General features: G+C 32.6%; 1 protein-coding gene across 1 annotated transcript; it reads right to left on the bottom strand.

The window, feature by feature from the left end:
* Nucleotides 1–34,573: 34,573 nt before the first annotated feature.
* Nucleotides 34,574–67,072, bottom strand: LOC137930990 (connectin-like). The gene is made up of 3 exons (XM_068774374.1): nt 67,006–67,072; nt 35,816–36,887; nt 34,574–35,202 (listed from the first exon to the last, which is right to left on the bottom strand). The coding sequence occupies exons 2-3, from the start codon at nt 36,855–36,857 to the stop codon at nt 34,700–34,702; spliced, it is 1,545 nt and encodes a 514-aa protein (XP_068630475.1). The 5' UTR covers nt 36,858–36,887; nt 67,006–67,072; the 3' UTR covers nt 34,574–34,699.
* Nucleotides 67,073–72,089: the final 5,017 nt, after the last annotated feature.

Genomic DNA, 72,089 nt, shown 5'->3' with positions numbered 1-72,089 from the left:
GAAGCGTATACAAAGCGAAGTTCAAGTCGAACTTCTTAATATTATCTTCGATCGCGCTCACAGGTTTATGCTTTTGTTTTCGTATTTGAATTACTTTTAAATCAGTACACCGTTCTACTTTCACATATAATTCACTTCACGACATATTTTATTACACATATTCTTTAAAGCCTTTTAAATAAGATACCTTACTATTTTCCACGTCAAATGACTGTCCAGATATTATGTTACGTGTAAGAACATTTAAAATGAGTAAGAGAAACAAGAAGTAAAGGCAGAAAATATACGACAATCTAACAGAATAATCACGATAATTGGATTTCATTTTTTATTACATTTTTATAAATAGTATATAATAGTGTATATAATATTTATTTAGTAGTATCCATTAATATAAGTATATAGGGTGTTTTAATCCTATTAATTATTTTCCTTCTCAATTTACTTTTACTTTTACTTTTTTTCTCTTTTATGGTGTCATCTTGTTTCATCTGAAAAGATTTATCTCTGCACTGCCTAAACGGTTATCAGGTAGAGAAAGCCTTCTACATTAAATTCGCCGCTATACATAAATTGTAAGAAAGTGTTAAATACTAAAAAAAATAGAGAGAAAAATAAAGGGATTACTTTTATATAATTAAAATATTCTGTAACTGTTGACAGATCTCGTTTTATTTACTCCTTAAAGGTTTATAGGAAATAGATGTAAAATATCATAGAGGAAAATGTAATTTTTACATACAACCTGAAAATGAATCAATGGTATACATTCTAAAATGAAAGGTTTCAGAAGTAATAAATACTGTTATAATAATAAAATGAGAAAAAGCATTTAAGAAATTTGAATAAATACATATTGAATTTAATTATTGTTTACTTTATTAGTTACTTGTCCCTGCAGACTTGTATTATCAGGAGATACAGGCCGATCGAAATTCATTAGAAAAAATAATTTATGTGACATATTTTAGAGTGATTACTTTGTACTGAATGATAGTAAACAGGTCTAAAAGTTTTAAAGCTTTTCGATGATAAATAAGCTATACATTGACAATTTTAAACCTTTTATACTTATAACTAATCACGCTGTATTATATACGAAATGAGATTGTTTAGAAGTTTTCGTAAATTTTAGTCACTTATCATTTTTATCTATTGTCTAGTTTTATTTCTGGACTTCTATTATTAATTTTAAATCGACTGTCCTATTATTATAACACCTGGAATAATATACCATAGACATATATGAAATTTTACTAAAATAACATATTCACATACTTATTATAAAATTATAACAATGTGTATACAAGCGGTTTTTGCTGTATTTTTTTATTCGATATAAAACTAAAGCCAGTAGATCTAAATGCAGTACCGTTTAGCCATAAAAAATATTGGGGGATAACGCTTCTCTCCATTTTTGGTTTTTACTGAAACATTTTGATGAAACAATATAAAATAAAAATGATAACGATTTTTATTTCACATTTTAAACTAACGTGTACAAAATAAAAAACGAGATTTCGTTTATGATATATGAGACAGTAATCCACCATATCAAATGATCATTTAAATTTTCAAAATTCGTAACGTTTTAGTACCAAAACTAAATTATAAGTATTGCGAAATAATTGCCTATTAACATTACATCGGGCGTTAGAATTACATATTTTTCTAATTAGCCTACCAAAATAGTAATAAAAACCAAATAAACTACATCATCGACCAATTCGTTTTAAAATAAAAATATCCGTCAACAAATTTGTTGATCATGGTCATATTAATATAAGTAAGAAAAGGACCAATATTTAGCCACTTCCGAGTCCTTCCAGAGTCTTGACTTTGACTCTGTGTTTGGCACTAATCGGTGTAACATAACTCCTGAAGATGCCCCGTGGAGGGGTGAAACACGTGTTGAGTAATTTGATGGTGGCGATTGTGTGATTCGCATTGTTTGCCGCATACGCATTTATCAACGGGCTGGCGGGCGGTGCATTTCATTGCACGACTACCACTGCATGTGCGGAAGTGGCTAAATATTGGTCCTTTTCTTACTTAGGATGGACTTCCGCGAGGTAACGCCTGATTCCATTAAATATTAATATAAAATAGTCGAAGTAATTACCACAGTCATCACCGTCATCACCATTTTCCGGACATAGGCCATTTAATTCACAATAAGGCTGGTAAAAAGCAGCCTGCACCCAGCGTCTTCCGACGACGTTAACAAAATCATGTGTCCACATTGTGGGTGGACTGAGGACAGTCCTACACTGCGAACTATTTATTCGTTATTTGGCTTTCCCACTGCTACTTCAACTTGCAAATACAGCAATAAATACAGTAAACTATAAAAGTAAAAGTAATAAAATTCAATTTGAAACACTCATGAATTCATATGTTAGTGATATTTATAATATATATTCTCGTGCTCTCTCGTATCTTTTAAAAAAACAATTTCGTTCGAAATTATTGAGTACATACAATGCAATTTAAAACATAATATAAAAATAAACAAACATAATATAAATATATAAACCATATTCTTTGATCCTTGTTTAATAATGTTTTTATTTGTTTTTTTCATTATTTGACTATAAATAATTATATGTTCTCAGTGAGATAGTTATAAGGTAACAACTGTAACTAATTTTATATGTCTAAACTTCTAAGTTTGTACTTTCTTACTGCCTTTTGTTACTGTCTATCTCCAATAAAGTAAAGTAATACATTTTGCTACAGGTACTGACACGGAACTGAATTTTTCTAAGGCTTTCGTTATCGAATCAATTATAAGGAATCTAACTATGCTTTGGTAAGGTATTTAAGTTTCGTGACCAATTAACGAGCAGTTTTATTTTGTCACCGCTTACAAGCAAATAGCAATCGGTATTACAGTTTCTCCAAGGTTGAAATGGATCGCTAAAAGCGATTAACCTAGATCTCTATAAAATATGTATATGAATAACAAAGACATGAAGAAATGGTTCAGAAGTAGTTTTATGGCAGCGAGTAATCGCAGTTTTTTTATATTTACTTTCACTCTTATTTATTTATTTAAACACTTTTTATTATTTATAACGGCGAACTTAATGCCGAATGGATTTTATACGTGATAATCGTATGGACTTTGTAAATAAAAGTAAATGAAGGTAGGTGAAACACGTAAATATCATAAAAGATGAAGAATGTAAAAATATCAATACATTTACTTAAATATTTACATATACTATTTATATAAATATAATAAATAATTAAATTCAATTATCGACCCATTAATTATTAACTCTTCCTCACGTTATATACTTTGTTAATTCTTTCTTCCTTTCTTTCCTTCTTTCTCTAGTGTTACCGAACTTCAAAGCCTCCTAGGTAGTTTTGACTCAGGCTTTTCCATTATTTATTCCATACAAATCGTAGGTAACTTTAGCTACTTAAACTTTAGGTGCGAACCTATACTTAGGCTCTAAGATTATATTTCAAGAAGGCGTGAGATGAACTTGAGTTCCATCGATCATTAATGTCTTTGAAATGTCAAGAAAGCTATATAAACAATTGTAAATCATCGTCATGTCTGCCAATAGAGCACAGATTTCCCCCGAATATCGCCATGTTGAATAAATACATACATAAACATGAATCATAAAATAAAAGGAATAATTTACCACGGAGATATAACAACGTACAGAGTTCTGTAAGCTTGTGTAATAAAAATATCAACCTACTCTACGTGAATGATGAAACAATCGTGGAACAATCTATACGGGCACTATATCACTCAATAAAACGTAAAAGTACAGCAAACAAAGTTACGATTGCATTAGTTAGTTTAACCACAACAGTTACAGTAAGTTTGGGTTTGCCTATATCATTACCCTACCCGGTGGTAACAGCACGTGTAGATAACAGTGCGGTCAGCCTCAAATTACTAAATGACAATTTCAGTTGAATATTCTAACATGTAAAACGTACATTTACCACCAATTGAAATTAATGTTAGATTAACAAACCATAAAGTTATACATCAATTCATACTGACGAATAAAAAACAGAGATTTTCATATAAAATGCTTAGTACATAAAGCAATTTTCGTCCTTTTGTATGTGGAATTTTTTTTTAAATCGTTACGAATATGTTAAAACTACAAGCATAGGCTTCCTCCAAATATATCTATGGATAGGTCAGATATACTCTCCGTGTGTATTTATAGCATTTAGAGCATACTGCTGCCCTTCCTCTGGAAACTAGTTTGTAAATAGTGGCAATTCTATATAATTAATTCACTGTTTGAATTACATATGATTGTAGCCCGGAGATCGGACCCGCGATCTACGATCATCAGACCTCTATCCGACCGTCCTCTTAAGCTCTGTGTTACATGGCAGTTGTACATTGATTGTTGGACATCAATCAAGTTGAAGTTCGACCATCTCAGGAACTCTTGCGCCTGGTGACTTCATGCAATTTCCAGGTTACAAACCTGACAATTCGGCGATCTCCTAATCTGATAAATCTATGTAACCGAACTGAGGTACCTACGGCATACCCCAAACTATATGATAACGAGATTTAGGGTAAGTGCTCTCTACCCTTTACAGTCTGCCTCCATAAGATTGCGGTATCTGTAAATATTAATAAACTAACGGATCCTGCTTAAAATTACAAGGTTTCAGACACAGTGACCGCTACAAACCGATGAATAATTTTTATGTTCGGTAATATAGCGACGAAAGATCTATTATAAATATAAAATAAAGGCGGTCTTATATAGAGATATGACCAGAGAGCGAGAGAGAATAAAACTTACCCATCATTACTTGAATATGGTAATAACCAGATGGTCTTAGGAATCGACTTAATCACCTATATAAATAAAATTTAATTCAGAAATATTCTAGAACTCTACCAATTTTTACACCATGAGAATAAAATGTATACATGTCGTTTTCCATTAAATATCACAAGGAAAATATAATCACCTAATAGCAGTGTTTTTAAAACATTAAGTTAATACACAAACAGTATTTATTCGTAACATTATCATTGTATTATTTATAATCACTTGTAGGAATCAAGAGTAGAAAAATTATAACCAAATTGATCTTGTCTGTAGTAGCAACCTTTTGATTTCAACACACGTATGTTCAAAATTCTCTGGTTTCAGAAGAGCTCAAAACAAACTAACATGATTCTTAAGTATTTTGTGATCTCTTACACAAGTTTAAGTGTTTAGAACAATTCGTTTTCAAGCTTTGACATCTCTAAAAATCATTTACACTGAATTAGAATAATTATTACTTTCAAATACGTTTTATAATTTTACAGTATTAATCCTTTAATGCATTGCTTTTATTTGTACTTTTAAAAAAATATATTGAGGATAAGTACACTAAAATGCAGGGGAAAAAAAGGAAAAAAAAACATGTATGTAATATTTTTTGTACTTATTTTTTAACAAAACTAATGTTGCAGATATACAACACTATGCATTTACTTCTAACTGTAGTACTCATTTTACTTTTATCTGGTATGTTGTAGTTTTACATCATTATGCATTTAAGGGTTAAATCTGTTGAGACAGCTAGTGCTAATAATGTAAATAACAAATCGCGTAAGCAATGTCATGGGCTAAAGCTAGTCATAAAGAAACAGTGTTAAAACCCGTTAAGACTCATGCGAGTGACAAAGCACAAAGTAATAAATAGTTTCCGTCGCAGCAGAGTGGCCTAAAAGCTACCGTCCTATACGTATCACGGTCATTAATATTCGTGAGTCACACTTATTTTACAACCCCTCTATTTCTTAGGCTCGTAAGTAGAAAGCACTACGCTAATGTAGAACGCATGCTATAATTCTAGGTATTTAAGGTGTCGATATAATATTTATTAATCTACATGTATGTATGTAGATTAATAAATATCATCACGCGATATATTTGCTTACCGTGAAATTATTTCGAAATAACTTCGAAATATTTTTATAAGAATGTCGAGGTGGTAGCATTTTTCTAAGACACCATTTTTTTATTAAATCTAATTCGTATCGCTAATGTTTTATTTACAATATTCTTTTTTTCGTTTTCACTACACGAAGACAGTTGGGAGAGGGTTCTCGCTATTTGATGCGGATCTTTCATCTACCAGCTGCGAGTCAAGACAACATTAGCTAAAATTTACACATTTAAACAATTTAATTTGGAAATTTTACTCAATTATACTTTAATTGGTGCATTATTTTACTATATTGCATTATTATACCGTTAAATGCCTTGAAGTTTAGAATAAAGTGTCGAACCAACTCATTAAAAGATTCTGCAGAATATTTTTTGGTGAAGAGATTCGGTAAGTACCATACCGCATTTAAATGTCAAACACGACATTAACATTATTATGTTCTAGAGTTAATACGATGTATCGTCTTGTGTCACAATGAAAATATATCTATACCTTGTATGTGATGATCGACTATCTATTTTTTTTTATTATTAACAAGGTTTAGGCTCTTATAGATAATGTCTGTCTGTTCACTAACAAATAAATTCTATAGTTGAATGAGAAATAACTGAGAATGTAGTTAGCTTAATTTTGATTTTATCACAGTACGGAAAGGAAGAGGTAGAAACTAATTTTAACATTAAATATTAGAAATACGATTTTACGGTTAAGCGAATAAATAACATATAAGGCAAGGCTTATTACGTTGCAAAATAAGTTGTCAAAAAACGTGTTAGCAAGACTCGTGGGTCTAGCTTCCGAGAATATCTAAATGGCGAGCGGCGACCGGCGCGGAGATAGCGGAATTTGACCAATGCGCCGGCGCATGCAATAAAGGCTGGCGTAATGTAGGTCCTTTTAGGTCGCCAGTCTCTCATTTCGGGCAACATTGGCAAGCTTACAATCAAAGAAAAAAAGCATAGAGAAAGCTATGGAGTTTTTCTACGACATCGAATCAGGCAATAGGCAAGTACAAGTAGGTATAATAAACATGCAAGAAGCAAATTCAAATGACAGGCCATGTATTGTGCAGTAAAAATGTTATCTGTGGCTCTAAGATTCTGAAGTGAAGATCATGAATCGGCAAATGCAAATGCATATTCGTATCTAGATTTCAGGCACATTAAGAAATCAAAATAAAGTATAACTATATATCTAACAATATGATAATGTAATTGGTAACTTCTTTCAATTCTTTTGTATCTATTATATCAATTATATATTGTATGTTTGGTTTAGTGCTCATAACGCATTATTACATGCACTGAACAAAACACGAGATACGTATATGTATTGATTATGTAAGTCTCTTTGTGGACGAAATTATTGATTAATTTCAATTCTAAATACGTCCAGTGTGTTTGTTGAATAAATATCAAAATAAATTACTGCGTAATAGTATTTTTCTCTATTCCTAGTATATATGCAAAATTGAGTTATATTAATAGAAAAAAGTTAAAAAAAACACTTGAAGTTTCTATTATCATGATAAGGAAACAATACAACAGTATATATTTAACAGTTAAAGATAGGTATGACTATTTGTACAAACTTCATCTTCTTATTTTTCTTGTTTTCAGCCGACTGACGCTCACTGCTAGATATAGTACTCCCACAAAGATCCCGGTCTCCTGGTCTCGATTATCGGTCTTGCGCTTCCCGTATCCAGAGACTTTCCGCGACCTATATATTATACATAACTATGTAGTCAATCCACCTAGTAGGAGCATCTACCGGCTTGTGGTTGCCACTCGAGAACCTTTCGGTCCCAACAACCATCGGTTGCACGAGTCATGCGCTCCACCAACTGCCACTTGAAACGAGTTACGTGACCTTGGTTCTTCTACGGATCTCCTCATTTTTGATTCTAGCAGCGAAACTCCTTGCATAGCCCTCTCCATTTATCTCTAAGTGACCTTGACCCTTTTTTAGGGGCCCATCGTAAGTGACTACGGTTTATTACAAACTACTTATTCAAATTTTTAAAAACTAAATGATTAAAACCGTTCATTAACACATTATATTTGGATGAAATGAAATATACACGTACACAATTATCAATATGAAGGTTTGAACGTGAAACAATTGATTAGTGATGATTTTGCGTTCATTCAGCGTATAAAAATATAATTAATATTTGTTATTAGCTGTTCATGGTAGCATTAATTAAAGCAGATCATTGCTATTTGTACATAAAACCTTTTTTCCGAGAAACTCCGGCCCATACATCCATTTCCCATCAACATTGGTAAATTATCGCATTAATATTGTATTTATATGTGTATTAATTTTATAGAGAATTATAAATACATTTAATAATCCAGTCGGTAATCCCCTTAATACGTTTACACGATACTTGTTAATGTGTCGTTTATTTCGCTAGCAGTACATCGATACTAGCACAAAGCCATTCCATACATTAACCTTGACAGGTTTCAACAGGCCATTATTTTCAGAATTTGTTTTTTTGTATAAACAGTTTAAGTACATCCATGCTATAAGCGAAATTTAACCATTAAACCAGTATGAGATAAGTAAGAAAAGGACCAATATTTAGCCACTTCCGAACATGCAGTGGTAGTCGTGCAACAAAGTGCACCGCCCGCCAGCCCGATGATAAATGCGTATGCGACAAACAATGCGAATCCCACAACCGCCACCGCCTAATTACTCAACACGTGTTTCACCCCTCCACGGAGCATCTTCAGGAGTTATGTTACACCGATTAGTGCCAAACACAGAGTCACAGCAACAAACACAGTAAGAGATAAGAATTAGTATTGGAAAGAAATCATCTTGGTCTAGTAGCTGTTTCTTCTTTCTAAGGGCAATCACACACAACGACTTTTTGAAGCGATTCAATCGCGAAGCGGTCACCTTGCTGCATGTACACAGTTCAATCGCAATATAAACGCGATGTAGTGCTTCTTTCGTGATGTAGTTTTCTTCCCGTCGCGTTGCAGTATGCGTTGGCATTGCTTCTGTAACGCGTCGCATATGCGACCAACGTGCATTAGTATTTACTAAACGCGCGACGGAATCACTACAAAACGTCGGCGTGGGTTAGAAGTCTAAATACCCAAGGAAGTTTATAAAATTACTTACTTTCTAGAATGAAAATATAGGAATTCTAAAAAGATGAAGAAAATTTAAAACTAAATTGATTTCTAGTTATGATATTCCTTTTAATTTTGTCTATGTTCTATACGATGTAAAAGTTCCCTAATTGATGAGGATTCAAAAGAACTATTCAAATATATTCACACCCTTTTACGTGTCAACTCAACAGGGTGCGATTTTCCGGTAACATTTCGCAAGGGCGTTGACTATGAAGTGTATATGACATTCATTATGGAAAATTTATTTATGTATTCTCTTAATTCCCAGTACCGTCTAATACACGCTATGAGCTGCTTATTCTACTTGGTTTCATAATTAATTGCTTTACGACGAATTGCGCGGAATATGTAAGTGAAACGGGTCTATGACTTATATTACTTATTAATCATTTAGTCGGTAGCTTGTCGGGTAAGGGCTACAGCTTATAATCGTTTGTGACGGGTTAGATCTAAAAATAAAACATAAGTGGATATCAAATCACAAGCTAAGTAAAATACTAATTCACACTAAATTGACCCATTTGTCCTCAATGGAAAGTTAAACCATATTCTAAGAAAAAGTTCCAAAATGTTCACAGCAAGGACACCATATCACCTGCAACAAGGGAAAACAGGACACGGGGAATTCTCAGGGTAAGAAAGGGATTAATATATAGCTACTTCCGTTATGCAGCAGTAGTCGTGCAATAAAGTGTACCGCCCGCTTGCTCGCTAATAAATGCGTGTGCGGCAAACAATGCAAAACACAACTACCACCGTTAATTCACTCTACACGTGTTTCACCCCTCCACGGGGTATCCTCAGTGTTACACTGACCAGTGCCAAGCACCAAGTCTTCTCTTTCTTCTTTTTTCTCTTCATTCTGCTTGACTCGACTTCTTGACTACTGCTGCATAGCGGAAGTAGCTGTATATTAGTCCCTTTCTTACTTAGGATGGACTTCCGCAAAGTAACGCCTGAATCAATTAGATATTTAATTTTCAGAGTACCTGTATATCAACTGATGGCTGCTGGAGCCTTTATGTTCTGGAGTCGAAACCACGTATCAGCAAACCACAAAGGTGCACAGACAGACCCTTTTAAAGCCTTCGGACGCTAAATGCAGGCAGCTTTCAACCGGTCCTACTGGAAATTTATGTGAGAAGCCTAACAGGATGTCTAACAGGGGATATTGTACATCTCAAATTAATAACATTACTTATTCTTCTTGTTTGTACACTCTTGTCAGAGTGGTCTTGGTCAAGCTCTTTGTTCTGGTGCCTCAACTGCTCCAGCAAAGCGTCACTATGTACCTCGATGTTTGATGACATGGAAGCATATTAATTTAGTTTTATTTTAGCTAGCAATACAATAACAATGACAAGTACGTAATATAAACGAAAGTTTTTTGACATCGCATGAGACTATTTTCAAAATAACCTCTCGCTCCATCCCTACGTATTGACGTAAGCACTTTACGCTACATAAATTTTCACTTGATATAATTAAATTAAATCGGCGCTTCCGTAATATTGAAGTGTCCAATAATGTGAAGCTACACGAAAAGATTAATTATTTTAATGCAAAGGTATCGACGATGATGTGTCGAATTAATATATACTCGTTCATATTGATGCATGTTAAGTAAGAAAAGGACCAATATTTAGCCACTTCCGCACATGCAGTGGTAGACGTGCAACGAAGTGCACCGCTCGCCAGCCTGCTAATAAAACACAGCTGTGTTTGACACTAATCGGTGTAACATAACTCCTGAAAATGCCCCGTGGAAGGGTGAAAAACGTGTTGAGTAGTTTGGCGAGCTGGCGGGCGGTGCACTTTGTTGCATGACTACCACTGCATGTGCGAAAGTGGCTAAATATTAGTCCTTTTCCTACTTAGGATGGACTTCCGCAAGGTAACGCCTGATTCCATTAAATATGATGTATGTAAACTCAACTGTTTAAATAATATCTTGTTATAATTACATTATGATTCTATTATTAAATCTAAACTGCTATATACTGAATACATATATTATATCTATATCATACACACGCGTTTATTTTGTTATCCAAATATTTATTTCAAATATAACATACAATGCGTTAGAGCAGTAAATAAACGGATTGGTCAAATTATCGATAACGATGACGTGCTGCTTCCTGATTGGTCAACGCAACTAACTGACCAATTGCGGTATCCCAATTCAAATACGTCAAAACAAATGACAAGTATGAGAAGCTTTGGCTACCGTCCACACGGAAGTAGCTCACACGATTTAGTTTTGAAATATTATAATGTTATATAAACTTATGAGAATAACGATTAGTCCTAAAAATTAGTAATCAATAATTTTCTTTATTAAGTGGAAAAAGCAAGGTCTCATACATAATGTGTAATATTACCTTTGTGCATTAGGTAAACCATTTTACAGATTTACTCCTTGAGAAAGAAGTCAATCTTGAATTCAACATAGCTTAGCGTTAAACTACGAAACATCTTCTCGTCCATATCCTTCCTTGTCTTATCCTCCTACGGTGAAACACGATTTCTCACTTCAGACCTCATTGCCAAGCTCAACGGTCACTCAATGAACAATGTAGATTAGTAGACGAATTATTGTTTTGTCCCTATATAACTCGGTGAATTGGTAAGTTGAAATGGCAGTATGTAGACCAAGCGAAAGGCCGCTTATGGTTCTGTTGTAGATATCATGAACCGTAATAAAAAATGTTAATGTAGTACTTTGGAGGTGAAAAAAACTAAGAAAAGTGACGTAAGAAAGGAATATGAAGTAAGAAAGAAATAGAAGAGAATGTGACGAATAAAAAAAGATGTGTAGACGATAATGTGAGAGATATAAGTTGGGGATGAAAATAAAAATTTTGTGATAATTTATTAAGAATATATTGTCTCTGCATACCCACGACGGGGTAATGAATGAGAGGCTACCAAAAATGAAAACCCAATCAAGCCAATTAAAAAAAAAAAAAAAAAGCCGCAGTCTAAGACGTTTGTCCACCTTGAAGTCAGGTGCTAGATGCTGGCCACTTGTAATCGGTCTTTTTATAATACAGGGAGACCTATATCTAGCAGTAGCCGTCTTACAGCTGAAATGATAATGATTGATGATTGCGTTGGTTTCTTAAATTGATAAACGGGAGAATAAAATATATCGAAATAATGATCGTCTTAAAATATTCACGATCCACATATTAAGTGATGTTCATTGTTCAAATATGCGTTTATAAGTGTTTTTATGTCTGTATTCGAGAAGCGTCTTTTATTCGAACAAATCTAAAAAAACGCTGTACGCTTATAACTTACGTGTTATCAAAACGAATACATTTTAATGCCGCTTTTAAACGAAAAGTTATTGTTTATGCATGGTAGCAAAAGCGGAATGTATACATGATAATAATAAAGTTAATATTCCCTGTTAAAAAATAAACGCAATGATTTTTTCCTTGTAAAGATGTTCTGTCGAAAATTGTGTTAATAAAAATGAATGTTTTTCCATTTATTACATACATATATAAATGTGTGTGTATTTCAATAACCGTAAAGCAATATAACAGATATAATAAATACCAAATGCATTAAAATATTTGCTTATATCTTAAGAATTGTCGTAGATATTAACGACAACTTTGGAAGTTTTAAAATGACGGTTTTCATGTAAACAAACATTCGGCTAATCCCTAGTTTTATACATACATTAATATGAATATTGTCGGCTGGCTCTTTACCTACTTTGTACAGTGCAATTACTGCAATCCTATTCTCTTTAGAGCCCCACTCAATTTTCAAAACAAATAATTTCTAAACAAGAAACTTTCAATAATGGCGGGAAAGAAGTCTATTTTTTATGGTAGAAATTAATGTTCGAAATTCAAATTAATGTTGTTCTTAATGTATGTAAACAGGCAGTAACAGAATTTATGGCTAGGCTAGGTAATAAACACATTTAACAAAAACAAGATTAAAAGAGTACTTTAGAGAAAAACATAAATAAATACTAAATAAAATAAAGATATATATTTAATAAATATATTAAACAAAATAAAGGTAAAATTCATATTTCAATATCGGAACTTTTAACAGAACTCTTATCAATTGTCAAATTAATCTATTTTAATTTCGACTCTATACTACTTTGCAAGGTAGTGGATAAGAATCAGGAAGAAACTCTACAACAAAATATATTTTAAACAAAGGTTTTAATTATATTGATTTATGTATGTAAACAAGAGAAATCATTGCCAAGGAATCTTCTCATTTTAATATTCGCTTATTAAATAATAAGGCTTATTCCCAACTTATTTTTAATATAATTTTGAATTTAATTAATGGTAGTTTAATAATGTTTTGCGAAATTTTATTAAAAAAATCTGGTAACGTTTATTATAAAAAAATATTAGTTACACTCCCATGTTCAAGACACTTGCAGTGAAGCTGGGAGTCAGTCAGAAGCCAACTTTATTTTTGTTGTGTATTTGTTAAAAAAAGGATTCAATTGTTATTAATTAATACAATTTGCATGTATAAGGTAATTAAAATAATAAATAAACAATTAAAAATATCACGCAACAGGGCGAGATCGGCAGTGCGAAAAGAATCCTCCCTTTCAGTCCTCCACATCTCGCGCCGGCGCGAGTCCGGCATCTAAGCTGCAGTTAAAGTGTGAATATGTAGCTTATTTTTTATCAAAAAAAGCTTTGAAACTTTTTCATCGATTTCCAATCACGCTGTATTAAATAAAAAAAAATTATTTCAATTTTCTTGGAAAGCGACTGGCTAATTAGTACCAAATCGTGAGGAAAAGATAGAAAACAATAATTAATTTTAAAATTACGAAAGAAACTGAATTGTAAAGACGCTTTTTTATACTTTATCATTACGTTATTTATTATATCTGACACTCTTGATTTTTTACATGTATACGTATAACCCTGTATATTGTTTATGGTTAGAATGTATCATTAAAACATTTTTTTCAAACTAATAAAAATGATGGCAATGTTTATTTTCATTAGATATTACTGTATAGTAAACTTGATACTACTTTAGTATATTTTATATGGCTATTCATTGCAAGTAATTATAAGTATTTAAAAAGAAAATAATTAGAACGATGTCACGGTCTGGAACTAGATTTAAATAAGCTCAGCATCGAGGACTGCACAAACAAAACAGTTATAATTAACTAGACGTGTAGTTACGAGCTTCAATTGTTACGCAAAGTCCGTAACATGGGTAAGTTAAATAATGGAATAGCTCCATAGAAATCTCTCGTTTCTATTCATTTCAAAATTATAAAAACTTTCACATTTTTACACATACATATATATATATGCGTGCGCGTGTGTGTATGTGTGTGTATATATATACATACATGAATTAATGTATGTGGGATTGGCAAAAAATAAATGCGGTGGTCTGGAACACAAGTCTTTATATCTAATGAATTCAGAAGTTGCTTTGCGGAAGTCCATCCTAAGTAAGACAAGGACTAATATATAGCTACTTCCGCTATGTAGCAGTAGTCGTGCAATAAAGTGCACCGCCCGCCAGCCCGCTGATAAATGCGCATGCGGCAAACAATGCCAATTTTACACAACTACCACCGTCAAATCACTCAACACGTGTTTCACCACTCCACGAGGCATCCTCAGGAATAATGTTATACCGATTAGTGCCATACACCGAGTTTGCACTTTATTGCACAACTACTGCTACATAGCGGAAGTAGCTATATATTAGTCCTTTTCTTACAAGATTTTATTTTAATTTTAGCAAAGAAACCATCTTTTCACTCTGTTTCTAGTAACATTATATCAACTTAACGGTTAAACATTAAAAAAATATATATATAAATATAAGGTTTTTACTTTTCTTCGTAAATTGAAATTAAATATTTTTACCATGCACGTAATAATTATTTTATTAAATGCCATCATCATCATTAGCCTAAGAATGTCCATTGGATGGACATCTCCAAAATATATCTAATAAGACTATACAGACGTTTTCTGATCACCTAAACAAAATCACTTGCCGACATTTTGGATGCACATACTGAACCTTTAAGCACTAGGGGTCGGGTAACCTGCCCACTGCAACACGCCGCTGGACTATGTCAATTACGTACTAGTCTTCTATGGATATTTTCATTCCTAATGAGACCTCTCAGAGAAATCCGTTGAGCGATTGTGAGTTTGTCATTAAGATCAGAAGTAAGTGATTTATTAATTTACTGTTTGAATATAACAAAAGCTTTCTTTCTCTCCCGTCTTTTTTTCCTGTAGAGGAATGAGTTGCACGGCTCTTTTGCAATCTCCGGCCATTTTTTCTTCACCGAAGCTTTACGCGTAAAACGATTCTAAGTTAATTGAATGCTTCCATGAAAGCTTCCATCTGTTCATAGAAAATTGGGGCATCCTCTCAACTTTAATCAAAGTTAAATACTTATGATACACCAAATGACAAGGATATTATAATACAATTTAATATAATACAATTTTTAAATTAGTAATGAAATGCTTGAAGATGTTTATAGACTAAGGTAGTAAAAATTCAACACAAATTTGACTCGTCATAATAGTAAATACTCTATTTTTATGTGGAAATTGATCTCTAAGAGTTCCAGACTAAACTCATCTAATGACTTTACTTATTAATTTGTGAAATATAAAAAATATATTTGGTCAACTTTATGAGATTGTATTTTGGACAACGTTATTGTTTACTTCTCATACTACTGTGTAAACTGTAAATATAATACTTCTACTGTGATCATAAAGTAAGGTGGAATTGACATTCAAAACACCTGGGTAGGTAAGGTAGGTATTTTTTCCTAAGTTGATAGGAGTGTATAACATTTGCCCAGCGTCTGTTTGTCAAAAGTTGTAATGACATTTGGCTTAACCCAAATTAAAAAGATGTTTTGTGTCCCAAACACGTTTCGAGTGGTGAAATAATCAAAAATTCGATTCTTATTGTTCCGCAATCACTGTATTTGCCTGATTTGGCTTTATGCTACTTCTGTCTTTTTAGCTAACTTAAAAGGCCAATGTGAGGAAGCCGTTTTAAGAGATTGAGGAGATAATAACTGAATCGAAGGACTTGAAGGCTTTATCAGAAAAAGGCTGTTTCGAAAACCAGTGTTGGCAAAAGTGCATTTCATCGGACGCGGATCACTTTGAAGGGAATGAAAATCGATTTGGATGTAAAAATAAAATATTAACATTTTATAAATTAAATCATGAGGTGATTTAATTTATAAAATTTTTAATAGCAGAATACATTTTGCAATGAAAGCAGAAGTAACCATTTTTTATTATTTATAAACTTATTCAACGCTTCCCAATGTGAAGTTAAGTTCAAATAACAGCGCTGGAATAAAAATAATGCTATTTAAAGACGGTTAAAAAATAGCACTTGCCTAAGGGATATTTTTGATTTTATTTTGTATATACACACAAAAGTAAAACATGAACTGAAAAGGGAATGTAACTCGACAAAAAAATACTCAATTCATGTTAGTTTTTTTTATTCACTCTTCCAAATCAACTTTATCTCATCAATTTACACTTTATAAACAAAATTCGCCTTACTTTTTATCACAGTGTTATATATCCATTTAAAATAATATAGATAGATAACTTATTAACATTTGTAACATATTATATTGCTACATATTCGTTATCTGTCCATTTTTAAAAAAATAAAAAATAAAATACGAAGTGTCAAATTATCTTCGCTTTTTAATTACGAGTAATATTGAAGCTTATGTAACCGATAATCGTTCGAGACGCACTCTACTATGATTAATTTTAGTTTTGCTTGTGTTTTGGCTGAATAGCCGAGCGCAAATTAAATCGAAAGTAACTTAAGTCATATGTCGTATTTATTGTAAAGATTTTTTTAGATCTTACAACTACGCTTTAGTAAGAAAAGGACCAATATTTAGCCACTTCCGCACATGCCTCTGTGCCACTCTGTGTTTGGCACTAATCGGTGTAACAGAACTCCTGAAGATGCCCCGTGGAGGAGTGAAACACGTGTTGAGTGAATTAACGGTGGCAGTTGTGTAATTCGCATTGTTTGCCGCATACGCATTTATCAGCGGGATGGCGGGCGGTGCACTTTGTTGCACGACTACCACTGCGTGTGCGGAAGTGGCTAAATATTGGTCCTTTTCTTTCTTAGGATGGACTTCCGCAAGGAAACGCCTGATTACATTAACTACGCTTTAGTTTTTATACTATCGTAATTTAATTTGAATCGTTATTAATCTGTGTACTTGGGGTTTTATCTCGTTTTCATTGCCCCCTGTTTGGGAACTATTTTATTATTGGGACAGGGAAGAATATTACAAATATTTTTCCATCATTCTTTTTATTCATATTCTCTACACTTTTCTTTTACAAAATGTACCAGTTTATCCTCTTTCGACTTTTAAATTTTTTTACATTCTCTTTCTATCATTCATTCCTTGCGCAAGTCCCTTCTGTTTCTTCGCTACATTTTTTGATATCATAGCTGGTTACAATTTGTTCCTATACTTATTCCTATTTTTGTTTATCTATTTATTTATATATTTTTATTACAATTCTTATTCGTTTGTTTCGTTTCACCAAAACAATTATTAAACTTTTACATTTATTAATAACTTCCTTTATAATTCTGTGACAATATTTTAAGGTATGCCGGCGTTCTTTGTCTTCCATTAGATAGGCGATGGTGTGACTTCTCACCCTATCTTCGAGCTCTATTTCCCACTGAAATCTTTCCCTAGCATACACAGATGCACGAAGGTTTCTCCCTGAACTAAATCCTATATAGGTGTTCAGCGAATCCCTCGTGTCCCGTGAACATTTGCCCCAGACCCTTGTCAAACTCTACTCTACTGTACTTGGCGCATTGTATCTATTAATGTCAAAGTTTTCATATTACTACTACTCCGCTAGCTCAGTGACCCAAAGTGGGTCTTGGCCTCCGAAGCGAGAGACTTCCACTTTCCTCTATCTTGCGCCATCGTCTGCCATTGGTTGACATTCAATTCGCGCAAGTCTGCCTCAACGCGATCGATCCAGCGATACCTGGGTCTACCCACTGGTCTTCGACCCCTCGGTTTTTCCAGGTACGCTACCTTCACGCTCCGATCCGATCCCATTCGCTCCAAGTAAGCAAACCAACGGATTCATTGAGCTTTATATTCGCCAATGATATTTGGCTGTGCTACTAAAGTCTCAAGGTTTTCATAAAAAAAAAATAATTTAACTTACAGCATGACGTATATACCATTGATTCGGCTCCGGCAGCGCAATGGGGTATTACGCCCTTTAAAACGGTTAGCTTCATTATTTATCTTAAGCCACGCTTTATACGGATAGTATTAAGCGGCATGAATAAAACATTTCATTTGGCAAACCCAGTCCGCGATTCGCATTATTGCATTTCCACCTTATCCCTTTTATAGTGCTGTATTGTCATTTTTGAATCGGATTTAACATCAAATGTTGCATAAATCTACCATTTGTTGCCGTATTAAAATATGTTTTACATAATATTAAGATTTTTCTTTTTGTGTATATTTATTTCGTACCTCATGGGTAACGTAACAGCTAAACGATATTTTTTTAATTTATTATAAATAACGGGTTAACAAATCCCAGCTGATTGGAAGATCAAGTACCAGGGGTAAGGCAATAAAAAAATGACCACTGATACATTATGGTTCTGTAATGGAGAGTGCAGCGAAAGACAATCCACATAGAAGCTAATATGGTACTCGATGTACTCTGGATGCAAGCCGCTGACAATACAATTGGATATCTATAAGGGGAGATCTGCATCCAGCTGTAGACGACCTGCAGCTGAAATAATGTAAATATAAAATTGGTATAATTAACTACTTGGCTACGATTACTTTCGTACGTATAATATTTTTTTTTTTAATAATTTCCTTTTCTGAGGGCCTCTTGTTCCACATGCCATATAGCAGGAACTAAAAAATCAAGTAAATTGAGTTTATATTAAACTTTTATTCTACATTTTCGTCCTTTACAATATCTTTTATTAGTTCGTTTTACGATTCACATAATATGTCTTCTTCGTTTGAAGATCTTTCTTGCATCTAGTTACTTCTTTTATCTACATTCCTAGATCACAGTTTTTTACTTTAATTATCACAGATTATTATTTATCACAGACTCATTATATTCGATTACGTTTCAATTTTACTTTTTGATTTATGACACTTTATAACGTCAAAAAGTAAAGTAGTAACTTTTTTCTAAAAACCTCACTCTTAATACTTTATACCTAAGCCATATATACCTAAATTTAATTTATTTTCTTAACTTTTGCAAGTCTTACCACTTTTTTTATTCCTGTGTCTTTTTTACATTTCTTTCCAGTCTGCCCCTCTTTTCTGCGAATTTCTAGGAATGTTGGCCACAGATTATCGTCGTCCATGAAAGACAGCCATATAATATTACCAGTTAATAATCGCAGATTAAAAATGAATTCTCTAAGTTTTTCTTACACACTTTAGTCGTGATTCTCTTTTGCGTGGTACAGGCTCGTAATTATTAATTATTTAAAACACAAAAACATTTAAAAGATAATACAATCTTGGAAATATATATTTTATAACGCCCACCATTCATCTTAACTCTAGCGCCCACTAGGCATCGGTGCCGCGATAAGTACACATGCAATAATTAATTTACTTTATAATGAAGCCTCTTCTAAAGAGATCTTTAATATCTGTATAAATAATGTCTTAACTATATTGAAATTTAAAGTACATTAAAGAAATTTCATCATCATCAAAACATCATCAGGCTCCATTAGTTAGAATCGAATAGTACATAACTGATTTTACTTGAAATGTTATAGCAAAGGTATATAATACATATGATCAATTTACGTTGTTATTGACGAGTGACAGCCCTAACAGAGGTCCCTTGTGGGGTCCTTGAGCCTTGTCATTCCATGGTGTGTCCAAGAGAAGAGATCTAACAGTTTGGCGTCCACTCAATCCGGTGAAATAACTATTTAACTACTTACTACTGTATGTACCGCTACAAATACATCGCCCGAACCGAGGCTCTCCCGGGAGCCATAGAGTTTTGCTACTTTAAAGTAGTCTTAGTCTAGGCGCTCTCTGCGCCCTGTCAGTACAAACCCGCGAAACCTGCAAATAGAACCTGCAGAATTTTAATTCTGCTCGTTCTTCTAAATAAGTATAGCTTAACTCAATTTATGACATTTAATACTGCGTTCATCTGTGGAGACGTAATGAAAATGTTACGATTATTTATTAATTTGTAATTATCAAGTTATAGTTAAATTTTATATTGTATTTTCTGTTAATAGATCTAAGCATGTAATTAATTCTCTTCGATATAATCAACTAATCGCAAAAAGACAAAAGAATAGCATATTGCTACAACTTCAACCTATTTGGATCTTTACAGTCGCATATCGTCCACTGGTGGACAGCCTTACCTCATAGTTTTTAATAAAACGTTTTAATTTAATTCTTAGCGAGCTTATTGGAAAGTAACTAATCGTCTGATAAAAAATAAACTGATATTAGATTCGTGTGATGTTATTACACAGTGAATTCTTTAATAATAAGAAATTGTTTTCTTATCTCTGATTATTTTATGAATAAAATTAAAAAGATGTACTCACATTTTCTAGTTAACATCAACGAAAGAAAATTTTCAAAGTATACGAAAATGTATATTACTATGATATAATTGATAAAAGGTCATGCTAAGCTAGATAATAATGCGTCACTAATTTTTAACTCGAACAAGTTATAGTAATAGCATAGTCCCGTTTCTCAAAAGCACTTTGTTGAACTGAAAACCATAAACCCAAAAATACAAACATTAAAAGCCTACTGAGCAGTGCTGTATTTAGGGATCGTAGGTTACGGGTCAATTTCCGGTATTCGACACACTTTGTCACATATACTTATGTTCAAATCACGGTAAAATTAATTAAATAAGAAATTCGTATTCAAGATAAACATTCAAATAAGCGCTTCAGAATTTACGGCAGCGGATCTCTATTTAAGTGTTATCTAAATAATTGGTCAAGGTGCGTGAGTAACCTGGATATTGATGACAGGTTTTATTAACGCGAATAGATTAAAGTTTTAGTCATTTTACCATTTACTTAGGCGTTAAAGTTGTTTTAAGACAAACTGGTGCAATATTGTCATACTTTTCCATATGTAAATTGATTAATCAGGATAGGTCGCCATATTATTAATAGAAAAAAAAAACCTATAAATAGAAAAATGCATATCGTTAGAGTTTATTAATTTAAAAATAGAAATTGTGAAACATTTTCTTTGCCGTCACACAAAGTATAAAATTTGAAGTACCTCTAGTATTAAAATCACAATAGAATGTTTTCATACAACAAAAGAACAATGTTCCGTGCCTTAATTCAAGCCTTTTATGGCTCGTAATAATAAAACGATAAGTTAAAAAATCGTTGCATTATACAAGCGAGCGGCCTAACGCGATCTCGGTGCAGGCATTACACTCAAAGTTGACGTGCCAACGGCTAATTACACTGCATTAGAACGAAATATGTAAAATTGTTTTGGCGGCCTTACATTCAGGTTATTACCGTAATTCACGGAATGAATTATATCACAAGTGCACAGCCCGGAGTACCGTCGTATATTTACGAATATATTGCGACTATAAAATGGAACGCTGAAGCATTTATCATTGTTACGAGTTTTCCTAGGATACTATTCAAAAATATAATGAGGTTTGTGTATGTGTTTATTTTTCTATGGCACTGCAACTAACTAGCTTCGTTCGACCCTCGTTATTTACAACATATTTAATATAAATAAAACCTTGTTAACTTACAACATACATTCCACTTATGTGAGGTAAAAAGCTAAACAAATTAAGGGTATAGGCGAAAATCAGATACCTGAGAAATTTTGAAATATTAAAACTTGTAATAAGACAAAAATATTAATATCTAGAGAACAGGAACATTCCTGCGGTAGACCTTATATAATTCACACTTCGTGCATTAATTATATAAGATTGCCACTACTCACAAATAAGTTTCCAGAAAATGTTCAGCGCGCTCTGCGTACCATAATACTATGTTACCATCGCCAACTCGCCTGCTACGCATGTTGTTTATGGTACATCCCTCATACATATCTTTAGGGAAGGTTTATGATCTGCGATGAAAAATTAAAATAAATTTGTTTTGGGTATGCAGTTCAAATAACATAAAAATGTGACATTGTACCTTTTTCCGTGCCCTTCAAATTTAAGAAAACAGTAGTAAGTACTCTACAATTAGTAAAACTTTACTAAATGTATTTAACATTATCATTGTCACATGTCCAACCCCTATAGATTTACAATATAATACATCAATTATAAAATATAATGTTGAAGTGTTAATAACGATATATAAAACCTCTTTGATGAAATGGAAAATTATCATTTGAATTTGGAACAAGCATGTTGGCTGTAAGAAATGTAAATTATTTTCAAGCTGTAAAGAGTTCAGTGCGATATTTTCCCTGTATTATATAGCACGTGGTGAACGAACATTTAAATTGCAAATTAACAATTTCGTTGTTGAGACCGCATCGGTTCTGAGTTGCTGCTTATAAATTTAAGACGTCTCGTCTACGGTAGGTTTTTACATCGAGTTTTAAATAAATGAACACTTTAATCGTGAAGTTTTAAAATAGCATTTCCTCATATAACAAGAAAATACGATACGCTATACTACAAACATTTCTTTCGATAACATTTTAGTAGACATAATTGTGATTTACGTAGTCGTGCTAGTTACTTTCAATTATTCCAAAAGCCAAGTACCAATGCCGGCTAGGCAAAAAGATAGAGAAGCCAACACTTGCCTCCATTATAATGGAAAAGGATGAGAGTGCGTCCTCAAATTCTTTAGGAAAGTTGCACAATACGCAATAGACAAGAACAAAACATGGCGAATAAAACATTGTAAAGTTATTAAAATAGGTTCATTGATATTAAAAAAAAAATTGTAAAATAAATCCGTGATAAAATTGATGTACACGAGAAAATAATTAAACCAAATAAAACTGTGATACTGTAATAGAAATGGATAACTGAATTGTTTGATGATGTACGAAAGGAATGGAATGATTGAGAAAGAAAGATGAAATTGTAGAATGATAGAAGAAGGAAAAAATATCTTTTTTTTTGTACTATGGAAGACGAGAACGAAAATAAAAATTCTAGTGAAAAAAAAAATTAAGAAATTCAAAACCCTGTTCCCAATTAAATAGGGGGTGGAAGGAGAGGTCCCCAATAGCGGGGGCCAAAAAAAAGTTATGTACCATACGTTTAGCTATGCTGTTCCTGCATGGACCAATAGATGGCGTCACAGTAAATTGATCATATCCTGCCTCGGAGTAGCGAGTATCGCCGCGCATATTACAAAACTCAGTTCTGAAAACTCATTACCTATGAAGCTGTAAAAGCCTTCTAAGCTAAGGCAGTTACAACATCATCAGAAACAACAGCAAGCTTAGACAATCCAGAAGCAAGCAGAAAAACAAGAAATAAGTACGGAATCAAACAAGGAAGCAACGAATTTGTTCTCTGACAAATTAGAACAGAGAGAGCCTATATTTTGCCGATTGCATTGTGTTTTATTTGATTACCATAGAAGACCTACCTAATACTAAATACGGTGTGTTCTATTTATAAGAGTGGTAACACTTCCTTTTATTTTTATAGTTAAGAAAAATAGAAAAAGAAAAGACCAGTAAAATTATGTTCTTCATATGCAAGACAAGAGTCTTTCCTTTTCAAATCTGTGAAATACAGGCTGATTGATAACTTTTCAAAGCTATTATATTTATAAATTAATGTATGCTCCACCTTATACAGAAGTTATTGGGTTCAAAAATATTAAATAACGTAGTGATAATACTTCGTAAGAAAAGGCGTTAGCGAAATAAGATTCTGAAGCCAGTCATTAGCCAAACGAAATAGTGAAATTACTAGAACAGGATGTCAATCTCTAACAGCAGCTTGCAAGTCACGTATAGCTTTGACTTATTTTTTACTTTGCGTACAAAATATAAGGAATTATCTAGAAAAAAAATATTAAGAATGATTGAAATGTAAACAACAGCTTTGCACACTTCTCAATAAAGAAGAAGATGTTTAGATTAAAAAGATAACTTCAGCTCAAATTAAAATTTTGAGCTGAAGTTTTTTTCATTGAATACTATTTTTCTAACTGAAATAATAAAGATTTATAGGATAAAATGTAAAACATAATGCCCGACCAAAATGCCTCACAGGTAAAGTTTCACAAAGCTTTGATAGCCTACAGCAATTCACGAACAAGTGCCTTAGACGAGCTCCAGACACAAGCACCTTGTATAACATATTAAGTTAAATTACAATAAATATATCCATAATAATGTATTAACATGTAAATCAACCCAGCCTACGAAATGAGGTCTTTCGTGCCACGACACGTGTTAGCGACATTTAAAATTCGAGTAATAAAATTAATCATAATATTGTCATCGAAGTAAACATTATATATCTGGGGAATACTCATACTTTTTATTTGTTTATGTTCCACTTTTTTTGGGGACCTCTCATTTTCCCCTGCCATATTTGGGGTAGGGATGTTACAGGTCAGTTTTCCAATGTTTATTATTTTTATTCTACATTTCCCTTCCATTCTTTACATTTTATTTTGTACCATCCTTATCTTCTTCCATGCCTCGTTTTCCTTCACACAAGTTAATTCCATTCTACATCATCTACGTCTGTGGTGCAAAATTTGTATCAGTATTAACTGCATTACCTCATACAATTAACCAGTAAATAGTAGGTGAATAGTAAAAGACTATATTTTATCTATATTTAAGACGACATACCGCAGTATCCAGTCACCCTAAAATATTCTTCGTTTACCTTAAAGATTATAATAATTATTAAATATGACAAGCGTAAGTTAGGTATCGACGTAACTGAAAGACGTTTAGGGTTATATATTTAGAGCCTATCTGTCTACTTTAGAAGGAGTGAGAGATATTTATAGATGGTGTACTACATGAGTAGGTACCCTTACTCTGTGGAGAATATCCCAAAACAGGGAAATAAACTGCACCTAACGCACATCCAAGCCGATAAGTAAGATCTCATTAACCAAAGCTATGGTACAAAGACAGGCTCAAGGACGCTCACCATCCACGAGGCTCAGGAGCTAAAGAGCGAGGCGTTATCGTTCGTCGAACAGACACCCACAGACTGTATAACATTGTCCATCATGCGGTAGCAATATCACGTAACACGAACTCTTGCGTATATTACACGGACGAGACTCAAGATGCGATCGCAAAATTAATGGATGTGGCGAATATTGTAACCGTAGCATAAATACTAGCGCACAAACTGAGGATGGCTATATGGAGGAGGAATAAGGCAGTAGACGCACGAAAAGTTACCCTTAAATTGGATATTTTTTATGGCCCCCGTTATTGGGAGCCTCTCGTACTCCCTATCTGGTGTGGGACAGGGACTTTTTATTTACATTTATTCACTTTTTCACAGACATTTTTTTTATTTTCTTTCTCTTCTTTTATACTTCATATTACCTTTAGTTCATTTCTTTCTTTCCACAATTCCATTGTCTTTCCCTTTCGTTCTGTACCGCCTTTCATCCATTCCTCATTACTGTTACATTTTCTTATATTCTATTATTGCTCTATATCACATTTTTTACTTATATTCTATTATTATTACTCTTACATTTTTATTATTTTATTTCTTTATAGGAATATTACATATTGATTTGTTTTACATTATTTTTGATTTTTGTTTTCACATTTTAATGGCTTTTATTTTTCTCTATTGCATTTCTAATTATTTTTTTACAAAGTATGAGGAACTGTCCTTGCTTTTTTCATCGCTTATCAGGGAGGCTATTGATTCCTCCCTGATTTTTACGTCAGACCGGCACTCGAATTCGAGACGGAGTCCCCCGAATGCGGGACACTGGGCCACAAGGTGGATCATAGTCTGGTCCACACCTGGTTCACAGAAGCATGAGGGGTCCTCCTTGAGCTTGAACCTGTGGAGGTACTCAGAAAACCCCCGTGCCCCGTGAACAGCTGGGCCGAGGCCGCGTCCACCTCGATACTGCGGAGCACGCGGTAGGCTGAAATGGCGTCCGGGAAAAATGTCCTCGTTACTGAAGCCGTCGTTCCTTCCATATACCTCCTGTTCCATTCGTCGATCGACTCCAATCTCAGTAGTCGCTTGACGAATGAAAAAATTGGATATTGTTAGGGGATCGTTGAAATAAATTAAAAGACGTACTTTTTTACTTTTTAAACACATGCAATATCACGGGCAAAAAGAATCGGAAATATTAGACGTAAATATAAAAAAAAACAAAGGCACGGATGTTAATGCCTTTGGATCCTAATAATATTTTAAGGAAACATTTATTTTTTCATTGTAGTATTTAAACACACGTTTGCTATCAGGTAAAATACTTGCAGCTTTTCAACAAATTTCGTTGAACAAGTAGGAAAAGGGGTTTTTTGTTTGGTTCACTTTAGTTGAGTTTCCTTATGACGCCTAATTTTCGCTTTAAGTGGTAGAAAATTACAGCCGCCGATTTAGGGATTGGGGACAGGCTTTTCTTCTTCTTTCATACAGAAATTTAAGATAAATTTACAAAATTTTATTGCAGTTTGAATATCCCTACTTACTCTCTGCTCTATAATAAAGAGATTTCCACCCATGTTCTCTTTGAATCTATAAGGCTCAGTAACTTGAAGCTTGCTACTGGACTATTACTGTGTCCAGTGAAATCTTTAAAATTCTACTCACAAGAAAAGTCGAGAGGGCCTTCATTGAAAATATATTATTTCAAACTAGAGCTCTTATTTTTCTTTTTTTAAACCGATAGAGGTCCCCTTCAGAACGTTAATATGACATGGGTTCATTAATTTGGGGCTTGACGCGCGGGTTAGTAATGATACTGCACATTTGTCGACTTTCAAACATAATTTTTAATCCAGACTTCATTGTATAATTACAATTATATCTAGCTGAAGTATATTGTTATCCGATTTCAGCTTCGCGACACTAAAAACACACTTGCAACTAAAATCAATTTAAAAGCAAAAATGACATGAAATCAACAGAGTTTTGAACCCATGAAACAATGTTACGAACTAGATATAACTTAAATTAAATGCTTTCTGTAATGTAATCGTTTAAGTTTGAAAGTTACATTATCTTAAGTAGAAACTTAACCATCTCTTGGTATAATTAATCATTCTATTCTGGTTAAGGGAATGTGTGTATTGTATGACTTAGTTCCACAGTTTACTTTTTAACAACTTCTATGCGAATAATCCTGCGTTTATTGTGGAGTTTCTTTGCGAGCAAGGGAATCTTTCTATACGGATTTTCGCGTAAAGCAAAGTATTTTCCTATATAAAATCTAACAAATTGTACTACTCTATCATCCTGGGTTCTTTTCGCACCAAACTTTTTTTCTTTCTATTTATCGCCAACTGAATGCGGTTTGTGGCAGAGTTTATTTTGTTATTATACCATCGTAAGACATCAACCATTCGAAGTAGGGTTCCATATAGATTTACAATATGATCACTCAGAATCGACCTCTATGCCGCGTCTTACAACGAACTAAATAAGATCGTCTCTCCATTTTTAAGGTGGAAGTTCTACGCTGCGCTAGCCAGTTTCCACTTCAGAACCAAGTGGCTCCATCAGCAACCAGTACTGAGCGCTTCATGGTTTCCCCCCTGCCACTTCAAATTTGTAAATCATTCACCTCGACCTCGTATAAAAATTACAAAGTAAGCCCTCTCTATAGCTCGTTGAGCGACTGAGAATAACCATCAAACAACAGACAGCCCACTCATCTTTTAATGACGAAAATACTCATGAATCAAATCACACATTAAATTTAATAATTATTTTAAACGTAATATATTTTCTTATTTGCTTAATTAACATAATTGTAACTCGCCCCATGTTTCGCACGAGCTTATTATTTATGTGTATCGCATTACAAAAATAATCACGCAATGTCGGCAAGGCCAATCAACTATAGAAATAATTATTTAGATACATTTTTAATTACAGCATGAATAAAACCGGCTATATCTCATATTACTTGAAATATTATTTGAAAAAAGTCTTGTTCATTGCTATAAATAATTCTATGCATGTCCCGTCCTGTCTCTCTTATAATTACTTTTTTTAATTAAAATAATCACTTATTATCCACGGTGACGCATACTAATCTAATCTATGTTATTTTACACTTAAAAGAAACGAGACAGATATATCAATTGTCCAACCTCTAGTGTAATAATATTGTTGTATTTTAGAGCAAAGCTAAACTTAGAAACAAATGAAAACAAACAACAAAACTAAATATTTAAAAATGGAAGAATACATAGTAAACCTTTTTAGTATTATATTATAGAGATTCGTTCCGTGCGTTCAAGCGGAACTATTCAACATTAGGACTGTTGTGTTTAGCACGCATGGCCGTCTATATTAACCTAACAGTAGAAAATAATAAAGATTACATGAATCTTGAATGAAAAGATGTATGGAGATGACATTACATCGCAATGACTAAGTCCTCAAGCACTGAGCGGAAGAGTAATGTTGCCAATAAAACCTTATGAATAATGAAACAAATTGTAAGAACCATACATAATATATGACTATGTTTTAATTTTCTATATGGATATAATCAAGTTGGTTTCATTGGATGATGTTAAAATTATTGTAAATATTTTTGGACAGGACTTTCAATGCTTTCTTGACCTTCCTAATCTTCGCCTATCCTAAGACTTTAAGGTAGCGACGCTTGAGAGATCCCGGGAGAGCCTCCACTCAGGCAGTTACAAATTATTATTTCATCAAAGTAAGAGGCTATTGACCTCTTAGATCGCTTCGGTGTACACTCCATGCAGTGACTAAGCACAAAGGCAACCGCTTAGCATTCGAAAGAGTCTAACTTTGAGTTAGTCGGTTGTTATTGCTTTGTTAATAACGCCAATACCATTTCAAAAAAGACATAAAGATAGAGGAGGCAACACCTGCCTCCATAATGGAAAAGGATGAAAGAGAGTGCGTCCTTAAATTCTTTAAGAAAGTTGCACAGTACGCAATAGACAGGAACAAAACATAGGTGGATAAAACATTGTAAAGTATTAAAATAGATTCATTGATACTAAAAAAAAACAATTGTAAAATAAATCCATGATAAAATCGATGTACACGAGAAAATATTTAAACCAATTAAAACTGTGGTACTGTAATAGAAATGGATAACAGAAGTGATTGAGGATGTACGAAAGAAATGGAATGATTGAGAAAGGATGGAATTGTAGAATGATAGAAGGAGGAAAAAAAGATATTGTGTACTATGGTAGACGAGAACGAAAATAAAAATTCTTGCGAAAAAAAAATTACTAAGACGTACAAAACCCTATCCCCAATTAAATAGAGGGTGAAAGGAGAGGTCCCCAATAGCGGGGGCTATACATAAAAAAATACTATTTCAAAAAGTGTTAAGGCTGGAAAAAACGCAGACGAAACTCCGGCATCGCTTTTATCTAGCATGATTAGGGGTTGCTTTCCATTTACCATACGATCCGGCTTCGTTTCCGACGAGACTGGCTAATTATCGAATGACGAATTGTAGTCAATAGATGACAGTACTGACGTTACCAATCTCCTATAATCATCTATAATTTTCATTAACAGTTTTTATAAAATCAAATTCAGAATTAGCGAATTCGAAATTTGCGACCCAAAATAAATTTATTGGAACTCGTACGAATACTTTTTTTTAATTTCTTGTTATTTTGTGTTAAACAATTATTGTTATAATTGTTTCTAATAATTTTATCACTAAAACTTAGAAATATGTAACTTAGTTATTTTTTCTAATGGAACGTAACAGGCCAACAATTTATGACAGTACAAAGCTCGCAGCAACAGACAGTAAACATTAATTCTTTTTGATATATATGTATTATACGAGTTATGAAATTGCCTTTTTTACCATACTATTATTACGCTGTTTGATATTTCTGCAACCACTAATTTAAAATTCTAATTATTTATTCTTAAATTTAGCATAAAATCTTACCATTTTATGACGATTATAAGAACTAGAATCTCCTAGTTAGCTAGCTTTTAGTGGTGACACTGACAGCTGCGTAAAGTTATATTTTTTTCATAACAACTTAGTTTGTCCACTTTGGGTCGCTACCACCACGTCCTACGCTGCCCCAATCCATGGTCTCCATTCCAGAACTTTAAGACCTGATCAGCGCACTACATGGCCTGCATAGTGTCGTCTACGGATCTCTTTATTTCTGATTCGATCTCTAAAGAATTCTCGAGCATAGCACTCACAATCGATAGGGCGACTATAATCTTGTTAATAAAGGTCGAAATAGAAGATCCATAAAGAACTAAACAATAAAATATTTAGGAGAACAATACGAGATTGTTTTTTAATAAATAACATTTTATTATCGATATAAGAAGTGGTGCGTTTTGAACGAAATATTTATCATTACTTTAATATTCTTGGGCAATATGTCACTTTGTCTGTGCAACACGGCGCTCGGTGTTAATGCGTGCCCCATCTGTCGTACTCCACGAGTACAATCACGCACGACTAACATGCGTGACACATTAAATGTCTTCTCTTTAACCGCTAGTAATGGTTTAGTCACACATGGGTTAAAAAATATTGTAACGAATGGAATTCTGTGCAGAACTGTATGTGTAATATAAATTATAAGTTGTTTCATCTCTAAGAAGTAGGTTTCTCGGGACTATTACTTCACTGCAACTTCGCAATTACTAGGCAAAAGGATCGTTACTTATTTAACATTTTGTATTTTTAAATTATTTTTAGTCATTTATTATTGTTGCAAAGTTAACAACAACCAAAGTGAAGTCTGTGTTTTTTTTTATTTTGGCCCCCACTATTGGGGGCCTCTCGTACCCCCTATCTTTTGTGGGAAAGGGACTTTACGGGCAAATTTATTTAATTAATCACATCTTTTTTTATTTCTTTCTCTTCATGTATACTTCTTAAGATCTTTGTTTGAAGTCTGTGTTTGAGCCCACACCCTAACACACCCACTATAAATCTTACTTCCCCATGTTTCGCAAGTTATCTAAGGGGGGTATACCATAATCGCTACACTTAGCAGGCGGGTTGGTGATCATTGTGTAGTATCATGTTCCGCAGAGAACACTGCTGCCCATTCTTTGGAACTTGTTTGTGAGCAATGGCAATGTAATTAATGCACCAAGTGTGAATAATGTAAGATTATATATATCCCGGGAATCGAACCCCGCGACCTGTGATCGCAAGTCTCAGTCCTCCACCGCTGGGTTTCCAATACTCAAGTTACTTCATAGAATTCCAAAAATTTACCGTACAGATGCCAGTTTCTCTGCATTAATCTCATAGAAAATTCTTTAGTAAAGGCTCCATTGCTGGCTGAATGACTGTCAGCTTGTCAAACCCGAAAGATTGGAAATAAAACCTCCATAAAGAGCCCTGTATATGACTTGCGTAAACATTAAAATTGTCATTGTTGCAAATAAGTACTTTAAATGAAAATGTATGTGAAAGTAGCAAAATCTTTGCAAGTACTGGTTTCATATCAACATATTCTTTTTTCCCTTTAGGCATAAAGGTGCCTAGCGTCTGGGCTAGAATTCTACTTCTTTATTATCATACATATATTTACATGTATTCTGTTATTGAAGTCGCTCTAAATATTTGTTTGATAGTTATATACCATATCTTTTTTTAAGGATAGATTACACGGATAATCCAATGACATAAGACTCTTTTATAGATTTTTAATAAGATCGGTTGAACCAAGACATTTAAAACTGTATTAATAAGCTGGCCATTCTATTGTTAGTCTCTTTCATCATCAATATAGTCACTTCTCTTTAAATTAACAAAATATAATAGAATTCGAAAATATTAAACAGATTATTTTCAGAAGCCAATATAATCAGATATCATAATGCTTAACATCCATTAACAAAGTTCAAAAATAAATTGAGCGTACCGGCCAGTATTATTATAATATTAACGCCTGCCAACTACAAATAGCAAATGCGCAAAATTTGTATTATGTTAATATTATTCAAGGCACTGAATTAATATCACGAATGATAAATTGAAAAGCAAAAATTAATTTAAAATTAAAATATATTAATAGCAACAGAAAAAGTTGTAGCTCAGACCATGAGGTCATAACAATAATCTGTCATAAATAAAATAGTAATAGACATAACTCCAGTGTTTTAGGGTGGATGAATGGAACGGATTAGAAGAGAGAGATAAAGTGAAAAAACGGAGTGAAAGATAATATGAAATATGGAAGAAGAGTATAGAAAAAAAAAACAAATGAAAATAAAAAAAAATTATAAATCTCTGTTCCCACATAAATAGGGGTGGAATGAGAGATCCCCAATAACGGGGGCCACTACATGTAAAAAAGGTGGATGGTTAGATGTCCTACTATGCATCTGCCTACCCAGGTCTTCCCTCCAGAATGTTAAAACCCTGTCCTGAAAACTAGATGGGTGAAAGAGTGTTTAAAAAAAATTGACAGAGACTTTTTATAATACAGTGTTAATAATTTTCTTGGTTTGGTTTTTGTTTTTAATGTTTTTGTTTAAATTTTATTTCTTTTTTTTTTCTAATCTGACCAGTACTTGGCTTTATTCTAATTCCTTTACATTATCATCTTAGTCTATTCTTGTCTACTCAATTTTCGTATTACTAAGTAATGTCAACTTATGTTTATCATTACAACGTTCTTTTCTTTGCCTCCTTTCCACACTATTGTAAAAGTCCTTACGACTTTTATATCTACTTTACCTTATACTACCTGTATCCTTGTTCAATACTATTATTTTATCATAATTTTATTTTTATTTTATGTGATTGCCATTTATACCTAAAATAGATAACATTTGGCATACAGCTGTATCTATTTTAGTTGGTTATTTCATTTTCAATTCATTTTTTTAATTCCACTATTTAATAATCCCCGACACCGTAAGCGGTTGGGTATTTTTCCTAGTTGCTGCCAATGCTCATGTACATTGTGCTACTGTTCCTTTCTAGTGAATCGTGGAAGATTTTTTCAATGAAGGCTCAAGCGCGTTGTTAATTATTATCAATGAGTTGGGTAGTGGAAACCAGCCCATAGTGACAAGACAAGGGAAAATGCTATAAATGAAAATTTTAATGAAACAATTTCACCAAAAGTATCAATTTATTTTTCTCACACCTCAAGATTAATACACTCTTATCTAACATTCATTTTATTTTAAAACGAAAGAAAATTACTTACAATATATTTGAAAATGAAGTCACTTAGGCTAATTTTACAGAAAATACTATAGTAATATCTTAACATTTAATACAGTCTTCCAATTTTAAAGATATTCTGCGTCGACTGTATGAAACGTGAACAAATCGTATTATATTTTACAAAATAAAGCTTTTATCACATCGTTACTAAATATTTATTTAATAAGATTCCCGTTTATTACTAAAGCTTTTACAGTATGTACATCATTGAAACAAAAAGTATACACTCTTAAATTACAATCAAGTTTTTGACTCATTAAAGTTAAAAAGAAAATGTGATTATTAATACGTAATTTCGGATACCGAATATAAAGACAAATCCATGTTAAATAATATTAATTTAGCTTCGGAGTCTGTAAGCATCAGACTTTTATTTTACGAGGCTGGTGTTAGAGTACACTTTAATATAATCTATATTTTCATGTACTATACGTATCAAAGAAATCTATTACAATGAGAAAGATTTTAGGTGACGGGATGAACTGCTCAACTGCCACATTAAGAATATTGTAGAAGGATTTTGATTTATTAGATAACGGAGCGTTTGGAATCGCAGTTATAAGTTAACGAACACCATTATAGATAATCTCAATCTGATACTATTCCCTTCTCTTTCAAAATTAGTTATTGTAATATTCTTCTCGTGATGTTCAAATTCAAATGTTCATTGTTAATGACACTTAGTGGAAAGTATAAATAAATAAGTATAAATCTAACATGTGTAAAATAAAGCCTTAATAGGACAACGTAATAAAATTACAATTCACTAAAGTTTAAGTATGTCTAACATGAGTGCTAAGTAAATTATCAGACAATGACGATGGCGTAATTTCTGTTAAATCCAAAAATTATTTCAATAAATCAAATAAATTTTACAATTTGAATAAAATATGTCGTTAAATTTTACACTTCTGGTATATATTACTGACCCAAATCACTACGAATAATTCACAGTACTCCACCGATTTTTTTGTATTCTAAGCATGCGCTGAAAAATTTCCAATTTTTATAAAAATAACGAAATTCTTGCGCGCGGACTCTTGTACAATCAATATTTTATATCGTCATGAATTTCAAATGGTACTTCTAAATTAAAATTTCAAATGAAGACTTATAAAAGTAATACATAAAACTGTTGTTAATAAATGTACTGAAATTGATTGTTCTTTATTGGACGATGACTTGAAATATTTAACTTCATCTTGAGTCGGCGGAGAGAAGGAACCTTCAAAGCTAATTCGCGTTGGACAAAACAGCTCAGCGGCGGGAATATCTAGTAATTTCCTCCGATATTCTTTTCTATTAAGATTCACCAATGCTTCGTGATCTTGAAACGTGTCATCGTAGACCGCGTCATCTTCAAATGTTCCATCTAATTCATCGTAATTCTTATCAAAATTACTTTTTAAAGGCATATTGCTTTTATATGGTGTATCATTAGCTTTGTCGTTACGACCATTGCTACCATTTGATTTGATTTTAACTTCATTGATACAACTCAGTCGACCAAGAGCCGCTCTAACGCGTTTACTTCTTGTCTCATTGGATAACTTTTGTAACCACAATAATCTGCAATCGCACGTCAGTTTGTTACCTGTGAATTTTATAAAGATATATCGTTATTTATGACGAAGCTTACTAATTAATTGCCTTCAATTCGCTTTGAAACTGTTCACTGTACCTGTTATTAGTTTTTATAATTATTGATTTTCAACCAAGTTAATAACTAGGTTTGGAATGGACTTTTAATGGTAGCAGTATATCACTTGAAGTAAATATTTTAGTAATGACAACAGACATTTAAAGACTTTTAAAACAATATTTACTAAACTAAGCCATACAGAAAGAAAAAAAATATGACAAGAGATTCGATCAATGCAATTGATGTAGTTAATTTCAGTTTCTACGTAATTTGCAAAATATTGGAAGGTTAAAAGAGAAATTAAATCTGATTAGTTATATTAAATAAACAAAAATGTAATCAAAAAACTTGATTTAAACAGTATTCAAAGATCCATCTGACTTAATATGATTGTAGAAAAAAACTTAAACGTAATAAACGCCTGTAAAAATAATTTCGAAATCGAGTTTTTCTCTTTTTAACTTTTGTTGATGCTCCTTTTTCGTCTGGATTATATGAAACTAAAAATAATACACTATACACATTATTTTGATTCCATTAAAGTATTAATTATGTAAAAACTTACCATTCAAAGCTATTAAGGCGTAATTTGATTTAAAATTTTCAATAACATTTTGTAATGTTTCCTGTTTTAAAGTTTCCAAGTTGTTGTTTCTTAAGTCTAAAATATTCAGCTTTTGAACATCATTAAGAACATTGTCCTCTAGCATTACCAACTTATTATCAGCCATAGAAAGTTTTCTCAATTGAGTCAATCCGCCGAAACCTCTTTCCGAAATAAATTCTAATTCGTTGCTATCCAGATACAATTCCTGGAGGCTCCATAGTTCAGTAAAAGTTAAATCTCCTATCATCATTAACTTGTTGTGTCTCAAATCTAAGCTTATTAAATTCGACAATCCTTGGAATGTTTCTCTGACGACGACTGCTAGCATGTTGCTACTGAGATCTAGTTTAATAAGATTATTTAAATGCTTAAAACAACCTTCATGAAGCACTTCTATTTTATTCTTGGATAAATATAATCTTTGTAAATTAGGTAGGTCATAAAAAGTGTCCCTTTGAAGTTCGAATATTTGATTCTCAACTAAACTTATATTAGATAGCATGATAAGATGAGCGAAGGACATCTTTTCCAGTTTTACAATTTTATTCTTAGGCAACATAACGTCTCGCAATGATGTTGAATTTGTGAATGCAAAAGATGTTATACTGTAGATGTTTGCGTATTGTATGTTAATGTTTCTCAACCGTTCCAGCCTAACTATGATTTTTGATGGAATGTAAGTCAAACCACCATCAGCTCTAACATTGAAACTTAACTTTTCAATCATTGGCTGAGAATAAAAATTTGACCAGAATGGATCATCTTCTGCGATCCCACCGTTGAACACCCAACAATCTGCTTTGGTGGCAGTTTTAATTTTTATATTCTCACAGTAACAATGTACTTTTGATACTCTGTCTTGTATATCACAAATGTTTACGTAATGCGAATATAGGCTTTTATCAGATTTCCATCTTCTTTTTTCGCTTTGTCGACTTTCTGTCAGATTGATTTTAACTGTAGCTAATGCTATCATTAGAATCAGGTATCTGTAGGCCATGTTGTCTATTTTTATTTCGTCTTACTCAATCTGTAACAAACAAGAAAATATATATATTTTTTTGTTTACTAAAATGGGCGAGTTAAAAATATTGACAATATTCGGCTAAACAATATTTTTATTAATAAAAGTCTATAGATTCATACACTTGAAGAATTTTATCTTTTATCTTTTAGATGTGGAATGCAGGCTACTTTAAACCTCGTTCTATTAGAAAACCATGCGATCATTGGTGGTCATGATGAACAGTGTAGACACAACTTAACACTGATGTTACAATCTAGTAATTAAGTAATAAATTACGTTGTCGGAAAGTCGATCTCCAATAGCAGAACAATCGAAGTCATTTATATTTAAGTGCTGAGTTACTACATTCGGTAAGTTCAATACCGCAAAGAAAGGTAGTTTTGTGAAAAACTAATTTATTTCACAGTCGTATAGGAAATCCCTGAGGAATATTAGTCGAAGTGTGAAGCCAGTGCCAAACGGTTGGTGGTTTGGGTACATTTAATACTAAGATTTATTTGAACACATTTTTGTTTGTTATATATGTTTATTTACTTGAAAATAAAATAGCCACTTATTAAAATATTTCTCTAAGGGATGATTTATTCATGTACTTTTTATTATGAAATTAAAATTAATACACTGTGCTACGCCGTATAAAGAAAGAAAGCTAGCAGCCGACGCCGATCTACCAGTGCTTATTGGACCCAGCCAGCGCAAGTAATCTGCGTTGGTAATAGGCGAGTTTATATACAAAGCACAAAACCAGCGCCGATAAGCTTGTCGGAACCTATCTGAGACTTTGCCTATTACCAGCAGTGGCTACAAGCAGCTGAAAGATCGGCGGCGGTTGCCAGCTTTCATTCTGTATACAACTTTAGAGAAAATGTTGAGCAGTAGTTGCTTAGCGGTAGAGGACTTAAGTTTACGATCGCAGGTCGCAGATTCAATTCTCGGCATACAATCTTGATTAATTCACACTTTGTGTAGTACTACCACTGCTCATAAACATTCCAGAGGAAAAGAAGCAACGTCCTCTGCGTAACATAATACCTACTGAAAAGCGTGACGTTTAAGGTATTCAAAGATATCTAAGGGGTGATCCCTTAGACATCTTTAGAGAAGGCCTATGTTTTCCTAAGAGCGTCTATGGGCTGGAACATCAGAATAAGGGAGATTGCAAACCGTTATATGTTTTAAAAGAAATTTCGAGGAACTATGTAAGGAAAAACTGAGAAAACTTTTCACAACTTGTTTATTATATGGTATTCAAATGACACCATTACGGTATAGTCTTCCGGTTCCGTCATCGCTTAAGTTTAAGGCTTTGGTTTATTTAAGTTAGCTTATTTAGCATCAAATTGGATGAGCGCTTGGGGAAAAAATTACACCAAAATATTTATTAAAATTCTATATTTATTAGTAACATATATATGTAAAGGAGTAGATATAAGTAGTTCACATGTTGATTATTATTTCTCAATTACATTTGGACGATTAGCAGAGATTGTAGAATGTCGGTAAGGCATAAACTTCGCTATTGCAGTGTTAAAAGAATTTTAATATCTAAAACAATAACTCATTTATAAATTATTATTACAAGATATAATTGTAGCAGTTAACATGTTAATACCGCTTGATTTGTTGCGTTCGAAAAATAAAAACGACAAGTGGACAATAAATACCATGATATTAGTAGCTATATTTTTTATCTATTACTAGTCCGCCTTTGAGTACCAACTCGCCTGTTGGAAAGCGACGATGTGGTCAAAGATGAAGCATATAGTCTCAGTGAGTACCTGTTATTTATTATGTCACCTGGAATCCTATGGCGTCAAATGGCAGACACCTATCATATAAGGTAAATTATTTATACATTTAGCCTTTTTGTTTATTTGTTCGATCGACCAACGCTTGCTATATTTATTCCTACATTTTATTTTTTTCCTAAATTGCTTATTATCAATTACTATTTATTCACTAATAATTAACTGCTCTTACTAATCCTGTTGAATACCTGTTCACCTTGACCTTGAAGAGACCCGGGTTATATTTCGCAGGAAATAAGGAAGCCGGTAGATTGTTACATACTCAAACTGCGTGGATCAGATACGTAGAATCGGAACGTGTAGCTGTTGGCAACTGTTTACATTCTTACAATATACTACCGTATATTTTTAACATCTCAGAGATATTACGCAATAAATAAAAAAAATATTTAAACAAAAATTTCCTTGAAAATCCCGTAACAGTGTAAATATATTTTTATGAATGGGAATGATTTGCTCTATATAATAAGTCTGTATTATTATTCCATTCAAAGAATGTCCAGTGCTGGACATAGGCTTCCCTGATAGATATTCAATAAGATCCATCTGACGCATCTTGCATCTATCGGCTTTCAACGTTACAAAGTCATCTGTCCATCTTGTAGAGGTTCTATGATGGGCTTACACACTATCCCTGTCCTGTTCTTCATATAATTATATATCACCGATATTTAAAATTGCTCATAAAAAAGATTTTGATTTCTATCGAATTGATATCTAATATTATATTTGCGCGACCTTAAAGTAATGTCGTTTCTGTCGATATGTTTTACAGAGAAACCGATTGATTTTTACCGCTCCGGCATTGAAAATTTTATTTTAATTTTAATATTATTATTGTCTACTAGATGACAAAAGGTTGTTGATAACGAAGGTGAATACATTGTGAATTATAAATAAAAACTTGTTAAAAATGTAAACGTGTAAATTTAATTTAAGAAAGCAACATTTCTTTCCGGTCCCTCTAATATATCTTTCTTATAACGTACAAATGAGTTAATGATTGAAAAAAATAATCTAAAAAAAAACATAAACAAACAACAAATTGTTTTCACAAATTTAAAAATAGAATCTGAAATCTAAACACATAGCGTTAGAGCTCTTTGAGATAAGAAGTACGTCTTGAATGTTCGTTTACAACATTTCTAAGAGAGAAAAGCTCTTTATATTCGATTGATGTAGGACATTGTTATCTTTTCCAACTCTAACGGCTCGGACGTAACCGGTCTGAAATACTAGTTATATTTTAACGTGTATTATAAATAAATACAGAAATGTCACATATGTATTTGTAATAGGTTTCTCATTCATAAAAAAAGACCAAGTTACGTAGCCTGTGCCAAGTAAGAACTCAATTTAGAAGTTTGAAATATATAAATAGATAACGTGTTCACAAATAAGAATTACAATAAAGATACTAATAAAAACAAGTGAGGCTGTGATATATTTCATAATGATTTTCGAAAAGAAAAAGCTGTGATACCATAGAAATGATTGTGAGGGATCAATGTAGATGTCTGAACGATATATAAAATTATAAAGAATGTTATAGTTTTTGAAACAAGAGAGATGAATAATAGAAGAAGGAATCGTAACAATGGAAGGAGAAAATGAAAAAAAAAATTACACTGAAAAAATTATTAAACCTCTGTAAACCATGTTTCTATTTCACGTGTAGGGGAGAACGAGTGGTCCCCAAAATCAGGCTATAAAAAAAATTACACTCTTGACAGAAAAAAAAACGAATAAAAATTGCTCCTAACAGAATGTTATCAATGAATTTCATTTTTAAAATATGACCTCTTTAATTTATTTAAACCGGACAGGTAGAAATAGTATGTCTAAAGAGATTTTATTACATATTTATACATACTATTTGCGATTATTTTTCTAGGACGTTATATAGTGACAGAAAACGCCCAAGAAAAAAATCTTTTGTGTCAAAATGATTATTATTTATATTGCTGCAACGGTTTTTTTCGTTCCTTATAATTAATGATTTTTTTTTAATTTTATAAGGTAATTAAACATTAACTAGCCAAAAACATGATGTCTATTCCACGCGTTTGAACTAATTAAGTAACGAAGGATTCATTTTTTTACTAGCGGTAATGCGCACATAAATCGCCATTTTAAAAATGCAGCAGACCTTCACACCCCTACCATATTGCACCCCTTGTTAATGTAAAAACAATCAATGCACATGTGTGTGTAACGTTCCGCACATTTCACACACATCTGCGCCAAGACACGGCAATTAATTTTGAAAATTAACTTTTATTTGTATTGAGTAAACTAATTAATTCGGTACATTTTTAAAAAACGAGTTTAATGGTTTTAATATAAAATTGAGTATAGCATATAGCACGAGACTAAACATTCACAAGATGATTTTTTTTATTTTGATTTTAAAACGAAAATATTCTAATTGGTCTAGGTACCATTTTGGTGTTGTTCTGCACTACAGAATCTTAAAGCCCACTGACCCTTAAAATTACTGATCGACTAGGCTATATCAGAGACTTTCCGTTCATCTCCGGATGTCCTTATTTATAATTTGATGTTGCTAGCAAATCTAGAGCATAATTTTCTACATAGCTTACTTAGCGGCTTTGCGCTTACCAATAAGGCTAAAAGGGAGAGAATATGTTTCCGTATTGTAAGTTCTCAGCAGTTGTCTGTTCTGCTACTTAAATTTATTATTCCGCTAGTCTTTGCCGGTTACATTCATTATTCTTAGAATCTTATTCATAATTCAACCTTATGAAGAAATCGGACGAATTATTGTATCCAAAGCTCACTGAGCGATTATTAGGTTGTAAAAACTAAACAATTTTTGATTTCACCAAATGCAACAGACGTTACACAAAAAAGAGTCACAAATTCCAAATTAATTTAAATAAAATTAAACATTCAATAGCAAACTTTTAATCATCGTAATCGGTTTCATTAAATTTATGTGCACTTAATACAGATGGAGGTACATGCGGCTTAAAATGTAAGCGTTTGTGACATCACGGAAAATAATTAATTAACACGCCAATATTGTTGAGTGTTGTATAATTAGTTGGCAGTACGTTTTATGCATCGGGGCCCCAATTACATTAAGACGGGTCCAACTTCAACCCCCACCGGATTTACAATTTATTTATTCCGCGATCCTTCACAGGTGATAGATTCATATATAGCAAAACAAAAACAATGCTAGATCATCATTATCATCTCAGCCGATAGATGCATATAGTAAGACACAAGCCTCCTCCAAAAATCGTGATGATGATCACATCCAAAGACTGTCTATATCGTCGGTCCATCTAGTGGAAAGCCTACCTACGCCACGTCTACTAGCTCGTGGTCACCACCTTTCAGTCCCAACGGCCATCGGTTGAGCGAGTTATGTACCCCGCCCTACTGTCACTTCAAAAGAGCCATTCTTCGAGCTACGTCGGTTATTTTCGTTCTCCTACTGATATCCTCTTTTCATTCGATCTCGCAGCGTAACTCCAAGCATAGCCCTCTCCGTTGCTCTTTGGGAGGACTTTGAGCTTCTTTTGAGGCTCATCATTAGCGACCACGTCGCGGATCCGTGGATCATCACCGGCAACACACATTGGTCAAAGACCTTCAAGGAATGTGACTCGCCCATTGTCATTTCAGACCAACAATTCTTGAAGCTACGTCATGTTAGTATGTATAAATTAAACCAATTGTGTAGTAAAGAAGTACTGTAAACTACGAAAGTAGACTTTAAAGAAGAAGAAAAATGAAACAGTGGATAGTAATATAGGCAGTGTGTTTGTTGATTGCGTGTGGAGTATTAAAGAGTATTCAATTAATTATTCCAGTTATGTGAAGTATAGTTGGATTCAATAATTCCCCTCTTGGTGGACAACCTACACACTTATGGTTGCGCGAAGTCGTTAAACACGGGCCGTGTAAGAATAATCGTGTCAATCTTCGGGAGAGGCATATGCCTTGAAGTGGATATCTTTCGGTTGATATGATGGTGATGATGATGGTATAAAGCGGTACTCCAACCGGTCTGCTGTTGTGTGCACAGTGACATGTCACTCGTCTCTTGAATCTAGCTTTCGGTGTGCCACGAAATTCTAGAAAAGATTTTATTGTGCCGTAGACGAGAAAAGGTTGCAGAGCACTAGTATAAAGTATACAGCATACACTACATATGTCGTATATATCGCTTGTACATCCGACGGTCACATTTACATATATATATATAAATATATACATATATATATATATATATATATATATGTAAATGTGTGCGTGTGTGTGTGTATTGAAGTAATATAAAACAGTAGTTCATTCGGGCGTAGGTTTAATGACCTTTACATAGTTTTCGGTGGTTCCGTGAGGTTTATGACTAACTACAACGCGTGGAACTGTCACCGAACAAATTTATGTGCCCCGGCATAATTAACACGGCCGCCGTTTGAAGCTATGGATACAGTTAATGACTAAATTTGTCACGTGAAACTTTTACTCGTGTCGTGTAAATACTAAAACATTAAAGCGTTTGTGTGAGATTTCTTTTTTTTTTTTTTTTTTTTCGATGCTAACCTTTATTTCGTTCGCACACGAAAACGTCAAAAACATTCGTGAGAGACGCCAGTTGAATAGCGTGGAATTATTATTTATTTAAAGAATATAAATATTGCTGTTGTGCTACTGCTACATAGCACTATTATAATTATTATACGCCATTGTACTGTAAATATAAAGTTTTTGAACAAAAAAAACTGTTTAACATTTGATGCTGATTTTTCTGACTTTCGGATAGGATATTAACATACTATACAGACATACAGAGTCATTGGATAATTAGGCATAGATAAGGCTTTAAAGGGAATTTATTAATTTACTAATTAGCTGTCAATTATGTATTCTGTATCCGAGACGTGGTCACTTACGACAGGCCTCATAATAAGGTCAACCAGAGATCAATGGAGAGGATAGGCCGCTAGGGCAGACCAGCATCATAGTGGCGATCTTTTGGAGAAGGCATATGCCTTCCAGTGGTCCATCGCATAAAAGGAAGAATGTATACTATTCCAAACTTAAAAGTTATAAATAATAAATAACGTAACGATAATATAATTAAAGCGCGATCAAAATACGGATCACTGCATATTAAATATAATTATTATTTATTATCTGTCTCTGTATGCATTATACTATCAGGAGATATTGGCCTATCGAAAGGGATTTACTTATACAATATGTTTAAAAACTTTAAAGATATTTGCTTGCAAATGAGCTATATATTCATCCCTTTAAAGCTGTTATACCTGTAACCAATGACCTGTATTTTGATCTGCAATCAGTAGTTAAATTTTAATCAGATGGGTTATGTGAATGTCGGTTTTAATAAAGCAACTAGTGCATCGCTTTTACATATATGATAAATGAAAATTAGTGAATAAATAAATACAATTAAATAAGGAACTATGACATTAAAATATGTATCACATTTGTTTTAGAGAACAAATTAATCTATGCGATTAAAACAATGAAGCGTTTAAATAAACACGCCTCCGCGGCTAATATAAAGCAAATATTCTGTAACAGATGTTTGTTTACAGAATGAGTAAATATAATTAATGAAAAGCATTCTATTGTAAATATGAGCACAATTATGAAGATTTACTGTTACCTAAAAACATATTTGATATATTCAAACTTTTTATAGTAAACCCATTGGAATACGCAAAGTCAAAAGTTACCACAGTCTAAAAAAGGAAGCGTATATCTAAATAAATTATCTGTTTTAAACACTGGCCAGTAATAATGCAATTACCTATTTATTGCAAATGTTATTGTTATACTATATCTTTGCTTAAATCCTGACAAACCTGCGAATTGGTTTGGGAAAGAAAATTATTTTTTAAATTAATTTTCTCTTTGAAATTTTTTAATTCTTACTTTTTTATCTGTAGCCTAAATATAAATTTAAAAAAAACTTACTATAAGTTGAATTGAACGCGCCTTTTTCAAATTTGACGTTTAGCAACACGTTTGGCGATTCACTTTTGTTTTTGTAAATATATTAGCATAATTATTATCATCACTATCGTATCATCCAATACATTCCCACTGAATAACACCCTCCTTCAAATAAGCATAATATGTTGATATATCTACATAAAACTTTTTATTTAAATTAATAATTTTCTAGACATTTTACGACTGGTTTTGAAGCCATCGAGCATAGCAGTTACAATATATTGAAACAATATAAACGTGATGTTAAAAATACGAATATTATATAGTCTGAAACTTTTATTGACAAATTTTTTTCTATGGACGTAACTCAAAAATATACTACTTCTAACAATAACAAATTGTCGGTTAAAAATAATGTACCTACAATTATATCGTTAGGAATAAATAATCAAAACACCAGTTTTTTTTTGTTGGCTCTGATACAAGGTTGTATTTTCCGTTGATAGGCCCTCACCGATACGTATATAGCTGTTGAATCGTTAAACCATGCCGTGGTGAACAAATAAAATAAAATGTTATGAATTAAACTAAACTGAATCACGCAGTTATATCACTTTAAAAACGATCCATCTTCTTTTAACATTCAACTAAAGAACTGAAGAACAACAAAATGACAAAGAAAACATTTTAACTCGGCTGCAATAGCAGAGTTATTCTTATGTTAATATTTAAGGAAGTAAAATCACCAACTGTCAGAAGCGGCCATTGTGTATTTTTCAAAAAGATATTAATTTCCGCGCCTGCGCTTTGGTTCTCCTGAAAACTTTGGTTGGTTGTAAGGTTAGAAACGAAGTTACTTTTGTGAAAATGGAACTCGGTGAATGCCGCAGTTTTAAATTCAGAAATAAAATGCACCTTGTTATTTCGGTACAGTAAATGTGATATATAAGCTTCGCAACCCGTTGTTTCGTATTAGTATCAAAATTTTCAGGAGCATAATAACATGCGGAATGATTTATATTTGTTTTATTGTATAATGTACTAGCTTTTTGTATGTGGTTAAATAAGAACGATAAGGAAATTATACTTAAATTATCTAAGTAAAGCACAAAATTAGTTAATTATTACAATTTATATTGGCGGTCGTTGGAAACGAAAGATTCTCGAGTCCCAACCATAAGCCGATACGGCGTGGATAGGACCCTCACTAAAGGTTGCAGGCAGTCGCTAGATGTAAGTAACGCAAGACTGGTCTTCGAGGTGATTCTCCCGCCTTTGGTTTGCAGTAGACATCTATCGGCTGACATGATATTTTAAGACATTTAATTCTTTTATTAAAATAACTTCTTAAATATATTTTTACTGCTTGTAAGATGTGATTTAGAAAAGTACTATTATTTCAAATGGGTATAACAGTGTCGATAATTTTGATAATAAACTATGATCTGCAATCCTTTTCATTACATTTTGCACGAATATACTATTAGTAAAATTCTTCGACTTAAAATTGGTTTCAATTTATATTATGCTGATTATTTACCATGATACAACCACGTCAAAAACTCTTGTAAATAGCTGTTATTTATATTAATGTCTTTATTGCAAATATATATATATATTGTAATATACATTTGTGAGAATTGATGTTAAGTAATACATGTATATATACTTTATATTACGTACCTTATAAGACATTGATAACATAAAAATAAATGTAAATATTTCTTGCCTTTTCGAATACATTACATATTTAAGACTGGATGGGCCTGTGACTTCGTCCTTGTGGAATTTCATAAAAAAATTTTTGTTATTTTGTTCGCTCAAGGTTTGTTCTAAAATATAAGTTGCCTTACTTACTCCTAATTAAATTAGCTATCTACTGGTATAAGTTATGTCAAAATCAATCCAGCCATTTCAGAGATTAGCCGGAACAACGACAGACAGACAAAATTTTTTAAAATTTGATTCTGGTATACCGTAAATACATTCATGTTCATGTAGTAAAACTCTGTTATTTTAATATAACAAACAGACACTAAAATTTTATTTATTGTATAGATATTCTGAAGGTTGTTCATTGTACACCGCGACTATTCGCTAAATACACTTCTTTCATTTCCAATCTATGGTCCTAAGACTGCCCATTATACTTTTTGATATTATTTTTTTTCTTTTATGTTTAAAATTAAGAATATTAAATTAAATATATTTAAAAAAGAAAACGTTTCATTTTAATACTAGAAGGTTTTTGCGGCACTGATATTTGTTCGTCGATGACGTCATAAAAAACAAGGTAACATTTAATACAATATAAATGATTTTAACACAGGTATACTGGATACAGTAAATAGCCAAGTATAACACGGGCGTAGTGCGGCCTGATTAAACAAACCGCGTCGTATTCGGAATCCACGTTAATTGCAGTGTAAAAACCCATAACACGATCCTCACAATGGCTTCATTAGCGAGGGCTTAATCTCGCGCGGTGGTTTTCATTCGCTTTTTTTAATTTATACTAACGATCACTACAATTAAAGTACTTAGAAAATATATAAATAATAAACAAACATACTACAAAAATATATTGTTACATCCTTACATAGTTAATAATGTAAATGTAGTGATTTTTTACGAAGAAAAGGCCTAAAGGCGCAAATTCACAGCTCATTAGTCAGCAAAAAGCTTTATCACAATAACATATTTCAATTGGAAATATGTTACATTAATTATCTATTTTCCTTAGCATTGTGATAGGCCTCAGAGGCAGACATTAAACAGAACTTTTTATATACGTTTCAATCCGAATTTTGAAAACACTTTTTCTTACGTTTTTAGAACTACACCAATATCCATACATCCTGTATTGTCTCCTGTATGGATCTCCACAATGACAACTTGAAAGGTCCATGAATTACTTTAGACTTGTTCAAAAAACAACTTTGAATCAATATCTACACTCCCAAATTCTCTCATAGCGAATACATCACGTTATGCTCCCTTTTCTTCCTACAAGACCAGAAAAAAGCTTCCTGAGAACGTCCTTACTAATCTCACGGTTCCTACGACCCACTCATCACCAGCATATCCTCCTCGGTCACTCCGAACTCTGCAAACGCAGGCCTTACAACAACAACAACTCCACCCATCATAACACATCACAATCAGATATGCTGCAATTCCGGAGTCACCCAGTCCCACCTCCTCCTCCGGGCAGACCGAGGGCTATTCGAGACAGGACGATCTCACCTTCGTCGTCTACTCAGGTCCGATGAAGCTTCAAAAGCCTCTTGGTACGCTCTGATACGAGATAGACCTTCTGACGACTAGGAGTCCACACAGTGGACAATCGGCGAGTCTCAAAGAGTGTCAACAAGCAAAACAGGCAATGCCTGCCATAAGCTGCCGGCTCTCTTACACCTTACTCTGGCTGTCATGACCTCGACTGCATCTGATGGCAGGTGGCATCATCTTAACCGGTCATGGTCTTTTCTGTGCAGGACGTGATGTGGAAGATGACGAGACTGCTGCCCACGTACAACCTCGGTGTATTAGGATAGCACCTTACAACGCCTACCTTGGATCTCTGAGGCCCCCCCCCCCCCTCGAGATCACGAGCAATATCAAGAGTCAGCTGGAACATTTCGAGAAATTGGCTTGGCCTTAGTAAGGCAAACCCTGAAGAAATAAGGTCGGTAGGTTGCGGAAACCAGCCCGCAGAAACAAGACCAGGTAAAACAAGCTGCAAAAGCCTTCGGGTTGACAGCGTTAACAAAAAGATATAAGAATATTTGTCAATTCATAAGTAAAGAATATTTGCACAGTTTGTTTGTATTTTTTCAATTAATTTCAAATGATGTAGACATAAACTAAATTGCGTGTCCCTATACTATTCCAATGGTTTCCATGTATTTTTATTTTAATACTTTTTGGACAATTAACGCGTATATTTTGCTATAGGTTATTGATATTTTAATAGGTGTAATTATAACACATAATTTTAGCTTTGAGCACGAACGTTGTTTGTTTAGCCCTATTGTACATGTAAATGGCGTGATGTTTTTTTTTATGATATACGACTTTTCTTTATTACTTTTACTTTTTTAAATCCTCTTTATTTTTACAAAAATACATTCGTAAAAATAACGTGCAAATTCTTTAAAAGGGTTAAAATTTACTCATTATTATCAGTATATAGTACACCTTATCGATAAATCAATGAATTCAGAAATAATAAATAATGAAATGAAGTAATAATTATTATTTTCAAAGTTCGGATTACTATATAATAAAATGAATATTTAATGGAATCAGGCGTTACCTCGCGGAAGTCCATCCTAAGTAAGGAAAGGATCAATATTTAGCCACTTCCGCACATGCAGTGGTAGTCGTGCAATAAAGTGCACCGCCCGCCAGCCCGCCGATAAATGCGTATGCTGCAAACAATGAAAATCACACAACGGCCACCGCCAAATTACTCAACACGTGTTTCACCCCTCCACAGTGCCAAACACAGAGACTCTGTGTTTGGCACTAATCTATGTAACATAACGTGTTTGACGGTGACAGTTGTGTAATTCGCATTCTTCAGTCCTTTTCTTACATTCGTTAGTAAAAAGCTTTCAAGCATTTACACCAATTCAACCTTCCCCGTTGGAATGTGCGGAAGTGGCTAAATATTGGTCCTTTTCTTACATAAAATGAATAATTGCTTATTATGCGACTCAGCAGACTATATATTGTAAATAATTAGCTTGTCGCACTGAAATAGAACTAAAAATAAATTATTGTATTATATTTCAGAGTAATCACTTTATATAGGGTGATAAGAAATAAGTGTAAAAGTTGTAAAGTAGTGAATGCATAACTCATTTGTTTGCAATTACTGCATGATACTCCCTATACAAAATCAATTTTTTTAAATTACTACTTCTTTAATGTTTTTATTGTTTACATGTTATTGCAGACTTTGTATAGTTGGGAGTTATTGCCCCGTTTTATTTTAAACTATCTACATTTTACTATTAATTTTACCTGCTTCTAATATCACGTTCCTACTATAAATATATCAAGCGGTTCTGTCCAGATTTTTGAAAAAAAAATATTTGCTGTATCGCATATACGTTTATCACCTACCATATGACAAGTCATATCTTTTGATCAGTGACCAAGGCGTTCATATAACCAAAAGGAACAAGAACAATACTAATTTATGGATGCGGGATACGTCGCGACGTATGATCTCTACTGGAAATAATTTACCGCCGGAAGGTTTGCCCGAAATAAATAAAAATCCCACAACAAAATTACAATGAAACTTAATCTTGTAACTAAAACTAAACACTGCATTCGCGACCTAGCGTCTGTCTTGGTGGATCGAAGACATAATTAAAGTCATGGGAAGTCACTGGATACAGCCAGCGCAAGCCCCGTCATCGTTGGGATCTTCAATGGATACTTAATCCTTGCAGTGTGCGTCTATCTGCTGAAAATAAAAGTTTTTTAAGACACCCGTGCAGTGTCAGGTAAAAAAGATTAGATATCGAAAAACATTGATAAACATGGCAGGCAATTAAAGTTAATATTGACAATAGAGAGGTCAAAAAATTATAAATAAAACCAATTTAATGGCTACAATATTGTATCTACTTAATTCTTATCATAAAATTTTGCAATGAGTAATATTTGTATGTAAAATATTTTATATTTATACATGTTGTCCCATAAATCAACGTCAGGACAAAATCAAATGTAAGGGTGAAGAAATTAGCAAATCTAGAAAAATTTAAATTACGATTGCTTCTAATTTTAATCGACAATGCTGAAAATTTTAGATAAAACATCACAGGATGCATAAATTTCATTTACATTGTTGAGTAGGTATAATTTTTTAAATGTGATATAGTTTTTTAATTGATCTTTTGGAATTAGCTGCCGATCATATTACCTAATTTTGGCGGCAAAAACATTTTCTATGTTATATATGTAATGAAATTATTTCATAGAAACAAAAATATGTTATCGTAACTAAAATAATTAATACAGCCATGAGATACTCTATTCATATCTGACCTAAAAATTACAACTGAATCATGCTACTTTCGTCTAATGACATCATGCAAAACTCGCAAGCAATTGTTCCTCTTTGTACATTACAAAATTTTTAATCTGTACCATTTTATACGCCAGATAAGAATAAACTTTTATTACGTATCGTTAGTTTCCCATTAACGTGGCGGGCCACACTCGCGATTCGATTTTCAAAACCGTATATACCGGTTCAATGAAGATAATTACCGTAAAAATATATTTAAAAAAAAGTTTCCATGCTCATTTTGCGCGCGCCCCGCCATTTTAGTTTCGCGCACCGTATAATTTCATTTGATATGAAATTTACTGTTTATTTCCCCTGACTTCGATACAAGAAATGTTGCGTTGAATTTTTATTAAAATTTACGAACGTTCTGGAAGGGCAGAAGGGAACACGTCATACAGGCAATTTCATTGAATCAATAATGTGTAATAGACCTTCTATTACATATTTGCAATGTGAATTGTGAAGTAGAACTGTAATTTAGCGCGATATGTAATAGGTTTTATAGTGTGGACGTATCTAATATAATTATTATAATCAAATCGAATTAGAAGTCTGCCTGGCGTATTAAGACTAGAACAATAATGTAAACACATTTCAGTGAATAATTTTATTTTGTGTTAGTGTATTTTATTTCCATCTTATTTAATGCCTAATATATAGCCAACAAAACTCGCATAATTTAATTTTAAAACTGACTCATTTCAAATTTTATTAACAATGAATCTAGCAGAGACCGGGAAAGCAGAGAATGTATCAAATTTTGATCTTATCACGTGCACTACTACACGAGCAAATTCTATAAAGAGGTGAATTTTGACACACATTACAAGATGGCTACCAAAAACATCGTCTGTTCCCTAACCGGCTACTTAATCAGGGAACCTCTATTTTAACATATGAGAAGAATTCAGAAGAATCCTCTAAACTAGTCTTTTACAACGTGAGGTCCACACCCCATAGATGAGCAATTATATTATTCTAAGGGACAATACGATAATGAACTCGAAACGAGATTAACCCTTTCGCTTTATTATAATAAAATATGTTTATAACATAACACAAAAAATGTTAGGAAACACTGCTCTAAGCCGTTAACTATTCTGTACAAGTAGAAATAAGTCCCATTTAGATAACGTCACCGCCAAGACTTTTTATATTATTTCACATACGTAGAATTGTAAGTCGTGTAAGTGTAAGTGTCGTAGAAAATTAAAACTGAGTAGTGATATAGATAATACATTTTAAAATTATTTTTAAAGAAACATCTCAGCTAATATAGCAAAACGTTGATACTTAATTGATATGACAATTGCACGTTCCAATATAAACGACAGAAAAAAAGCATTCAATCAAAAATCGCATAGGCTCATAGAAATGGGGAAATTTATTTGTTGAATATCATTTTAGAATAGCGTAATTCGGACAACGACGGCATTGCCTAGTTGCAAATTTCCCCAAATGTCAAAATCAGTAGAGCATCGGCAAATCCCGAATAACCTGCCACAATTATATTGATTGATGTTATATTATGAACTACATAATTTATTCATTAAATTAATAATTAACATCTGCAATAGTTATTTTTATAACCAATTCAGGATCACTTACTGTGACCATTTAAGTACAAGAATGTCAAAAGAGTCCAGTTCGATTAAAAATAGATTCAGACTGATCTCTCCTATAGTTCTTCTTAATGAACTCACAACAAACTCTTAATATTCCATTTGAATATTTTATCTCCGTGCTATGTTATTGCATAAAAAATTCTTCACCCTGTAATAGGTTTGTGTAGTTTTTGTTTAATAAACTTCTTAAATGTAATACATAATAATTTAAAGACATTAGATTGCAATGTATTATAAAACCCTATACAGTTGCCCACAAGTTACAGTACCCGTCCATAAATATTGCACATCGACCTTTAGAAAGAGACAATTGGCTGATTTCGTTAGCATTATCTCTGTCCCATATTAACAATGTGGCGTTTTATCAGTCGTACGACAGAGACAACACTCTGCGAAGCCGAAATTAGCTGATTGTCTCTTTCCAAAGGTCGGTGTGCAATATTTATCGCCGGGTATTGTACTAATTTTATTAAGCATAAAAAACGTACCTTTATTTCTAGTGCTAATCTTATTTACAACTCTATTTTTCTTTTAATAATATTCGTATCCGTGTATACCAGATTATATATCTTCCTCGTTTATTCTTCTTGTCAATGGAAGCCCACTGCAAGGCGTGGGCCTCCTTCAAAGATCGCAACGATGACCGGTCTTGCGTTGCCTGCATCCAGCGAATTCCCGCGATCTTAATTATGTAGTTCGGTACATCTAGAAGGAGGCCTATCCACACCGCGGCTACCTGCTTATGGTCGCCACTCAAGAACGTTTCGGCCCCAACGTCCATCGATTGCACGAGCAATTTATCCACTGCTACTTCATACGTGTAATTCTTCGAGCTACGTCGGTAATCTTGATTCTTCTGCGGATCTCGTCATTTCTGGTTTGAACTCTGAACATAGCTCTCCATTGCTCTTTGGGTAACCTATAGCCTTCTAATGAGGCCAGTCCTAAATGACCACCTTTCGGATCCGTATGTTATTGTTATTAGTATTATCTATCTAACTATATATAAAAATGTATGTTCGTCTTTATATCCTTAAAAGATTCTTAAGCTTTGCGTTAGATTATATGCAAATAAATTTATAGTGCGTGAGCCCATGAAGGTTTCGTTAGAATGACAAATTTACAACTTATGGAAAATCAAGTAATATGACTCAAAAGGAATTAAATATTTTTGTAGTCTTTCCTTTAAAGTTATTTAAGTTGGTGGCGTAGAATAACGCGCAGGACAGGGTACGGTTAGTTATATATAAATAAAAGTACCAATTAATTATTCAAAACTTAATTCTTTTCTTATATTATATATATCCTTATCAACGTATCTAACGATTTCAACCATGTTTTTTTCAGTTCATCTGGAGAGATATTCTCTAATCCTCTTTATCCTTTAAGCTTTCGCTCTAGAACTTTCCTCTAATTTATCGAAACGGATACTTCATATCTAACAATCCACCATTACCGCTTTAGTTTGCAGATTTATGCAGCTATGTTGATTATTTCATTTCTCTGTTAAATCTTTTCACCCATGTATCGATGCGAAATAAATAGGAATGCCAATTATAGTTTCTACTATAGCTATTTATGTAGGTTTTTGGATCAGCCTTTTAATATCCTCTTCTCTTCTTATCATACCATAGACACCCACTGTAAAGCTTACGCCTCCATTAAAGATATCCATCAACGCATATACCATAATTGCCACACTTGGCAGGTGAATTGGCGGTCGCAATGGTGTTATATGGTACGCAGAAGACGCTGCTGCCCATCCTCTGGAAACTTGTATGTGAGCAGTGGCAATCCCAGGATTCGGATCCGCGACCTACGATTGCAAGTCACAATCCTCACCTCAAGGCTGCAATTGCTCCTTATCTTTTTAATATATAATCAAAGATCTTGTTTGACTCATTAGTTTTTCTTATACTCTAAATTATCTTATAGTAAATTTAGGAAGTTCATAAACGAAAATTTGTAGTAAAATCCTATAATAGTGTAAAGAACTTTTAAAGTCGAAATTCGGAATGAATTACTCTTACTATTGTTTTAAAGAGTCTCAGGCCAAAGAGCGAGGCGGTCATCGTTATCCATCGAACAACAGACACCCTCAGACTGTATAACATTGTCCATCATGCGATGGTAGCGATATCACGTCACACGAACTCGTTTGTGTATTACACGGAAGAGACTCGCGATCGCAAGATTCATCGATGTGGCGAATACAGTAACCGCCGTACAAATACTGGCGTACAACCTGAGGATGGCTATATGGAGTGGGAATGAGGGAGTAGTCGTACGAAACGTTATTTTAAAAACTGAACATTGTTAAAACGTCGTTAAAATAGAGAAGAGAGAAGAGACGTACTTTTTTAATTAAACACATGCAAAACCGAGAGGAAAAAATCTGAAATATTAAAAGTAAATGTGAAACAAAGGCACGGACGCTAATGTCTGTAACAAAGATCCTAATATTAAATAAAGAAAAAAAAACTGCTTTAAGGATACTGTAAAAATGACCACAAAAGAAATTATTTTGAGATTATTATGAGTTCCGCTCAGTGCTCATTAGGAATCCTAGTAGTTTTTCGTTGAAGGAATATTTCTAGAGAAGATGAATCTGATTCTTATTTCTATTAAATTGACTTCTTTTCATGTTATATATGTGTCACTTTGACTTGTACTATTTGGATAATTACATAAATAAACAGCAATAATGATATTGGCGCATTTAGTAATAAAATTATTTTGGGAATTCGCGCTCATGTCTTTCCCGGTAAACGATTTAGTTTAGAAGTACGTTAATAACGCGTGGGGATCTTTATATGTAACCTTTAGGTCCTCAAGGGGTAAGTACTGGTAAATATTCTTGTAAAATAATTGAAAAATTCTTCATGGGTGGTTGGTTATAGGTGTAAAAGATTTTAAAGTGGCAAATTTATTGCACATTTGTTAGAATTTAATGGAATCAGGCGTTACCTTGCGGAAGTCCATCCTAAGTAAGAAAAGGACCAAAATTTAGCTACTTCCGCAAATGCAGTGTTAGTCGCGCAATAAAGTGCACCGCCCGCCAGCCTGCTGATAAATGCGTATGTGTTTAACAATGCGAATTACACAACTGCCACCGTCAAACACGTGTTTCACTCCACGGGGCATCTTCAGGAGTTATGTGACACAGAGACTCTGTGTTTGGCACTTATCGGTGTAACATAACGTGTTTGACGGTGGCAGTTGTGTAATTCGCATTGTATACAATCGCAATATTGGTCCTTTTCTTACATTCGTTAGTAAAAAGCTTTCAAGCATTTACACCGATTCAACCTTCCCCTCTTTTAAAAAGTCTCAGCAATAAAAGTCATTATAATAGAAAGAAGTAAGTTTTAAATCAACAAGAAGACAATTACAAACTACAACTGCACTAACCACAAAGCTATTTCCGTTCTCACAATAAAAATTTCCATAAAATTACCTCCTCTATTCAACCTTTCATTTTTTCTTCATAAGGGCAGCCGCCCAGTCTCTCATCTCATGAATTTGCGATTGCATTCTAAATGGCGGTCGCATTTACAAAATCTTCGCAATTTCAAAACATTATTCTAAATTCTAAGCGAGACGAAAATCTGAAAAGCCTTTGGCAAACATGGTAAAATACTTTAAATATTACGTGGAACATCCTTGGAATTTTAACAACCTAACCTCAAAAAACAGAAATTCAAAAATAATTGAAATACATAGCATACAATATGACGTAGTTAAATTTATTAGCCTATGTGTTAGTTTTGGCATTCGGCTCAAGGTTACCCACCAATAGAAGGCTATGCTCGGAGCTCGAATCTAAAATGTGAAGATGCGCTAAAAACCAAGATCACCGACGTAGCTTGAATAATTAATCGTCTAAATTGAAAGTATTGTGATTATGCACATCACTAGTTCAACTGACGACCATTGGTCCCGGAAGTCGTATCATCGAGTAAACTGCACATAAAATAACTAGTCAATTAATAATAAGAAAAAATAGAATAAGAAAAGTGTAGTGATGTATTAAGAAAGCACAACCCAAAGAAACCTGTGAAAAAAAATATAATATGTAAAAAAAATGTACCTAGCCACCCAAGAGTAATAAGATGATGGAAGGAAGGCGATAAAAACAAGAAGGAATGAAAGAACAAAATGAAAGATATTGTGATGGAAATAAGGTAAGTATAAAAGAAATTGAGAAGTATGATAGCGAGTGAAGAATAAAGATGAAAAATCTGAAAAACTTATTTATAAACATGGACCCTGATCCCAACTAATTAGGGGTACGAGAGGCCTCCAATAGCGGGGGCCATAATAAAAAAAAGGTTATCGAGTGGTGACCACAACCCAGTATACATGGCGTGGGCGACCTAGTTAAGGTTGCGAGCAGTCGCTGACTACGAATCCTGCAAAACCAGTTATCGTTTAGATCTATGCAGTGGCCGTCTATCAGCTGAAAAGAAAAAGAAGAACTTTTAGTGGAAATTTATTTACGTCATTAAAATGCCAAAAGAACCTAATAGACCTAATATCCTTAAGGACTGTCATCATTTTGTAATAAACTTACGAGGATTTCAAACGAGCTCTGGTTCGAAAAGTGAAGTATTTTGAAGTTAGAAATACGAACCCACATTATTAATAAACAAATGTTTAAATAATATCTAATAATACAGATAACGTAAATAACTATTATTTGTAACAGTTCGATGGTAATGAAAATATTGATTAGTACCGGCCAATAATTATAACTTCCTACGCCATCAACTTTTAATTGGACCGCGTATACAATTCTAACAATAACGGTTTCATACGATAACCTATAATTATTTGGTAGAAAAAAAAAACAAAGAAATGTTTTAATACAAATATTAGAATGTTAACACGACAGTCAAGCGTAGTTGCGTTATCAAATATTTAAATATTTTTATAACATAAAGATTATAGTCAGGTTTCTACCTAAATACAATTCAATATCCAAATTAGTTAAAACACATACTCCTAGTTCACGACAGACTTTGCAGTGAAGTTAAAAAAATTAAATCTTGTTTTCAGGTGTTCATATATATATGTGTGTGTGTTTTTGTGTTTGTCGGTGTATGTGTATATATGTATGTAGATATATATATATATGTATACTAGCTGATCTTGCAAACGTTGTTTTGCAAACAAAAACTAAAGTTTTTAATTAACACATTAAAAATAAGGGTTGATCGTAGACGGGTAAAAATTTAAGGTTGTGTGTATTTTTGTATGTTGTATCATAAAAAAATAAAAACAAAAAATTTTGTCTAAAAATTTAAAAAAAAAATTAGGGATGGACCACCCTTATCACTAAGGGGTATGGAAAATAGATAGTAGCCGATTCTCAGACCTACTGAATTAGCATATGAAATTTGGTAAAAATCGGTCAAGCCGTTTCGGAGGAGTTCAAGTTCGAACACCGTGACACGAGAATTTTATATATTAGACATATGTATATATATATATATATATATATATATATATATATATATATATACTCACTAGCATATATGAAAAATGGAGCATTAGTAGCCTAGCGGTAAGGACTGAGACTTGCGATCATAGGTCGTAGATACAATTCCCTTGATCCAATGTTCTATTACACACAATAACATAAATATCATAAAATTGCTATTGTTAACAATCTAATTTCTTGAGGATAGGCAGCAGCGACCTCTGTTTACCATAATACCACACTGCGATCGCTAATCCACCTGCCAAGCGTGGCGATTTTTGTAAATACCCTATAGACATATTTACTGGAACAACAACGTAAATATGAAGTTGAAATTAACTTCGTGCTAGAGTTAATTTTAATTGCATATATTTCTATGTTCACGTTATTGTAACACTTTATCAGCTGATGTCACTCATTGTAAATACTTTTATACTCAATTAAATCATGATTGTGAACTGTCTATAGTGAATCAAAAGTGTAGATTACACTAATTAGTTTACTTTTTTGGTAACGAACAAAAATTAAAAAAATATAAACAAAGGAACGTGTGAAAGACATGTGTAGAATCCACATTAGATCCATGTGGTGAATTAAGATCATATATATCGGTAAATGAAAATTTTGGAGGAACAATAATTCTTCGCACAAAATTTAAAATAATTATTTTGATTTTAATTATTATCATCACCATTTCAGCCGTTGAACGTTTACAATTAGACAAAAATGTAAAAATGTTTGTGATATATATAAATACATTTAAAAAACTTTTAGGTTAAACGGTTTTTGATACCCATATTGTGGTGGTTGTGGAAAAATATGTACCTAGTCCGCCATAATGGAACAGCGTCCATCTTGAATTTTAAATTTTGACATAAACATCGTGTTTTACTAGTGTAGCCCTTTCATTTGGTACCCATATTGAGGGGGTTAAGGAAAAATACGTAATCCGCCATTTTGTATCGGCGGCCATCTTAGATTTATAATGTTATTGGTTTTATTATATTGTATTGTCATCTAAATTAAACGTGTGTACCAAATTTCAGATCAATCTGACAACGGGAAGGTGCTTAAATTTCAATTTCTATTTTTGATCCAAATAAATTCCGTACGGTTCGAACTAAATAAAACCGTTTAAATATGACTGATCGGAAGCTACTTAACCTAAATAAGATCCTCTATCCACCTTGTTGGTAAACTTCTTACGCCTTGCTAGGTCACGGTCTCTACTCGGAAACCTCGAAGCCCTAGCGAACATGTTTTCAGCAAGCTGCCTGCCTTCGGCTTACCGATCTCATTGTAGGTTACTTTCGTTCTTCTATGAATCTCCTAATTTCTGTTTCCATCGAGCGTATCAGTGAGGCCTAAAGGGGTAAATTGGCTGTCTTAATTTTCAATACCTATTATATTATACTACTAAATATAAATTCCCCGTTTATCCTTGACATATATACGGTGAATTTATATAAAATATGACATACACAAAACGTACGTATGACATTTCTCGAACACAATATTTACACTCGAATTCCCTTTTATTTTATAAAACTTTTTCGTGACCTCGTAAATTATTCAAGACGTTGTCGCGTAAAGTATATGGAAGGCATAATGTCGGAGAGATGGGATAATGTAAAATTCACTTAGGTTATGAGTTTCATTTCGTTTTCAATATTTTATTTTACTGGCAGTTGGCTGCGTCCACATTTATCTGTTTCCTAATAGTAGTGCGTATATATTAATGATTTTCAATTCAAAATCTTCTTATATAAATAAATATGACTAAACTATGTAATGTACTTATATGAGTCATGATATATAGGGTGATCGATTATAGATGTTAAAGATTTATAGGGGTGAAACTGTAACTCATTCGCTTTCAATATATGTATGATACACTCTATTCAAATATTAATAATTTTCGGAACAATTAATACGTAATGATAATATAATATGAAAAAGTGTTTTCAAATTTCGAATTATTACTTATTGAATTGTATTATTGTTTACTATTTGCCATTGTGGGCTATCACATTGCGAAAAAGAAGTTAAATAATGCAACATATTTCAGAGTGATTACTTTATACAAGGTGATTGGAAATAAGCATAAAAGCCTAAAATCTTTTTGCAGACAAATGAATTCACCCCTTTAAATCTCATATTCCTATTAGTCCTGTATACCTTAAGGTTATATACTGTCTGTATTATAGTGATAGATCTGCCTTATCGAGACGTGGGAACTGTCACGTAACTAAAATTAGATCTGTTTTTTAAAAATAAAAAATAATTACGTACTGTAACTAGCTATCTCCCGCTCGCTTTGCGAACTTAATGAACTCCCTTTCTACCCCTTTGCCGGTGAAATTTTGTAACAATACTGTGATCAAAAAGTAAGGTCAATTTGTTTATAAAATGTATATTCTTTGTTTATTCTTCTAAATGAATTGTATCTCCTTGAAAGTAATCCCTGTTTGGTACAACGCACTTTTACCAACGCTTTATCCAGTCAGCGACCTTCGATTTGGCTTAAATTACCTTAATTGTTTCAAAACGGTGACACCGTATAGGCTCTTTGAGTTTGCTGAATAGCTAGAATTCGTATAGAGCCAAACAGGCGATTACCAATTTGGAGGTTGTGGAACGATACGAGTAGAGTTTTTTAAGATTTTTTTCCAAAAATTTGAGCGATTTTGACCCCAATCGAGACTTTAACACTTCAACAACATTGAAAAATTTTACAAAAACATATGTATCTCAGTGATAATAAAACCTTTTGACAAACGGACGTTTGGCAAATGCTATAGACAGTCTTACCAACCTAAGGAAAATATGTACCTGTCTTCCTAATGCCCAGGAGCTATAAATTTTATCTTACAAATTATTTATTATAAATTATGGTTTCAGTATTATCGTGATGAATCAGTAAATAGACATAAACGTCTTCTATATGTATATAGAATAGAATGTAGATAGATGGAATAATTTTAAAATGTAATGATGTAAAGAATTAACGCCCAACTCGCATATGAGTACTGATGTTGGCTGTTGGTAGATTGAAATAATATATTTTTTTTATTTGGAACCTCTTGTAGCCTTATCTGATTTTTGGACAGGGTCAACATCACAGGATCAACCATTTTTTTAATTTTTCACATACTTTTTATTATTGCGGTGTTCATCATTTTTCTTAAGATATTTCTTTCTCCTTTTTACATTCTACAATTCCTCTACCGTTCTATTTCATACCAATTTTCCCTGTCATTCATTGGTACTCTTTCTTCATCTTGTTCCTCAATTAGTACAGATACTTAAATTTTATTCTATTAGTTACTTATTTTAGATCTTTTTCAGTTTATCACATTTTATTAGTTTATATTATTTTACTACATCCGTTTTTGTTTCATTTTTTATCTTAATTTATTATAATATGAACTATTTTCCCATATATTTATATTTGTTACCTCCTAGTGAAGAAATAGATTAGGTGCGATTCATTGATATCTATTAATATCCTTCATCAGAAGTAAACAAAAGTCCTTATTTTCCGCATTTTCACAGGATTCAGTAACCGAAACATTTATTTTCGTTTCTTTAAAGGTGCTAACCCGCATAGTCTCAAGAGTAAAGGTTTACGTTGTCGATCATTGGTTGAAAAGGCTCATTTCAAATACTGAATGATTATTTACATGACAGACAATAGTCGCTTTAAGTTGACTTTTATGTTAACTCTTAATAACCTAGAATTTCAATTTTGATACCGATCTTTTAAACCGAATGTTCACATTACTGTTAGTTTTTTTATGGGTTGGCTGTACGTATTTTACTGTTGTATAATATTCTTTCCAACGAAATTAAAAAAAAATCTATTTTTCCCTTCATCAAGACCCTCAAGCAAACACAGTAATATTTAAAAAAATCACTTTCGTAAATCAGGCTACTAAGGGTTAATTACTCGAACGAAGAAGTATTAGCAAGGTAATTTTTTTAGGATGGTTTGTCACTAGATTAATGCCCAACTGAAATTTATTTTCGTTGGTTTGACGAGACAGGATGCAGATGGCGTTTAGTCTAAATCTATTCTATTTGCAGCAAGGCTTCAGGGCTCCCTCGGGAGCCTTGACTCGGGCCGCAATATTCTACTGTGTTACCCGATTGTCTCTGTTCTATCGGTTGGGTTTTATTTAAGCTGCGAGCTCTAATTGGTTTCTTATTCCGCAAACTAAAATCAATGTAATCTCAAATAAAACTAGAACTAAATTTAAATACAAAATCAAAACAAAATCAATGGTCAACTACGAGGAAAACAGACAAATTTATTTAGATTGTAGGAAAACGCAGGACACATTCCGTCTTCAATCGATCCTATTGGAAATATAAGGAGGCCAGATTCAAACTGAAATGATAATAATGATGATAAAAACAAAGTCGTGAACTTTACACAAAAATAGTAAATTAATGTACATGAAAAAAGCTTTAAATAAATATACAAATTTTAAGTTTAGAACTACAGAATAAATGAAAATGCTTAAAGCCTTTGACAAAAAATATATTATTGAAATACCCATTCAAATAATATAAACAAAGGTTGCGAACAAAAGTAAATTATTATATTTAAGACGTAAAATACGTAACCGAATTCAAAATTCTGTTAATCAAACATTTAGTTACGACGTTTAATAATTTGACATTGAACTTGGAAGCCGTACTAAAGCAATTAAAGTCGTGCCCAACAAGCTTGCAGTCGCTGTGTTGCCATATAATAATTTTACATGCAACAAGACCATAGTAAATTGTACAATTTCGCAAAACGTTTTAAATTGCCGGCTAGACTGCCGGCTAAGCCCGTGGGCGGAATTGCTCGGGTTCCTGAAACGAGAAGCATGTGGGCTTTTTTCCACACAAAAGACGTTTAGAAACTGCTACCTAACCAACTACATTCTACGATATTTTAATTACACAATATTCTAATCATCGCAAAGCTTATTTAATTAGAATATATTGAGCCATCGTGAGATTTAAATTTTTATACGATACATATTCGATGACTTTAATCGTCATCATTATTTCGGCCGTAGCACGTCAACTACTGGGCAAAGTTTTTACCCAAAAATATCTAATAGAAACAGGTGTAACCTGGACATCTGAACAGACGACTTTATTAAGCTCATCAGCGGAACACCTACTCTGCCATTGACAGTCTGTGGTCTCGTCTCCAGAACTGCAAGATCCCAACGACCTATATGCCCTGATCATCACCACTTCGACTTGCCAATCCACTGGGCTGTGTCGGTTTCACACGCGGAAAGTAGTCTTGATTTTTGATTCATATATAAATAAACTTTGAAGTACGCCCGGTATTGTCAATAATGTGGCAGCCAGATGGCAAAGGAAGGCACTTTTTTACTTGACAGTCAGTGGACCGACGACATAGTTAAGATAGCTGAAAGTCACTGGATATAGGCTCCTCAGGAACGATCATCGTGGCGATTTTTGGGAAAGGCCTATGTTTATCAGTGGTCGCCCATCAGCTGAAAAGAAGAAAACAGTTGATTTCACTCCGCGTACCGTGACCGCTCATCACTGTACAGTTAGTGTCATTTATTTAAAATAGTTATATTCGTATCTAAATTTATTGAATTATTGTCCTGTTATATATTTATATAAATTCAATAGTAAAAAGACTACAACTTTACCATAAAGCGGACACCTGAATCTAAATGTTCATATTTTCCGCGAGTTTTGTAAATGTATTATAAGAATTCAATTTTTCATTTCAATCTTAATTTTCTCTATACAGGTAATTAACCTTTTATATCACTGACTCATAAATGTGAAAGAAAGGTATGGTCTGGTTAAAAAAATAATAGATTTGTTGAAACTAAGTAATTTGCGGAACGCATCAGAGATAATATAACAAGTGAACTTATAAAATATTATACAGGAATAGCAGTATAGATAAAGGAACCGAAAACCAATAACTAGATTGTATTTAGAAATACGTTATGGTTAAATAGAGATGCAAATATAATGATGGTTAGGAATATATTTGTGAATCAATACAGGCAAGACATAGTTATAAAATCAGCAGACGGCTTTTTACATAATAATGCACAAACTAGACAAGAACTTATATCTATTTCCTAGACTTTACTTTGCCAAATAAGCTGTCTGCAAAACGATTGAAAAATCCAACGTCCTTCCAAGAAACTCAAGAACGTGAGGAATCAGATAGTTATTGCGTCAGTTCTGGTTTAGGCTCCAGGGGTATCGCTGCTCACCAAAGCACAAAATTAGACTCACAGAGCCCCCAACGACTCGACTCTTAGATAAGATAAACAATAGACTTAATCTTGTATAACTTTTTTTTAAAAAAAAGTAGTCTTCACTTTATGAAACTTGACTACGTCGTAAATAAAAATACAAGAGTTGAAATAAAAACAATTCTTTATATAGAACGTAAAAGTAGAAGTAAAGAAGTTAAGAGAGAAAGAAGAAAATATTTACAAAATTTATAGTAAAGAGAAGACATTAAAGAAGATTGGCTCCCTACGCCAATGGAAATAAATTAAAATAATTAAAACAATAATACTACCAAAATCGCACACCGACAACACAATCATATGGAACAACTAAAATATTAAATTTAAAGCAACTTTATACATAATTTACAAATATTAAAAAACTTTACTTGAGATCTATTCATTCTTTTATAAATATTACAACACAGCACAATTATAATTTAAGAAACAGACACAAACTACAAATAATTAATGACAAAACAAACTGCGATAAAAAACAATACTGTTTGAAGAAGTACAGTGGAACAATCTACCTTATAATTTAAATAATTGTTTTGACATTGTTATATTTAAAATCTAACTTTAAACATGTGTACATACTTTATTTAATAGTTTCTATTTGCCCGGTTTTAAAAATAGTAAATATCTATACAAATAAATAAAATTGGAGTGTCTGTTATATCAAAATAACCATGTTTTACTACATGTATACGAACAAATATAAGGCAACCAAATTACATTTTTTATATTTGTCTATCTGTTTGTTCCAGTTGATTTCTGAAATGGCTGGATTTAGACGGAGTTTATACTGGCAGGTAGCTGATTTAATAAGAAGTAACATAAGCTACTTTTGTTTTAGAAAAATTCTTAAACGAAATTTTTAAAAAACGTATGCATTTTTGACAAATTTGTAATATATATATTTTTTTAAATAACATAGCGTAAGTTTACAAGTAAGTTTAAAAAAAGTTACAAGTTTTAAAAAATTATTATCAACGTATTCGTCTATTCTTGGATATGTTGATCAGTATTGTCATTTTACTTATTATGTTTACAATATATTAAACATCATTTTAATTTTTGGAATAATAGCCGGAATAAGTATTATTAACAATTACGGCGTTGTTAATATAAAAACTGAAATAAGAAATGAATAAATCGAATTAAATTCGAAAGGAGATTAAATCATATTTTATATTTCTACAGACATGTATCCTTATCGTATATTACCAAAGCACCTTTGGCATCTAACAATACGACTTTGCTTAAAGCCTATAAATTATTCTATTTAATACCTGATAAGGTGTAAGTATCAGTAAGTTATCCAAAACATGATAAACATTTAATTATTGATATATTTTTGATATAATTAAAAAAAGTTTATCTTTTACACTAAAATCGGCTAAGTACGCAGTTGTTGTTTTCACATAATTAGAACAAAAGTTAAATTCTAAATTCAAAATATTTTTTATTCCAGTAGACATTTACATGCACTTTTGAATCACTGGCTTATAATGCTAAGAGAAGAGCTGTTTCTTTTACAATAAAAGTTATAGTTTTTTTATTTATACACTATAATTTCAACCGCGTATATGAGTCAACAAAACAAATAAACAATTCGACCAATTAAAATATTTTGACCACTATTGTAAGATTAATTTTAAATTTTAATTTTAAATTAGACATTTAAAGCTAATAAATAAAGTTTAAGATACCTCGTGGAACTTTGTTATATATTCGTGCTAATCTGGTGAGAATCTGGTAAGTTTTTAAAGATAAAATTTAGGCGTTACTAGTTTATTTTTATTTCTTTTAATAAACCTATCGGTTATTATTTTACACCCAAAATTGTAAATGATGGCGCATTAATAATATATTATTAAATATGTATTGCGAAGCAACAATAAGAATTATTATCTACATGCAATCATTCATGCATTTATTTATTTACACTTTTTTATTCACTATAGATAATAAATAGAGAACATAATAAGAAAAAAATCATGTCGTAAGAATACCAAAAGGGTTAAAATTTGATAATAACTAAAATCAAATCGAGCTTTTCTATAATATCATCATTAAGTTTAAAGCTACCAGAGTTCTAAATTCGCCAAAATCTAAAAAGCCCAAAATAAACACAGACGGATAAATTTGTGATTGCTTGTGTAATGACAACGTAAATAAAAGTTGTATATAATAATTATAAAATAAATATTACAATTTATTAACAAAATACGTATCTTCACTTAAATGAATTCGTTTATCCATGTTTACTTACCATAAAGTAAAAGCTACTTTATTACATAAAAAATAATTAAAAATATTTATTTTATTATACAAAAGCTACAAAAATGAATACTGGTTTATAATATCCTTGTAAGTATATAACTTATTTGAATTAAGACTCTCTACTCTTTATTATTGTAATAATTATTATTTAAACATGAATTATCCTTTATTACTGACTAATATGAATTATTTATTTAAAGCATAAAATAATGAATGTTAAAAAAACTTTTTTAATTAAATAGTCTTGCTAAAGATAAATAAATATTATTTTTATTTTCTGTTGAAAATACGCGCGGTTTTATGTAAAGTTTTTATAACTTAACCAATGTAGCGGATGTTAAATAAAGACAAACTTAACCGTGGAACTTTGATTCAAATCGTAAATTATTTGCATAAAATTAATACGAGCTGAAAACTTTTGAACCTCGCTAAAGTTTATGGTATAAAGTAAATAACTTTATCGTTAAAAATTGTCTAAAGTAAAATCACATCATTATCTCCCTGTTTAATTATTTAATTTTATAACTAAAATAAAAAATAACACTATGAAATTAATATCGTACCTAGGTTAACATCTTTCGGTCACAGTTCTCAGCACACGCGCGTAACACTTGTATAGGAAAATTAAATTTTCAAAACACGTCCGTACACCGCGATGCCAGCGAACCGACTGGTCTTTACACGCGTATAAAGCCGGGAATATTTTATGGACCTATTACGAAACTAGAAATGACTACGACGCACTTTGTTTTGAATATCGAAACAGAGAATACTGAAAAAATAACATCAAAAATTAAATGTCAGTTACATTTATAAGCCTATCTCTCTGTATATATCGCTATTGTTCATCTCTCTTTAAAATATAGAACCATATTTATTATAGTTACATTTAAAACATATTATAAAGCTAGAACAAATTTTCTAGATAAATCATTTATTATTCAGTCAATACGTTTGTGGAACGAATCGCTTATGACACTAAGATACGCCAAATCTCTATTTATTTTCAAAAGCCTAGTAAAGCTTCACTACCAGACACCGTATATTTCACTTCTAATTTTCTGTTTATCACTGGATATATAAGATGATTGGTTATAGTTTTGAAAGGTTTCAAAGGGGAGTGAGCAATGGTAGCCTAGCGGTGAAGGACTGAGATTTACGGTGGTAGGTCGTGGATTCGAAGCCCGTAAAATAATCTTATAGAATTCACACTTTGTGCATTAATTATATAGTGTTGTCACGACTCAGAAACAAGCTCCCAGAGAATGGTCACCAGTGTCTTATGCGTACCATAAATACCATGCTGCGATGCCAATCCCCCTGCCAAGCGTGATGATAATAGTATATTTCCCCATAGATATCATTGGGGGTGGCCTATGAGGCTGAAACGTTGTCTAGATAAATAAATAATAATTAATTAATAATATAATTAAAAATAATGATTTAAAACGTTGGGCCGGAAGAATATAAGGCTGTGTAGATATTATAAAAGAAAACATGGGATAATTTAAAGGATCCCGCATGTCTGGTATACTTACATAGGTTTATAAGTAATAATAGGAAACAATAAAAGAATCAAGAAGTGATAAAGTAAATAAACGTGATGCACATGTAATTAGCATAAGAGTAAAGAAGATAAAAATGATGAAATTGAAATATATAAAGAACGCACATAGAAACAGATAGAATAAATATAAATATTTTATTCTGGCGGAAAGGCGAGAGAAGAGAGTCGAAATATGAAAGATAAAAAGGTATGAAGGGTAAAGCTAGAAGATGTTAAAGAAAATAGAGAAATAAGTAGAAGACATTGAGAAGAATGAAATGAAAGCGTGAAAATAAATAAAAATCATGCAAAGAATATTATTATTTTTATAAAATAATTCCTGTCTACCCATAATAGGGGAGCTAAAATGGTCGCAATGACGGGGCCAATATAAAAATAAACAAGAACTTAAAAAGGAAAAGGAAATGAAAATCAGATTTCTCTGAGTCTCTATTTCTTAAAAACACGCACAATTACTTACCTAAGTATTATATAATAAACTTCTACTTTAAATAAGATATATTATAATTTGATCTAGTTTTCGTGATAATGGAATTTTGTAAAATATTTTCGATAAAAAGGGTCTCATTTAAATAAAGACTATTAAACTTTCAATATCTTAAATTATCAGTGAATTCAGTAACAAAAATCAAAGACATAGTTTCAAATAAAGATAAGAATGTAAGTTATACTTTTAGTTACTGTTAGTACATAGTATTTTTTTATCACAGTCGCAACATAAACGTATAAAAGTGCGAAGAGGAAACAAAAACAAGACACGGTATAACGTTAAATCAATCCATAAAATATAAATAAGCGATGATATATGGCGCTAATCACTGATTATTACTGACGATCTGGTGAAGCATCTATTGGCGTACAAACTATGTTATACAATAATAAACAGTAATGGAATACCAAAAAAACTAGTAGTAATGTATGTAGTTACCAATACACACAACATAAACTTTGCAGACTGATTGTTGATGGCTTGAAAGATAAAAGAGGATGTACTAGCTGCAAGACGACGAATCGTTCGACCAATTTATGTACCTCGGTTTACTTATAATATCTAGTGAAGAATGAGATGCTGATTTAATACAGAAAGAGCCAATGGGTACATATGGTATGGAGAAATAAGGGAATTCACAGAACTACCAAAGTGAAACTAATGCATGCGCATGTGCGTTTTTTCATATTAATGTACGCGTGCGAAACCTGGATGCTTATCTTTTTTTTTAATTTCCACATCTTTATTTGACAAAAAAATTACGTACAAATCGACAAACTGTATACACAGTTTATTGGCGAAAATAGAAACTGCTATAAACTTTTTTTTTAGAACTATAATATGATATATGCATTACACTATCATATCTAATATATAAAATTCTCATGTCACAATGTGAGTGTTTGAACTCCTCCGAAACGGCTCGACCGATTATCGTCATTCTTAGTGTGGGTATCGGCCAGGGTGGAGAATCAAACAACATTTAATTTTCATCCCCCTAAATGTTAAGGGTGGTCCACTCCTAAATTTTTTAATTTTTTGTACAAATTTTTTTGTTTTTATTTTTTTTATGATACAGCGTTCAAAAATACATACAATTCTAAATTTTCACACCTCTACGATCAACCCTTATTTTTTATTTGTGATTGAAAACTTTAATTTTTTTGCAAGAGTTTTGTTTTTATTTCGTCATGACTTAGAATATTACGAATATATCCCTGCACACTTATAGTAGATAGTTATTTTAATTGAACTAAAAAAAATGTTTCCTAGAAATAACTTACATGGCAAAACGACGTTCACAGGATCAACTAGTTATACAATAAATGAACGTTTCATTTTATTCACATGAATAGTTTATAAGAAAAAGTTATTTTTTTAAAAGCTCTAACGCTTAGGTGATTGCTAATACTTTGTAAAAAATCTATTTTTTTAAATACATTGGGGTCAAACATTTTAGAGTTCTTATCGCAAAATAGTTCCTTACTGATGATGCCATACTTTCCTTGTTTGACCTCTTCTTTCTTTCTTTTTCAGCCGATGGACGCCCACTGCAAGGTATAGGCCTCCCCAAAATTTCGCCAAGATAACTGGTCCTGCACTGCGACTTCCCGCGACCTTAACGATACTGTCGGTCCCCCTAGTGGGGGGTGTGCCCTCGCCGCATCTTTAACCTCGCTGGTTTGATATTAAAGTCTTTATTTACCGCAACAAGACTAAGGTGAGCTGCTTCTATATGTTAAGAATCTTGTTGACAGCACCCTGCACTAATTCGTCTATCCTCAAAGAGTTTCAAATCAGAACTTGACTTTTCACAATTTGCTTGCTTAAAATCCTCTAGCACTTCGGCCAAATTACACGAAATATTTCAGAAAATCTGGAAAGGCTTATATAGTTTTCAGAAGATGGTTAGCTACTTGCTGGGGTAGCCCAGTTACAAAATCGTGTAACACTACCTTGCACGGATTTTCCAAAAGTTTCTGAAAACAGTAAAGCCTGAAGAAAAATGGTAGCGGAAATTGATCATTGGCCACACACCTCAGCTATGAGCAAATAATTAAGATCTGAATATTTGCCAGCTGCTTAGAATCAATCCATAAACTCATGTTTTATAAATAAGAAATAATGTCTATTACTTGTACAAAAATTTTATTTTTATTCATTTATATCATTAATAAAGTATGTAAAGTGTAAATATAATTTAAAAATTTAACAAGAACAGTTCGGAAAAATACACATAGCTTTTACAGTTGATAGTACATGAACTAAATATCACTTGTATTTATTTCAATGTAGTAATATTGCAATATATATTATACTCGCCCTTAAAGTTTACTGATCAATGAAGTAATGAAAACCCGTTTCCGAACGGATGTTTCTTATTCTGTACAATGAAAAGGCGTATGCCACTAAAAGGAAAAAGCATTCGTTCTGGAGAACTTTCTTCTCATTTAAAGATACTAAGAGAATTATCGATAATGTATAAGAAATTGAATAAAAAAAACTAACATAAACTTGGATCAGTATGATAAATCCTTATTAATTATTAAGAGTCATCATCGTCATAATAATATTATGTTTTAACCCTTAGACACCCACTTCAGGGCATAGGTCCCAGAGTAACATATGTGGTGATATACCTTAATCACCACTCTTGGCAAGCTGGCTAGCTAATATATTATTTATTAGTTGTATTTGTAAATTTAAAGAAATCATGCTTTACAAGAAAACTACAAGACTAGGTATAAAATTAGTTAGATAGTTCTTTTAAACAAAGTATCTTATTTATAACACTTTAGATATGATGATATTCAGTGTAGTTGTTGGATAAATAGCCTCAAAAATGTTTCTCTAATATAATTACAGTAATTATAGCACACTTCAAATACAATATATATTTCTGAAGGAACTACGGCGCCGGCCGCTGCCGGTTCATCAGGCACAACTGAATCTGAATACTGAATAGGAAGGTAAGAAATACTACTATAATAAATAGATAAATTTATACTAAATACAAAAGATAAGAAATAAATTAATTAGATCAATATTAACATTCCTTCCAACCGCACTAAACATTTTATTAATAGTTTTATAGTGCGAACAGCCAGGGTGAGGAACAACCTACAAGCGTCATTGTTTCTAGCTAATTATTACTAAGGAGACTTCGAGACGAGAGAGAGCATGTTTCTTCTAGGCAAGCATATACCATCGTAGACCTCGTCATCGTGTAATATCAGGCGAGACAGAGGTCCAATGCTTCGTCTATAAAAACAAAAAAAATATTAGCAATACTATCATGCTAAATAGATGGCACGAATGAATGATTATGACATTAAAGTTAAAGTAATTTGATATAGTAATTTTTTGATATAGTAACTAGTAAATTGAGAATGGAAAAAACTGGAAATAAGGTAGTATAAGATCGCTGCCATTTTAGGGTAGAGGTGTACGCGACCAATAATAAAAAAATATAATATTACACTAACAGAGTTACTACATGTTCAGAGCTCTATTCTCCCTTGTGTTGTCGGTGTCATTATTCATACTAAAATGAACTTATATTCCACTCCACTCTCAACGATGACTCTATT

The sequence above is a fragment of the Battus philenor genome, unplaced genomic scaffold (assembly GCF_028537555.1).
Source record: "Battus philenor isolate CCGP_79_NKW_IND1 unplaced genomic scaffold, ilBatPhil1.0.hap1 SCAF_11, whole genome shotgun sequence".
Lineage (NCBI taxonomy): Eukaryota > Metazoa > Arthropoda > Insecta > Lepidoptera > Papilionidae > Battus > Battus philenor.
This window is presented reverse-complemented; position numbering and strand designations above follow the sequence as displayed.

What these genes read in the sequence shown, in the direction of transcription:
- LOC137930990 (XM_068774374.1), bottom strand. Translation starts at nt 36,857, where the DNA reads ATGGCCTACAGATACCTGATTCTAATGATAGCATTAGCTACAGTTAAA. An exon ending in CGCCTTAATAGCTTTGAATG is followed by an intron (nt 35,203 to 35,815) that starts GTAAGTTTTTAC and finishes TAAAATTCACAG; the next exon opens with GTAACAAACTGACGTGCGAT.